This window comes from Scyliorhinus torazame, chromosome 5 (genome assembly GCF_047496885.1).
Source record: "Scyliorhinus torazame isolate Kashiwa2021f chromosome 5, sScyTor2.1, whole genome shotgun sequence".
NCBI lineage: Eukaryota > Metazoa > Chordata > Chondrichthyes > Carcharhiniformes > Scyliorhinidae > Scyliorhinus > Scyliorhinus torazame.
Window position 1 is genome coordinate 139,980,546 of NC_092711.1, and position 72,089 is coordinate 140,052,634.

The following is a 72,089-nucleotide window of genomic DNA, read 5'->3' on the forward strand; positions in this document are numbered from 1 at the left end:
TGAGTTGCGGGTAGCCGGCGTGGTCGGAGGTGCTGGGGCGGTTCCAAAATGGCTGCCCCCGTTGGTCGCACGTGTCGGGCGGCGTTGCAGATGGCAGCCAAGATGGCGGCCCCCATGGATCGCACGTGGCGGGCCGCACACGCTGTGTGGGCTGGAAGATGGCTGCCCCCACGGACAGCACGAGGCCGATGACGCGTCCGAAGGGGGCGGAGCTGGCAGACACGCTACCGTTCTGCGGGCCTGTGAGTCTGAGGGTCGGGCCTGCGATTTAGAGTTTTTGGACCTGGCCAGGCAAACTTTAGCGAAATGTCCTTTTCTTCTGCAGTCGCTGCAGTTCGCGTTCCGGGCCGGGCAGCGCTGCCGGGGATATTGAGGCTGGCCGCAGAAATAACAGGGTAGCCCCCCATGGTGGGTGGGCAGCCGCGCGGCACAGGCCTGGGGTATTCTTTTGTCGGGGGTCCACGAGGGGGTCGCGTGACCGGACGGGAGCGCGTTAAGGCTTTGGAACGCTACTTCCAGAGAGGAGGTTAATTTTACCGTCTCTTCCAGGTCTATGGCACCCTTTTTGAGTAGGCGTTGACTCACGTAGTTGGACCTGACTCCAGCCACGTAGGTGTCCCGGATGGCGAGGTCCATATGTTGAGTGGCCGTAACGGCCTGTTAATTGCAGCTTCGTGCAAGGACTTTGAGGTCGCGTAGGTAATCTTCCAGCGATTCCCCGTGATGCTGGTGGCGAGTGGTGAGGAGATGCCGCGCGTATACCTCATTCACGGGCCTTACAGAGAGGTGCTCTAGCATCGCGAGGGCGTCTGCGTTGGAGGAGGCTTCCTCGAGTTGAACAGAGATTCGATGGCTCACCCGTGCGTGGAGGAGACTCAGCTTCTGTTCATCGGTGATGGAAGGCATGGAGGAGGCGGCGAGATAGGCCTTGAAACAGCAGAGCCAGTGCGAAAAAATCTCTTTCGCCTCCGTGGCCTGCGGATCGAGTTCCAGTCGGTCAGGTTTGAGGGCCGATTCCATAGTGGCGTTGTAGTTGATTAAATTGATGCAACCATCAATTCACATGAAACCAGGAGTAGAAGTAAACTGTGGCTTTAATCAACTAGAACAGTGCCTGCCTGCGACTGATCTGTTCGTGCGAGCCGCCTACAGGGCGACTGCTCTTTATACCTCCCGTCAAGAGGTGGAGCCATGGGCGGAGCCCATACAGGCCCCAACATGCTACATTATAGGCAATACCTTACAATGGTCCATAGGTAGAGCCCGCATGGGCAACAGCGTAGTACAGATAAGCACGTGGTGAATTGTTACAGCAATACATTCACCACACAGGCACATCACCACAAGAACCAGAAAAGAAATGGAAAGGGGGAGAAAAGAGTTTTACTCCCAGATGTTGGAGACAGGAGGAAGTTTCAGTCTGTGTGAAGCTGTCAGCCGGTTGCCTGGAAACCCTGTCCCCAGGATGGGGGAGGGGGAAGCCCAGTTCTCTCTCTCACAATGAAGGCGGGTTTCCCAGGGGGTGACTGACATGTATTTGAACCTCATCGTCCAACCTCCGCATTGTGAGGTCACAATTGAGCCCTGGAGGAATTAGCCAATAGAAAGCACTGTCTCCGCGGTGACGTCACCAGTGCGCAGGCCCCGGCGGAACAGCCGTTGTTTCCCCCTCCCCCACCACCTCCAGGCATCCGGCTTGACAGCTCCGGCCAGAGCGAGAAACTGCTCAGTGGTCTTCCTCCCCCACCCCGGCCCGGGACTGCGCATGTCCAAGGGAGAGGGAAAGCTGCGCATGTGCATAGGAAGCTCACCCCTCCCCCAACCTTTCTGCTGAGGTAAGTGACCAATGGGAAATCGAAATGACCGGAAGGACTCATCCTCCAGCCAATCAGAACTCCGGCTGTGCGTGAATGCAGATTGAGCTTCACTCAGACTGAAACTTCCTCCTGTCTCCAACATCTGTGAGTCAAACACTCTTTTCTCCCCCTTTCCATTTCTTTTCTCATTCTCACCTTCAATTGGTCACTTGCAGCAACTGAAGGGAAAGGAAGTGAATCCAGGGAGGGTGCAGACTCTGCAAAGCTTGGCCCAGGTCTCTCTCTCCCTCCCTCTTAAAGACTTGGGTAGGGTGCTCTTTCCAAGAGCCGGTGCAGACTTGATGGGTCGAATGGCCTCCTTCTGCACTGTAAATTCTGTAAATTCTATGAATCCTTTGCTCCCTCAGCTTGACACATTTATTTGTCTGGCTAAAAGGATGGTCTCTTTCCTAATGTTCACAATTAAAGGCTGGTTTCCCCAGGAGATGATTGACATTTAAGGGGTCAGTAAATTAATATCAGACAGAGATATGTCTAGTGTTATATGGTACAGATTAGATATATTATTGATGGTTCTGTAATATTTTGAGTCAACTCTTCCCTCAGGAGACATCAATTTTTTTTAGGGGAATAATGTTTAACAAAGTGCCTCACAACTTCATCATATTTCTTGTTGATCTCTGAAATTTTCTGCACCGGGACTAGTGGAGTCTGGGGGGGTCACTAAATATATTCATGGCTGAGTTGGACAGATTTTTGTTGATTTTTTTAAACCATTGTTTGACAACGAACAGAGTAACAGGAAAATTGGCGGAAAATGGGTACAGAGCAGACACACAGATATTGACACAGAAATACAATAATAATAATCGCTTGCGAAAGAGAAAATGCTGCAAAATCTCCGCATGTCTAGCAGCATCTGTCAGGAGAGAAAAGAGCTAATGTTTCGAGTCCAAGTGACCCTTTGTCAAAGCTAAAGACAGAGAAAGTGGGAAATATTTATACTACAGAGTGAGAATGAAAGATGAGTCATAGCCACAAAAACCCAGGGAAACCAGGTGCTAATGGCCACAGAAACCGAGGGGAAAGAGTGCTAATGGCAGTCCCAGAGAGGACAAAAGATATGAAAGGTCAAACAGCAGGGAAACTAACATCAGAGGATGAACTATAGGTGTGGGGGGGAGGGGAAGGGGGAAGCAAAGAGGAGAAATGCGCAGGAAAGAAGAGAGAGTATAAGTCAATTTAGATCTCCGTTCCAATTGGTGGACCAACCTCAATGGTCTAAGAATAATAGAATTATCACACTGAGCAGAATATGACTTAATGCCACCTTAAACAGCAAGACCTGTAGAGGGAGACCTGACTGGCCCGCTTCCATATCGAGCCCGATGATGTTGGGTCCATCCTAACCCAATCCCTTATGAATCTGAGACGAGAGGCCAATTGATAGAGCCTGATATCCGGGAGACCCAAACTCTTCCCCCCCCCCCCCCAACCACCACCACCGCCTCCCCCAACCGGCATGGTCTCAGGCTCGGTTAAATTAATCTTCCAACCAGACTCTAAATCTATCCACTGCTCCAATAATGGCTAGGACTAAAAAGACTGCAGCCCGTCATCTGCACACAGCGTGATCTTATGCTGCCTCACCCCACCCCCCAGTCCCGATATCAGAGACTCCGATCTGATAGCCTCTGGCAATGGCTCAGTGGCCAACAACAAGGGGGCAGCCCTGTCTAGTCCCTCTCTGAAGCTCAAGGTTTGATGCCCAAAAACCATTGGTGAGTACCGCCGCTGCCGGTCTGTGATGTAACAATTGAATCCACTCAATATAATCCTCACCCAACCCGAAGCCTCGCAGCGGATACACCAGATAATTCCACTCAACTCGAGCAAAAGCTTTCTCTGCATCGAAGGAGATTAGCAGCCCATCCAATGCATATTTCTGAAAAGCCTGAATCACATTCGGCAACCTTCCAACATTGTTACTGGAAAATCTTCGCCGTTAGGGGGCATAGCCTCAAAATAAGGGGATGTAGATTTAGGACTGAGTTTAGGAGGAACTTCTTCACCCAAAGGGTTGTGAATCTATGGAATTCCTTTCCCAGTGAAGCAGTAGAGGCTCCTTCATTAAATGTTTTTAAGGTAAAGATAAAGGGATTAATGAAAAAAATTGCTTATTGTCACAAGTAGGCTTCAAATGAAGTTACTGTGAAAAGCCCCTAGTCGCCACATTCTGGCGCCTGTTCGGGGAGGCTGTTACGGGAATTGAACCGTGCTGCTGGCCTGCCTTGGTCTGCTTTCAAAGCAATTTAGCCCTGTGCTAAAGGGTTATGATGTTCGGGCCGGAAAGTGGCGCTGAGTCCACAAACGATCAGCCATGATCTCATTGAATGGCGGAGCCGGATCGAGGGGCCAGATGGCCGACTCCTGTTCCTAGTTCTTATGTATAAACCCAGTCTGGTCCTCCCGCACGATTATCGGAAGGATGTCCTCCAGCCTTATCGCCAAAACATAAGATCGCAGTGTCATGATATCCAGATCAGCATATCATGGTGCAATCACACACACACTGATGGACAGGCATTTGGACCAACCAGCACACACACAACATCGCAGCCAATCACTAGTGAGAGCCCACGCACTATAAAAGGGGGAACACGAGAGTTCCCGCTCATTCTGGTAGGAGACAGCTCGGGACACAGAGCTTGCACCGTGACACTCAGACATAGACCATGTGCTGAGTGCTTCACCAACATTAGTGATAGGGCTAGGTCCATAGGTTAGCTGGTAGCGAACGTACCCAAGTCTATAGTTAGTTGCATCTGTTAGTTAGCATAATAAAATCAAGTTGTACCATCTACAGCCGTGTTGGCTCATTTGTGTATCAGGACACCCAACACGACACGCAGTTTCAAGTCAACATTCAAAAGAGAGATTGGGCGATAAGAGGCCCACTCCTCTGCGTCCTTGTCCGCATTAGAATCAAAGAGACATAAGCCTCATGAAAATCTGGTGGCAACATCAAGTATTTTCAAGACAGAGATTGATAGGTTTCTCGATATTAAAGATATCGAGGGATACGGGGGGGGGGGGGGGGGGGGGGGGGAATGGTGCTGAGGTAGATCAATGGTCCCATTGAATGGTTGAGCAGGCTCGATGGGCTGAATACAGCTCCTATTTGTTATAATCTCTGTGCCCAGGACAGGAAACAGTGAGCATGAATCTGTCAATCAGCCTGAATCAGTACCTTCAGGAGAATTGGGAGGGTGAATATTAGATACAGCAGAGTGAGAATGGAGGGAGACTGTGTGGGACGGAGATTTACAGATCTTGGGGAACGAGAGGAAAAATGTTCCATGAAAACTAGAATTGTCTGTTTTGAATTTCTGTCCTGTATTGACTGTGATGTCTTTTGCGAATTGTTTTTACAGGATATTGGGACAGGAGGAATTACAGACAGAAATCTGAAATGTCACATCTCGGTCTTACAGAGTCACTCAATTCCTTGGGACCTGAATACCATCGGCCTTTGAATGCAGAAGGAGAAATGTTTGTCTGTTCTGTCGGCTTCAGAAGATTTTAACCATCATTGTGACTGGAAAATCACTGAAACACACACACCCGAGTGAGAGTGTTCCAGAGCACTGACTGTGGAAAGAGCTTCAACCAGTTACACAGCCTGAAAAAACATTGCACCGTTCGCAGTGGGAGAGACTGTACACGTGTTGTGTGTGTGGACGAGGCTTCAACTGTTTGTCCAAACTGGAGGGACATGAGGAGACCCAAAACATGGAGAAACCGTGGAAATGTGGGGACTGTGGAAAGGGATACAGATTCCCATATGCGCTGGAAGCCCATCGACGCATTCACACTGGGGAGAGACCATTCACCTGCTCTGTGTGTGGGAAGGGATTCACTCGGTTATCCGACCTGCAGAAACACCAGCGAGTTCACACTGGGGAGAGGCCGTTCACCTGTTCTCAGTGTGGGAAGGGATTCACTCGGTTAGCCAGCCTGCGGAGACACCAGCGAGTTCACACTGGGGAGAAGCCATTCACCTGCTCTCAGTGTGGGAAGGGATTTACTCGGTTATCCAGCCTGCAGACACACCAGCGAGTTCACACTGGGGAGAGGCCATTCACCTGCTCTGTGTGTGAGAAGGGATTCACTCGGTTATGCAATCTGCAGACACACCAGCGAGTCCACACTGGGGAGAAGCCGTTCACCTGCTCTGACTGTGAGAAGGGATTCACTCGGTTATCCAGCCTGCAGACACACCAGCGAGTTCACACTGTGGAGAAGCCGTTCACCTGCTCTGAGTGTGAGAAGGGATTCACTCGGTTATCCAGCCTGCGGACACACCAGCGAGTTCACACTGGGGAGAGGCCGTTCACCTGCTCTCAGTGTGAGAAGGGATTCACTCGGTTATCCAACCTGCAGGAACATCTGCGAGTTCACACTGGGGAGAGGCCGTTCACCTGCTCTCAGTGTGGGAAGGGATTCACTCGGTTATCCAACCTGCAGGAACATCAGCGAGTTCACACTGGTGAGAGGCCGTTCACCTGCTTTCAGTGTGAAAAGGGATTCACTCGGTTATCCGACCTGCGGAGACATCAGCGAGTTCACACTGGGGAGAGGCCATTCAGCTGCTCCCAGTGTGAGAAGGGATTCACTCGGTTATCCAGCCTGCAGATACACCAGCGAGTTCACACCAGAGAGAGGCCATTCACCTGCTCTGAATAGGGAAAGCATCCAACGATCCATCCCACCTATGGACTCAGTGGCGAGTTCACACTGGGGAGAGGCCATTCGTCTGCTCTGTGTGGGATGGGATTCTCTAACACGACCAACATGTCCACAAGTGATTCCTGGATTCTGCTGTTATTGTTTCTGCTCTCGATTACATCCAGGAATCCATTTGTTCATTCTGTCTCGTGGTCAATGTGGATGGTTGAAGGGTTTCTTTCTGTCAGACTGGCTTGTCTTAAAACTTTACCTTAAGTGGGCTGACGATCTTCGAGGTTCGAAGTTTGAACTTTGAAATATATTTAGTTTGCGTTTCTGTTTAGAACCCCCCAAAGCACGCCATGTTGCCATGAAGATGGGCTATGGTGGTTACATGGTTCTTTTGTTTAATTTATCTGGGTGTTTCTCACAGAAGAAACTGTCGCTCTCTGAGGGGCTAGTTGTCTGTTTTATGATTGGGAAATTGCAATAAAAGGTACGATGATAGACAGGCAATCGCTAACATTTAAGGAATTATTGCACATTTACATAAAATATAGATTCCTTTAAGAAACAAAAATCCAACAGGAAAAGTGAAGCGACCGTGTCTAACAAGAAAAGTTAAAGGTTCCATGAGATCAAAGGAAGAGGCTCCTAAAGTGGCAAAAATAGTAGTGAGCCTGAGGATTGGGAACTTGTTTTAGAATTCGGCAAAGGAAGACCCAGAAACTGATAACGCGAAAGTAGATATGAGATCAAAGTGGCGATAAACATTAAAAACTGACTGAAAAAGCTCCTATGGGTGTGAGGTTACGTAGATTCCTGGATAAGGAGAAGATCTTGAGGTGGGCCAGGCAGACGAGGAGGTGTACCTGGGAGGGTAATGCGTTCCGGGTATACCAGGACCTGGGACGGAACTGGCCAAGAGGAGAGCGGGATTCGAACCGAGTCAAGGCTGCCCTCTATAAGAAGGGGGTGAAGTTGGGGATGTTGTACCCGGCCTGCCTCTGGGTGACGCACAATGGCAGTGAGGATTATTTTGGAGCGCCGGCAGAGGCGATGGAGAGACAATGGATTGGCAGGAGAAGGACATCGAACTTTGGAGGCGGTGTGAGGAGATGCTGATTCTCTCTGTCCCATTGTGGTTGTTGTTTTTTTATTGTATTGTTTTGTTTGGGGTGACGGTCAGGGAAGAACCTTGTTTCACTCGGGGATCGTTTGTCTTTCTTGCGAGGTTCTTTGCTGGGAGGCTGGAGGATTATGGAGGGTGAGTGCGCCTTCTTTTTCTCATTGTTATTGTTGTTTGCACCATGGAAATGTGCAGAGGGGGGGGGGATCAGTGGGGGGGGTAGGATGTTTGGCGCCGTGGGTGGGGGCTGGCAGGCTAGCTGGGCGAGCTAGCTCACGGGAGCGCAGTGGGGAGGTGAGCAGGCGATTAGAGTATTAGAGGGGTCGGGATTGTTGTGCTGTTTAGGGTGGGGGAGGCTTCTGACGGGGGCGGGGCTGTGCTAATAGTGGACATCAGAGGGCAGGCCTGGAGGGTTGCGTGCTGCATGTTTGTGCATTCGAGGGGCTTTTTGGCGGATGTGGCATTTTTACAGGAAAACATTTGAAGATCGAGGACCAGACTAGGCTAAGGAAAGGGTGGGTAGGCCACTCAGGGTTAGATATGAAGACACGGGGCGGGGGGGGGGGGGGGGGTGGCAGTGCTGATAAATAAGTGGGTAGCGTTTGAGGTGGGGAATATAGTAGCAGATTCGGGGGGGGGGAAGGTTCACGGTGGTGAGTGTGAATTTGGAGGGGCTGCCAGTAGTCTTGGTGAATGTCTATGCCCCAGATTGGGATGATGTCGAGTTCATGGCGGGTGTTGGGGAAATCCCGGACCTGGACTCGATTGTGGCGGTGGGGGGGGGGATTTTAATATGGTTATCGAGCCGAGATTGGACCGGTCGGGGAGGGTACTGGCGGTGGCGAGGGATCTCAAGGGGTTTATAGAGGGCATGGGGGTAGTGGACCAGTGGAGGTTTGGGAGGCCGAGGGTGAAGGAATTTTTGTAATTCTCCCATGTGCACTGGGTGTACTCGTGGATGGATTACTTTGTGATGGATAAGACACTGCTGGTGGGAGTGGTTGGCTCAGAGTATTCGGCGATTGTGGTTTCGGACCACGCTCCGTATTGGGTGGACTTTCTTTTATAAAAATATATTTATTAAGAATTTATAAACAATTTTCAACCTTACAAACCCCCCCCCCCCCCGTAACACCGAAGAAAGAAAGTTTGCGTAGCAAGACATTAATTTGGCAAGTCAATATGATACAGAACTTTGTACATTGGAATCCTCCAGTACATTTCAGTCCTCCGGATCATTCATGTATTTTCTTGCTCAAATGGCCCCCAGAAAAAAAAAAACCTCCCCCCCCGCAAGAAAGATATCCCCAAACGTCTCCTCCAGCGCCCCTAAGCTCGCAAATGTCCCATCAATGAACAGGTCCCCCATTCTTTTCATCCCTGCCCTATGCCAACTCTGAAACCCCCCGTCCATCCTTCCCGGGACAAACTGGTGGTTACCCCTGATCGGGGACCACACCGAGGCTCCCGTCGCACCCCTGTGCCGTCTCCACTGCCCCCAGATCTTTAGCGTTGCCGCCACTACCGGGCTCGTGGTGTACCTTGTCGGCGAGAGCGGCAGCGGTGCCGTCACCAACGCCCCCAGGCTCGTTCCTTTGCAGGACGCCATCTCCAACCTCTTCCATGCCGCCCCCTCTCCCTCCATCCCCCACTTACGGATCATCGTCACGTTGGCTGCCCAATAGTAGCCACCCAGATTTGGCAACGCTAACCCTCCTCTATCCCTACTTCGCTCCAGGAACCACCTTCTTACCCTCGGGGTCTTACTTGCCCACACACAGCTCATAATGTTCCTGCTTACCTTCTTAAAAAAGGCCTTGGTGATCACAATTGGAAGGCATTGAAATACAAAAAGAAACCTCGGAAGGACCACCATTTTAATCGACTGTACCCTGCCCGCCAGCGAGAGCGGCAACATGTCCCACCGTTTAAAGTCCTCCTCCATCTGCTCCACCAGCCTCGTCAAGTTAAGTTTGTGCAGAGTCCCCCAGCTCCTAGCTACCTGGATCCCCAAGTATTGAAAGTTCCTATCCGCCCTCCTCCGCGGTAGGTCGTCTATCCCTCTTCCCTGATCCCCTGGATGCACCACAAAGAGCTCGCTCTTCCCTACATTGAGCTTATAGCCCGAGAAGTTCCCAAACTCCCTGAGGATCTGCATGACCTCCACCATCCCCTCCACTAGGTCCGCCACATACAGCAACAGGTCGTCTGCACACAGCGACACTCGATGCTCCTCTCCCCCTCGGATCACCCCCCTCCATTTCCCAGACTCCCTTAACGCCATGGCCAAAGGTTCAATTGCTAGTGCAAACAACAAGGGGGACAGAGGGCACCCCTGCCTCGTCCCTCGATACAGCCGAAAATAGTCCGACCTCCGCCGATTCGTAACCATACTCGCCACCGGGGCTCTATATAGGAGTTTAACCCAACTGATAAACCCCTCCCCAAACCCAAACCTCGGCAACACTTCCCAGAGATACTCCCACTCCACTTGGTCAAAGGCCTTCTCCGCGTCCATAGCTGCCACTCCCTCCACCAATGGCATCATTATCACATTTAGGAGCCTTCGCACATTGGTATTTAGCTGCCTACCCTTTACGAATCCCGCCTGGTCCTCGTGAATCACCCCCGGGACACAGTCCTCAATCCTCGTAGCCAACATTTTTGCCAGCAACTTAGCATCTCCGTTGAGGAGCGAGATCGGTCTATACGACCCGCATTGCAGTGGGTGCTTATCCCACTTCAGGATCAAAGAGATCGTCGCCTCCGACAATGTCGGGGGCAGGGTCCCCCCCTCCCTTGCTTCATTGAAGGTCCTTACCAACAACGGGGCTAACAGGTCTACATACTTCCTATAGAACTCCACCGGGAACCCATCCGGCCCCGGGGCCTTCCCTGCCTGCATGCTCCCCAGTCCTTTAACCAGCTCATCCACCCCAATTGGCGCCCCCAGACCAGCCACCTCCCGCTCCTCCACCCTTGGGAACCTCAGTTGGTCCAAGAATCGTCGCATCCCCTCTTTTCCCCCTGAGGGCTGGGACCTATACAGCTCCTCGTAGAAGGCCTTGAATGCCTCATTCACTTTCACCGCACTCCGCACCGTAGTTCCCCTGCCATCCTTGACTCCACCTATTTCCCTCGCTGCCATCCTCTTACGGAGCTGATGTGCCAGCATCTGGCTTGCCTTCTACAATACTCATACATCGCCCCCTGTGCCTTTCTCCACTGTGCCTCTGCCTTCCCCGTGGTCAACAGGTCGAACTCCGTCTGGAGACTTCGTCTCTCCCTGAGTAGTCCCCCATCAGGAGCGTCTGCATATCTCCTGTCCACCCTTAAAATCTCCCCCACTAACCTCTCCCTTTCCCTGCCCTCTCCCTTCTCCCTATGAGCCCTGATGGAGATTAACTCTCCCCTGACCAACGCCTTCAGCGCTTCCCATACTACTCCCACATGCACCTCCCCATTGTCATCGGTCTCCAGATATCTTTCGATGCACCCCCGCACCCCCCACACACTTCCTCGTCCGCCAGCAGTCCCACATCCAACCGCCACAACGGGCGTTGGTCCCTCTCCTCCCCCAGCTCTAGCTCCACCCAATGCGGGGCGTGGTCTGAAATTGCTATGGCCGAATACTCCGTTCCCTCCACTTTCGGGATCAATGCCCTGCCCAGAACAAAAAAAAATCTATCCTGGAGTAGGCCTTATGTACATGGGAGAAAAAAGAAAATTCTCTGGCCAAAGGCCTGGCAAATCTCCACGGATCTACTCCCCCCATCTGGTCCATAAACCCCCTAAGCACCTTGGCCGCAGCCGGCCTCCTCCCCGTCCTAGATCTGGAACGATCTAATGCTGGGTCCAGCACCGTGTTAATATCCCCACCCATTATCAAGCTCCCTACCTCCAGGTCCGGAATACACCCCAACATCCATTTCATGAATCCAGCATCGTCCCAGTTTGGGGCATATACATTCACCAGTACCACCTCCGTCCCCTGCAACCTACCACTCACCATCACGTCTCTGCCTCCCTTGTCCGCCACTATGTTCTTGGCCTCAAACGACACCCGCTTTCCCACCAGTATTCCCACCCCTCTATTCTTCGCATCCAGCCCTGAATGGAACACCTGTCCTACCCATCCCTTCCTTAACCTGACCTGATCTGCCACCTTCAGATGCGTCTCCTGAAGCATGGCCACGTCTGCCTTCAGTCCCTTTAAGTGCACAAACACTCGGGCCCTCTTAACCGGCCCATTTAGGCCTCTCACATTCCACGTGATCAGCCGGATTGGGGGGCTACCCTCCCCCCCCCCCCCCCCCCCATATCTCCTATCTTAGACCAGTCCCGTGCCCACGTCTCCCGCACCCTCCAGTCCCCCTGCCCCGACCACCTCTTCCATTTTCAGTTCCCCCTCGGCCAGTGCAGCAGCAACCCTATTATCCCCCCACCCTCCCCCCCCTTCCCTCCCCCGTCCCCGCTAGATCCGCATCTAGCTCTTTTGCTCCCCCCATACTACTTCCGTGAGTCAGCTGACTTCTGCTGACCCCGGCTTCCCCCGCCTTCCTGTTGATCTCCCCCGTGTGGGAATCTCTCCTCCTCCTTACGTTCCTCCATCCCCCCCCCACCCCGTCCCTCGCGCGGGAAAAAGCCCGCGCTTTCCTGAGCCAGTCCCGCCCCCTGTGGCGCAGTTCCTGTTGCGGACTTATCCCAGTTCCCCCATCCCCGAGTCTCACCTCCCTCCAGCACTGACGCCCACATTCCCCACTATCTCATCGAAAGAAAAAAGAACTCTTTCCCCCATCCCCATCCATCATCCCACCCGTGAAACATTCTTTACCCATATTTACAACCCTATATACAGTCAACATCTCCCCCACAACCACAGCTCCTCAGTTCGAGTCCAATTTTTCGGTTTGGATAAAGGTCCAAGCCTCTTCTGGCGTTTCAAAATAGTGGTGTCGGTCCTGATAAGTGACCCACAGTCGTGCAGGCTGCAGCATTCCGACTCTCACTCTTTTTTTATGCAGCATCGCCTTGGCCCGGTTGAAGCCCGCTCTCCTCTTTGCCACCTCCGCGCTCCAGTCCTGGTAGACTCTGATCACCGCATTCTCCCATCTACTGCTCCGCTTCTTGGCCCATCTCAGGACACTCTCACTGTCCGCGAAGTGATGGAACCTCGCCACTATCGCCCTTGGCGGCTCGCCAACCTTGGGCCTCCTCGCCAGGACCCGGTGAGCCCCTTCTAGCTCCAGGGGGCTCGGAGAGACCTCCGCTCCCATCAGCGAATGGAGCATCGTGCTCACATACGCCCCGGCATCAGCCCCCTCCACTCCTTCGGGGAGACCCAGAATCCGGAGATTCTTCCTCCTCGACCTGTTCTCCAGGACCTCGAGTCTCTCGGCCCACCTCTTGTGCACCGCCTCGTGTGCCTCCATCTTTACCGCCAGGCCCAGGATCTCGTCCTCGTTCTCATTAGTTTTATCCCTCACCTCACGGAGCTCCACCGCCTGGGCCTTCTGGGTCTCCTTCAGCCCCTCGATCACCAACAGCATTGGCGCCAGCACCTCCTTTTTAAGCTCCTCCACGCAGCGCCTGAGAAACTTCTGCTGGTCCGGCCCCCTTGCTGCTCGATCTCCGTCCTCCGCCATCTTGGTTTTTCCCCCTCGTTTTTGCCACTGCTCCAAAGCCTCTTTCTCCGTCGCTCCACCGCTAATCCCTGCCATACAACGTAAGGGGGGACCTTACTTCACCTTCCCACACGGGATTCAATCAACAACCTCTTTCAACAACCCAGCCCCTGGGCCTCCGAATCTCTCCTATCGACCTGCAGGCTCTTGTCCACCAACCTCACCATCTCCGCCCGCTCTGTCTCGTCCCTGTGCGCCTGTATCGATATAAACACCCCCCTGACCACTGCTTTCAGCGCCCCCCATAGTGTGGCGGCCGAAACCTTCCCCATGTCATTCAGCTCCACATACCCCCGAATCGCACCCCACACCCGCTCACAAACCTCCTCATCTGCTAACATCCCCCACATCTAACCTCCACTGCGGGCACCCGATTCACTTGAAAGTCCACCCAATAGACTTCCGGTTGCGGCGATGCGGAGCAGATGGCATTAAAAGAAGCAATGCAACGGGCAGACTCTACAAATGCAGTACTGATATGTACCGATTCAGCATATGCGAGAAATGCATATGAGAGAGACCTCCCCATATGGGAAAGAACTAAATGGAAGACACATAGAAATCAAATTATTAATCATGAATCCATATGGCAAACAGTAGCTATATTGAGAACAGAAAAGCCAAACATACAGGTATTACACATCCCCGGACACACCAAAGGCCAACAGCACAGCTATGGAAATAACTTAACAGTTGAGCAGGCAGAACAAGCTGTAGGGATGTACCTAACTGAGGTCAGGGAGGCCAGGGTCAATGTCATAACGAGACAGCAAATAGCAGAAAATCAAGAGAAGAGTTACAAATACTGCTAGACCCTGGTAAAGAAAACCCGCCTGGATATCCATTAAAGTATCTCTATCCAACAAATCAAGAAGGGATGGTATTGGTATCAAAGGCCCAAATAACCAGACCAAGTGATCCCTCCTAAAACAAAACAATTGGAATTAATAAGGAAAGCTCACCAAGGTCATCTCCATGGAGGTGCCCAAGCCACATGTACACAATTAGGGATGCACTATTGGTGGCCATACATGATAATTGATTGTAAACAATTTTCTTTTTTTAAATATTTCTTTATTCCCCTCCTTCACATTTTCTCCCAAATTTACACCCACCAACAATAAACAATATTCAGTAACAAATATGTCAATCCCCATATCAATAACAACGATCCCATCCTCCCACCAAACCCAAAGATTTGCCCACATGTTCACACAAACAAATGACAAAAAGGAATCAGGAATCACCCATAGTCACCATTAACATCCATTGCCCCACTCCCCCCAAATCCCCCACCCACCTCCCCCCAACTAATGTTCGATGTTATCCAGTTCTTGAAAGTGCATAATGAATAATGCCCATGAATTGTAGAACCCCTCCATCCTTCCCCTCAGTTCAAACTTAACCTTCTCAAGAGTCAAGAATTCCAGCAGGTCCCCCCGCCACGCCAGGGCACAGGGTGGAGAGGTTGCTCTTCAACCCATCAGGATCCGCCTTCGGGCGATCAACGAGGCGAAGGCTACAACATCTGCCTCCGCACCCGTTTCCAACCCTGGCTGGTCCGACACCCCGAATGTGGCCTCCTGGGGACCCGGGTCCAGTTTCACGTGCACCACTTTAGAAATTACCCTAAAAATCTCCTTCCAGTAATCCTCTAGCTTTGGACAGGACCAAAACATATGAACGTGATTAGCGGACCCCGCCCCCCCCCCCCCCCCGCAACGTTCACACACATCTCTACTCCTTCAAAGAATTGGCTCATCCTCGCCCTTGTGAGGTGTGCTCTGTATACCAGCTTCAGCTGTATCAGTCCCAACCTCGCGCACGAGGTGGAGGCATTCACTCCCCGGAGCACCTCACACCAGAACCCCTCCTCCATATCATCTCCCAACTCTTCCTCCCACTTTGCTTTGATCCCTTCCAGTGGTGCCTTCTCCTCTTCCAAAATAGCTCCGTAATCCACTGACACAACCCCCTTCTCCAGTCCCCCTATCGTCAGTACTTCCTCCAGCAATGTGGAGGCTGGCTCCTCCGGGAAGCTGTGTATCTCCTTTCTGGCAAAATCTCGAACCTGCATGTATCTAAACATTTCCCCCTGTTCCAGCCCACACTTCGCTTCCAGCTCCTTCAATCCTGCAAATCGACCCCTAAGAAACAAATCTTTTAGTGTCTTAATCCCCTTCTCCTCCCATTTCCGAAAATTTCCATCCCACCTCCCTGGCTCAAATCTTTGGTTCCCCCGAATCGGCATTTCCCTTGATTCTGCCCCCAACCCGAAATGTTGGCGAAACTGCTTCCAAATTCTCAATGAAGCTATTATTACCGGACTCCCTGAGTACTTCCCCGGGGCTATCGGGAGCGGCGCTGTTGCTGGTGCTGATTGTAAACGATTTGTTGCAAATTGCAAACCGTGTCTCCTCCATAATAAAGGAGCAGTCACGAGGCCACCTTTGATTTGACCTGCCAAACCAGACAAGCCAATGGCAAATTGATTATATTGGACCATTTACCCCTTCCGTGGATAAAACACCTTATGGGCAAAAGAACCGATACATCTTGGTAGTGGTAGATTGTTGTACCGCATTTACCTGGTTAGTCCCAACCGCCCGCTGTTCAGAATTCGCAACAACCACCACACTTGTCATGATATTCAGGTAAACATCATGGTGCAAACATACATACATACTGATGGACAGATCAACGGACCAATCAATACACACACAACACCACAGCCAATCACAGGCAAGAGCATACACAGCATAAAACGGGGAACACGACACTTCCCGTTCATTCCAGCAGGAGACAGCTCAGGGCACAGAGCTCACAGCATGCCACTCAGACATCCACCATGTGCTGAGTGCTTCTCCAAGATAGTGTTAGGGATAGGTCCACAGATTCAAGGGTAATGAACGAACCACAGTAACCAGTTTACCATTGTAAATATTGTTAGTAATAAAACTGAGCTGTACCATCCGCAACCGTGTTGGTTCGTCTGTGTAGCAGAGCACCCAACACGACAGCACTCTCTTTACTATTCCCCATTGCGGGATTTCCAACCTGCATACATGCCGATCGAGGCTCAGCCTTCATTGGTAAGGGTTTCAGAGACATGTGTGAACGATCAGGTATACAATTGGAATTCAGTACTCCGTACCATCCCAGATCTAGTGGGATAGTGGAGCGTCGGAATCAAGAAGTAAAGAGAGGCCTGGCAAAACTGATGATGATCAGGGAATCAAAGTGGGCTAACCTGGTACCTGAGGTACAAATGTGTCTTAATAACATGCCTTTAGCTAAGTTCGGCGTGCATCGAAATATTACTCCCTACCGATTAATGTATAGGATACATATGAATACCCCTTTATCCCAATGTGCTCCGATATCCCTTCCGGAGTCTAACTCCGAGCTCACTGAAGAACTGAGATCGCTAATTTCTGAAACCCCTGAAGTAACAATTCCCCCACCAGACATTTGGATGCCCCAAGTAGGTGAGTTGGTCCCAGGAGAAAAGACAGTCGAATAAATCAGGCTTAAGAGCTAAATGGGAAAACCCCCTTGTGTCATCACGCAGGTACTCAACGAAAGAACTGTGGTGATTGAAGCCGGAAGAAGGGACCGAACCACTCAGAGAACAGTACCGGTGGATAATTTAAAGCCAGCACCCAGGTACTTTGAACCTTAAAAGAAATGGATCATGCCAATTCATATTTAGGTCTGTATGGACCTCCTATAGAACAAATTCCTCCCCAAATTATTGATGAATTAAAAGAAACGAAACAGTCCAAAGGTATTCTCAAAAGGACGACTCACAAGTTTGTCACAACTAACCAGGTTAAAGGTCAACCCTGACAAGCATCCAGTTCCAACTGCAGCCAGTCCGCCCCCACGGCAGACTGATAGCTCAGTTATCACAGAACATACTTTTGTGCAAATGATTCTTGAGAATTTAAATCCATTAGCAGCACCTGATGAGAGGCATGAGACATGCCGCACCCTCGGAGGTTGGTTTAATACGAAAGGGTGTGAAGGTTGTACACTAATATTACTTTTCAGAATTGTTAGCATAGCTTTAATTGTATGGACAGTAGTAATTGTGATGGGGAGTGAAACCCTCCAACAAGCAGTTTCTCAAGGTGAAGAATCTCAGGCCCCGGCACAATTAACTTCGGGCCAAACTATTCATAGAGTTGCGCGATCTGCACCTCATGAATTGAACTATACAAAATTCTCCATTCCCGACGGAAATATATGGACACCAGTCCGAGAGCCAACCTGTCTTTCACCAGGAAAGGTTCTCATTCCGCTAAATATAATTGTCAATTCAGGAAAATAGGTTGATAATCACCAAATAATTTCCCATGACGGACAAATTTTCCTCATGAAGGAATTGGAGGAAACAATGAAGTTTCTAACAGCACGGTAGCATTGTGGATAGCACAATTGCTTCACAGCTCCAGGGTCCCAGGTTCGATTCCAGCTTGAGTCACTGTCTGTGCGGAGTCTGCACATCCTCCCCGTGTGTGCGTGGGTTTCCTCCGGGTGCTCCGGTTTTCTCCCACAGTTCAAAGATGTGCAGGTTAGGTGGATTGGCCATGATAAATTGCCCTTAGTGCTGGGTAGGGTTACTGGGTTATGGGGATAGGGTGGAGGTGTTGACCTTGTGTAGGGTGCTCTTTCCAAGAGCCGGTGCAGACTCAATGGGCCGAATGGCCTCCTTCTGCACTGTAAATTCTATGATAACAGAATCTTCTCCAGAACTATCTTATGATATGATAGATCCATCTCTTACAGATCCCGAGGAACACCTTTTGGATCAGTATAGACATTGTTATTTCATAGAATGGACATGGATCAAAAAGATAGAGCCATCTCTCGGCTCTCATTTTAAATTCTCTCATTGCACATCTGTACTAGGTGACTATAAAGGCTATGTCATAGGACATGATTACCCCATCAATCATTATTATCACAACTTAGTATATGATTGGTCAATCCCGACCTGGAATCAGGTAATGTTGGGAGTAACACCGTCAGAATTTAAATTAAAAAAACGAAATATACTCAAAAATCTTGGCATCGTCACTCTAGTTTGTTCATCGTTACTATATGATAGCTGGTACTACCAATCGGGAGACCCAGATAAAAAATGGGAAGAGAAAATTTCACATGTCTAGATCACGGTGATCAGGAATTAAATGACACTAATTTTATGGGAAAACTTAAAAAGGGAATGTTATTCCTCCTGGCTCACAGATCCAGTTGAGACACACAGTACTCACTACCAGTTGAGTACTCACAGCAGTCAACAGAATGGAAGCGCCCTCATGTCTCTGTTCTGCATCTTTGGACCAAAACAGACATGTGCCCTATGTATTTGGAGTAACGAATGGGCAGCACGGTAGCATAGTGGTTAGCACAATTGCTTCACAGCTCCAGGGTCCCAGGTTCGATTCCGGCTTGGGTCACTGTCTGTGCGGAGTCTGCACATCCTCCCCGTGTGTGCGTGGGTTTCCTCCGGGTGCTCCGGTTTCCTCCCACAGTCCAAAGATGTGCAGGTTAGGTGGATTGGACATGATAAATTGCCCTTAGTGTCCAAAATTGCCCTTAGTGTTGGGTGGGGTTACTGGGTTATGGGGATAGGGTAGAGATGTGGGCCTGGGTAGGGTGCTCTTTCCAAGAGCCGGTGCAGACTCAATGGGCCGAATGGCCTCCTTCTGTACTGTAAATTCTATGAAATTCTATGAAACCATTTATGAGAGTCATTGTTACGTTAATTAATCCAACCCGACTAGACCCTCTAATCGATATTCAGTATTCTGTAAACCGCACTACCGAAGCACACTCCAGAAATGTCACTGTGACAGACCTGGATGGCTGACTAGCGAAGATGCTCGACGCATGGCATGGGTATCTAATAACTTCTCCATTTATGATTGGAAACCTGCTAATCATTCTAGTCACATCATTCAAGCCGTCTACTCCATAGGATGGTACTTTAAACAGAATCCCTCAGTCAAGAGGACAGATTTGTTTAAAAATCTTCTCATATTACCCCCTGAACTAATCCATCGAAATCTTAAAGTAAATTATACCAATAGACTGTGAGGATGCTTACGCAGCTATCCTAACTGTGGAAATCATGCCTCACCAACCAACAGTACACAGAAATCTTCTCTGATTTCTCTATTTGAGGCTCCACCACCTTTCAGGGTCATAATGAGAAATGACACTTGGCAGAACTTTCTAAGTCAAAGAAAACAAATACAAAATATTTGGTGTCACGATCTGCCCGTCACATGTTCTGGGCTTATCCCAAGCTTGCTGCTTCTGGACAGCCTTCTCCGAGGCAATGTCCAAGGTTGTGGGGGTGAGGGTGAAACCATGCTCAAATGTGGCAATCAGAGCAGCCGGAGCTACACATGGGGAAGGGGGCCGACGCCCTTGCTTTCGCTTCCCAAATCGCACGCCGGAGAATCCTGCTCGGCTGGCGATCGGCAGCACCACCCAAAGCTGCAGACTGGCTCGCTGTCCTGATCTGGAGAAGATTAAGTATGCCATCCGAGGGACAGAGGAAGGCCTCCTGGATACTTGGGGGAAGTTCGTCGGCTTGTTCCAAAACCTGTTAGAAGCCAACAATGATGAGAGAGAAAGAAAACTAGAAAGAAACGACCAGGAACGCACGAGCAGGGGGGAGGGCGGGGGGGGGGGGGGGGTGGGGGGGGGGGGGGGGGGGGGGGGGGGGGGGGGGGGGGGGGGGGGGGGCGGGGGGGAAGGAAGAAAAGAGGGAACCAGAGGGAATGAAGGGGACGCCACAAAGGGGGGCAGGTGGAAGACCCCCCTCCCCCTCACCTCACCCTACCGCAAGGCAGACACGGCGGAAAACACAAGGGAAAAGGGGAGAGAGAGCGGAAGGGAGGGGTGGCACCTCCCACCCGTGTGAACTGGAGGGGGGGTGTTGGGGCAGGAGGGGCGGCGAAGACAGAGCACTGAGATAGATGGTGACAAAATGTAAATAGACAGGAAAATGTTACATGTACTGCACAATGATGGACACAAAACACAACTCTACAGAATTGAAAATGCCAATCAAAACATTTTTAAAAAACAAGGATAAGCATGGAAAAACAGTAGGAGACAGAGGATAAAGAGACATATTTACACATCGGTCGGTTTCAATTGTTTGCGTACATACATTGTTGTTCTTTATCTTGCCTTATTTACAGTGGTGGTTACAATTTCCTTGATGCGACCATCAATTCACATGAGGCGGAGAGTTGAAGTGAACAGTGGTTTTAATCAGCTGGAACTGTGCCTGCGACTGCTCTGTACTGAGAGCCACCTGCAGGGCAGCAGATCTATATACCTCCCCCGAGGGGGTGGAGCCAGGGGCGGAGCCCACAAGGGCACCAACATGATACAATGCAATGTAATGTAATACAATGATCCATAGGTGGAGCCCACAAGGACATCAACATATTACAATGTAATGTAATACAGTGGTGAATGGTTGCCGTAATACATTCACCACATTCACCCCCTGTTAAAAAAATTGAAGTTCAGCGGGGGTGAAGTGGCTCACCGGTTGAATCTGTCCGGCACCTTGAGCGCTCGCTGCGATCGCCTGAGCTCTGGTTTCGCCGTGGGCACGGGTGTTGACTCGTCGTTGCGGGCACGGGTGTTGAACTCGTCGCTGCAGGCACGGGTGTTGACTCCGGGAGCATGTCTTTTGGAGCTTCATCCCTGTAGGTCGGCGATGGGAGGGAAGGGGTGTAGGAGGGGGGTGTAGGCCATGCAGGGGCGCTGTTCGGTGTAAGGTGAGGGGGAAGGTGATGGTCGTAGGGGAACCTGCGGGTGCCAGGTCCTGGTGAGAGACTGTATCTTGTTGGCCGTCGTGGTGTGCCACGTAGGCATCCTGGGGGTTGGCGTGAAGGAGCTGGACCCACTCGACCAGGGGGTCAGACGTATGGCTCCTCACGTGTTTTCGGAAGAATACAGGCCCCGTTGTTGTCAGCCAGGATGGAAGCGAGACCCCGGAGGTGGATTTCCTACGGAAAACAAATAGGCGGTCATGATGGGTCTCATTCATGGCCATGCAAAGGAGTGACCTAATGGAGTGGAGCGCGTCGGCAAGGACCTCCTGCCAGCGGGAAACTGGGAGGCTCCTAGACCGTAGGGCCAGGACGGCGGCCTTCCAAACTGTCGCTTTCTCCCTCTCCATCTGTCCGTTTCCCCGGGGGTTGTAACTGGTAGTCCTGCTTGAGGCGATGCCCTTACCGAGCAGGTACTGATGCAGTTCGTCGCTCATAAACGAGGAGCCCCGGTCACTGTGGACATAAATGAGGAAGCCGAACAGGGTGAAGATACTATGCAGGGCTTTAATGACAGTGGCCGCGGTCATGTCGGGGCAAGGGATTGCAAAGGGAAGCGGGAGTTCTCGTCAATGTCATTGAGAAAATACGCGTTGCGGTCGGTAGAGGGGAGGGCCCCTTTGAAGTCGATGCTGCGGCGCTCGAAGGGCTGGAAGTTGTTGATGGCCCGGAGTCGGTCATCTTGCGCGCTGGCGCATGTGCCGTGGGACAGGGCATCTAGGGGCTCGTTGAGCTTCCGAGGACGATACACAATATCGTAATTATAGGTGGACCGTTGGCTGGTGACGAGAGTGAACCTCCTACCAGCGAGGTAGTGCCTCCAGTGCCGCACAGCTTCCACAATGGATTGAGCTTTTTTGACTGACGAGTGTCGAACCTTGGAGGCGTTGAGGGTACGGGAAAAAAAGCCTACGGGCCTGCCTGATTAAGGGTAGCGGCGAGGGCAACCTCTGACATGTCGCTCTCCACCTGGAAGGGGGTGGACTCGTCCACCACGCGCATCGTTGCTTTGGCAATATCTGCCTTGATATTGCCAAAGGGGGAGAAAAGAAAGTGTTTGACTCACAGATGTTGGAGACAGGAGGAGGTTTCAGTCTGTGCGAAGCTCAATCTTCACTCAGACAGAGAAGCAGCAGCTTTGCTCATTGTTCAGCTTCCGCATTCAGACAATGGGGAAGCTTTAATTGGCTGGAGGAGCAGAGTCCTTCCGGTCCTCCCGGCCTTCCATTGGTCAATCCCCCGCTGACAGACAATGAGGGGCGGAACACCACGTGGGGGTGAGAGAGACTTTTCCTTCCAACCGCGCTGAGCTGGTGACCAATGGGAAAGGCTGGAAGTTCCGGACACACAATGGTCAGTGCGCCGCTTTGTCCCGGGCCCCACCCAACCTGCACATGCGCATCACCCCCAAAACATGCGCGCGCGCCTTCAATTAAGACCTTCTGCCCGGCTCAGGTCAAAGGGAAGACTTGTCGGACCGGAAGGACTCTGGTCCTCCAGTGAACCAGCGCGCGGGCTTTGTGTGGCTGGATATTGAGCTGCTCACGGACTGAAACTCCCTCCTGCCTCCAGCACCTGTGAGTCAAACTCTTTCTTTTCTCCCCCTTTCCATTTCTTTTCTCATTCTCACCTTCAATTGGTCACTTGCAGCAACTGAAGGGAAAGGAAGTGAATCCAGGGAGGGTGCAGACTCTGCAAAGCTTGGCCCAGGTCTCTCTCTCTCTCTCTTAAAGACTCCCTCAGCTTGACACATTTATTTGTCTGGCTAAAAGGATGGTCTCTTTCTGTGAGAAACACCGCTCACTTAATAATAATTTACACTTAGTCAAATTCTGAAGAAGTATTTATTTCAATCAATCTTGCAAGAACGGGTGCCGCCGGTAAACAGCAGACACACAGAATTCATACAGCATCACCACATGTAAAAACAACACAAAATGCTCATTTCTCATATTTCCTACTGTTCACAATCAAAACCCCAGGAGGTGGCTGACATTTAAGGGGACAGTAATTAATATTGGATTCATTTTATTGTCATGTGTACCGAGGTACAGTGATAAGTATTGTTCTGTGTGCAGTCCAGCAGATCATTCCATACATGAAAAAACATACATAAATACACAATGTAAATACATAGGCACAGGCAATGGGTGAGCATATGGAGTGTAGTACTGCGTAGAGAAGATGTGTGTGAGGAATTGAACAAAAGAGCATGGTGTTAGAATGGGATAAGTAGCTATAAGTGGTTAGGCAAAGTTAGGAGCAGATCCTAATACAGGAGAATAGAGGCTTCGGGTAGCGGACTTTTAAACATCTCTCGCTTCGGCTGGAGAAAATGGGTAGCAGTCTGGAATTGCCTGTAACTGGGATTTCGCAAAGCATGAAGAGGGGGATGGGCAGCCACTGGGACCATTTCTTTGTTGCAGGGGATACTGGGAGAAAGGGGCCTCGAGGTTAAGGAATCTGAGATGAACCTATTGGGGTCAGTAATTGCAAAGATCACCTTCTATGGCTAGGTCAAGGAATGTGGGAAAACCTATGAAAACCTTACATTTGCCCCCACATTATTAATATTATAATACATTGTATAGTCCATTTTTGCTGTAGTCTCTTCATATTATTTTAGTCCTATTTTCAGTGTCTTTGCAACCTTATCTGTCATGGTTCCTCAGTGGCCTCCACATGCCATTGTTCCTGTTCAGGTGGTGATTTCACAGGTCCCTTCGTTCTGCTGTAATGAGTCCAACCTTTTTCCGCGGTTTGTATGGCAGTCTCTGTGATTAACAAGACCAGGGACGGTCTGTCCCAAGTGGGTTGAAGCTTGGTTTCCTTCCACGATTTCACCAGTACCCAATCTCCTGGTTTAAATTTGTGGACTGCGAATTCAAGGGGAGGTGTCTGCGCTAGCAGTCCTTGTCTCCTGAGGAATGATAATGAGGAACAGTGCCAGTATATATTTCTTTACATAGATATCTTTACATTCTGCAATGGGCAATTCCCCCATTGTTCCAAGGTATGGCAATCCGAACAACATTTCGTATGGGGACAACCCCAAATCTTTTCTTGGAGCCGTTCGGATTCTTAGAAGGGCTATCGGTAAGCATTTTGTCCAGGGGAGCCTAGTTTCTAGTATTATTTTTGACAAATGATTTTTAAGAGTTTGATTCATCCTTTCCACCCGTCCCGATGAGGGGGGGGGGGGCGGTGCCAAGGAGTGTGGAAGTCCCAATTTATCTCCAAACGTCTAGTAGTGCCTTCTTTAATAGAATCGACGAATTCATCTACAGAAAACCTATATGTTTAATAAGTTATTGTGTTTGATATTTTAAAATAAATGTTTAGAATTAGCCTGGAAATTAAAACTTAAAACAATGTGGAAGCTGGTCTTAAAAAAAACAAAACAACTTTGATTAAAAAGAACAGATCGTTCAAGGACATCTGATAAAGGGAACTTAGCAGCAATCCAACCCTTACAATCGATGAATTTGAGCTGAAATACTATTATTGAAATGTTACTGAATCAGCAGTATCAAATTTGATTAATTTATTAATTATAATAATTATTTTGAAATGCCTGGTTGTTGGACCCCTGCGGTTGGCAGGGTTGTATGCTATATTGGGAACTTGCCGGACGGGGAACTGACACTGCGGTTGATAAGACCTTAGAGGTAAAGTGTCTTCCCCTGTCGGAGACTATATTTTCTACCAACCCGTATCGGGGAACTATTTGCTCGAGAATGATTTTAGAGACTCCGCCTGCGGTGGCGGTGGTTGTAGGGTAAGCTTATTTCAGCCTTCCCATGGGTGATAGTTCAGTATTTGCAGCCTTCTCTGTAACAAACTGTCTCTCTCTCTCTCTGCCTCTCTGTCTCTCTCTCTCTGTCTCCCTTTCTCTCTGTCTCCCTTTCTCTCTCTCTCTCTTTCTCTTTCTCTCTCTTTCTCTCTCTCTCTTTCTCTCTCTCTCTCTCTCTCTCTTTCTCTCTCTCTCTCTCTCTCTCTCTCTCTCTGTCTCTCTCTCTCTCTCTCTGTCTCTCTCTCTCTCTGTCTCTCTCTCTCTGCTCTCTCTCTCTCTCTGCTCTCTCTCTGCTCGCTCTGCTCTCTGTCTCTGTCTCTCTCTCTCTCTGTCTCTCTCTCTCTCTGTCTCTCTCTCTCTCTGTCTCTCTCTCTCTCTGTCTCTCTGTCTCTCTCTCTGTCTCTCTCTCTCTCTCTCTGTCTCTCTCTCTCTCTCTCTGTCTCTCTCTCTCTCTCTCTGTCTCTCTCTGTCTCTCTCTCTCTCTCTCTCCGTATCTCTCTCTCTGCCTGTCTCTCTCTCTCTCTGTATCTCTCTCTGTCTCTGTCTCTCTCTCTGTATCTCTCTCTCTGCCTGTCTCTCTCTCTGCCTGTCTCTCTCTGTCTCTCTCTCTCTCTGTCTCTCTCTCTCTGTATCTCTCTCTCTCTCTCTCTCTCTGTTAAAGACTCCCTCAGCTTGACACATTTCTTTGTCTGGCTAAAAGGATGGTCTCTTTCTGTGAGAAACACCGCTCACTTGATAATTTACACTTAGTCAAATTCTGAAGAAGTATTTATTTCAATCGATCTTGCAAGAACGTGTGCCGCCGGTAAACAACAGCAGACCCACAGAATTCATACAGCATCACCTGTTATATACAAAAAGAGCAGTTTCCTCATCAGTGATTCCTTATTTGGACTTGTTATGTTCATTTTGTCTTCCCCCTTGCTTAGTGGTTTCTGTTAGTTCCTGGTACATCCTTGGACCGTCAATTAAAAGATAAGAATGAGGCCCCCCTTCTGCACCTGCTTCCTGTTGTTGTAAATCCTATTCATTCCCGAAGGTCAGTTACTTACACAGTTACAAGAGGTTTAGCTTACACAACTTCACTTGACATCTTATTTTCCCATCAGGCCTTATTGTTGACATCTTAATTGTGAACCAGAGTTATACATGTAAAAACAACACAAAATGCTCATTTCTCATATTTCCCAATGGTCACAATCAAAACCCCAGGAGGTGGCTGACATTTAAGGGGACAGTAATTAATATTGGATTCATTTTATTGTCATGTGTACCGAGGTACAGTGATAAGTATTGTTCTGTGTGCAGTCCAGCAGATCATTCCATACATGAAAAAACATACATAAATACACAATGTAAATACATCGGCACAGGCAATGGGTGAGCATATGGAGTGTAGTACTGCAGTAGAGAAGATATGTGTGAGGAATTGAACAAAAGAGCATGGTGTTAGAATGGGATAAGTAGCTATAAGTGGTTAGGCAAAGTTAGGAGCAGATCCTAATACAGGAGAATAGAGGCTTCGGGTAGCGGACTTTTAAACATCTCTCGCTTCGGCTGGAGAAAATGGGTAGCAGTCTGGAATTGCCTGTAACTGGGATTTCGCAAAGCATGAAGAGGGGGATGGGCAGCCACTGGGACCATTTCTTTGTTGCAGGGGATACTGGGAGAAAGGGGCCTCGAGGTTAAGGAATCTGAGATGAACCTATTGGGGTCAGTAATTGCAAAGATCACCTTATATGGCTAGGTCAAGGAATGTGGGAAAACCTATGAAAACCTTACATTTGCCATCGTTACCTTATTTGGTCGTGTGTGTGTGTGACTTGATGCTACATTGATGTATATGAAACAAGATGCTTTGTGTCTTTGTTCTCACTTGCTCTGGAAATCTCAGGAACTCTGGTGTGGTGTCCTGCTGTTATCAGAGAGAGTCAGGCTTGCAAGCTGTTTAGAATAAAATAGATTTTACCTACAATCCGACTTGGTCTATTTACTGAGACCAGACTGGGGGAAAACCCCCAAAATCATCATGTGAAGAGCTTCAGACCTGCAAGAGAACATAAAAGAGAAAGGTCAGAGATAATAATCTTTATTGTCACAAGTCGGCTTACATTATCACCGCAATGAAGTTACTGTGAAAAGCCCCTAGTCGCCACATTCTGGCTCCTGTTCAGGTACACTGGGGGAGAATTCAGAATGTCCAATTCACCTAACAAGCACGTCTTTCGGGACTCGTGGGAGGAAACCGGAGAACCCGGAGAAAACCCACGCGGACACGGGGAGAACGTGCAGACTACGCACAGACAGTGACCCAAGCTGGGAATCGAACCTGGGATCCTGGAATTGTGAAACAATGGTGCTACCCACTGTGCTAACGTGCTGCCCACCATACTAACAATAGTATTATTGAAATGAAATGAAATGAAAATCGCTTATTGTCACAAGTAGGCTTCAAATTAAGTTACTGTGAAAAGCCCCTAGTCGCCACATTCCGGCGCCTGTTCGGGGAGGCTGGTACGGGAATTATTGTTAGAATTAACTTTGAAAAGGTTAGTAAGCTTATAACAGATCTAGGAAGAGGATCTGTGGGGAGAGCTTGCACAGGGTCGCCACACTCTGGCACCATCTTGCTGTGGAGAGAGATATAATATCAGACAGAGATATGTGTTTGTTGTGTTGGGTGCTCTGGATCCGTGGAACACATACAGGCCACCAACACTTAAAATAGTGCAACACTATTTTATTAAGTTAGAAACTGTTGAACATACTTTAACTGTGGGTTAACACGATGTTAGATTAAACTAAAGACCTATGCCTGTCCTAACCAGTCTATGCACTCAGCACATGGTGAAGATCTGTGCTGTAAGCTGTGTCCTTCTGAGAGGCTGCATCCCGAATAAGCGGGAACTCTGATGCCCTCTGTCTACATAGTGAGTGTGCTAACTGGTGATTGGCTGCGGTGATGTGTGTTGATTGGTCTTGCTGTGTGTCCATCAGTGTGTGTGTCTGCACCATGATATACTGGTGTATATTATGACATCCCCCTTTTATAAAGAAATGTATGTGTGTGGCAATAAATAATGTGTGGTGAGAATGTTCCGAACTACGTGTGGGGTGCGAAGACATATTTACAGGACTACGTACATGAGAACTTAAGCTATTTACATGGGAAGGTGCCTGGTGCAGAGAAGCAGTTTGTAACAAGAGTAACGAGATCAACACTATATACAAACCAGGGAAACGATCAAACAAAGCAACGAGACAATTCAGAGAGTCCATAATTTCGAAAAGTTCATAAATTTAGTTTCTGAGGTGGGCGACAAATTCTGGTTGACCGCCTCTAGGGTGGGTTGAGAGCCGCCGGTTCAGGAGCGGGCTGGACTGCGTCAAAGTCAGGGGGAGGCAGAGTGACAGGGAGCTCTGCATAGTCCGTGGCAGGGTCAGCAGGAGGGCGAGGCGACACTGGAGGATCATGTGGCGAGTGTGGAACGAGACGAAGGGCGCGTCGATTGCGGCGCAGAACAGAGCCATCCAGATGAACCAGGAACGAGTGGGTGGCCACCTGCCGAAGGACAACAGCGGTTGCAGACCAGCCACCATCTGGAAGATGGACGCGGACGTTGTCATCTGGGGCCAGAGCAGGGAGATCAGCTGCACGGGAGTCATGAGCCGCCTTGTGCTGTGCACGAGACAGCTGCATCCGGCGAAGGACCGGAAAGTGGTCGAGGTCTGGGACATGGATGGACGGCACCGTCGTCCTCCGGGTGCGACCCATGAGTAACTGGGCTGGCGACAGGCCAGTGGACAGTGGAGCGGAGCGATGGGCCAGCAAGGAAAGGTAGAAATCGAATCCAGCATCGGCAGCCTTGCATAGGAGCCGTTTGACTATATGTACTCCCTTCTCCGCTTTGGCGTTGGATTGAGGGTACAGGGGGCTGTGTGTCACATGGGCAAAATTGTACCGCCTGGCAAAGTTGGACCATTCTTGGCTGGCGAAGCAGGGGCCATTGTCCGACATAACCGTGAGCGGGATGCCATGTTGAGCAAAGGTTTCTTTACATGCACGAATGATTGCAGACGAGGTGAGGTCGTGCAACCGTATCACCTCCAGGTAATTCGAAAAGTAGTCCATGATCAGGACATAGTCTCTACCCAGCGCGTGGAACAGATCGATGCCCACCATGGTGACGTGACCAACTCATGGGGCTGCAGGGTCTCGCGTGGTTGGGCTGGCTGGAAACGCTGACAAGTGGGTCAGTTGAGCACTGTGTTGGCTATGTCCTCATTAATGCCGGGCCAGTACACTGCCTCTCGGGCCCGTCGGTGGCACTTTTCCACGCCAAGGTGGCCCTCGTGTAGTTGTTCCAGGACAAGCTGGCGCTTGCTATGTGGGATGACAATGCGGTCCAGTTTTAGAAGAACCCCGTCTACTACCGCCAGATCATCTCTGACATTATAGAATTTAGGGCATTGGCACTTGAGCCACCCGTCCGTTAGGTGGCTCATGACACGTTGTAGCAAGGGGTCAGCCGCCGTCTCGCGGCGAATTTGGACGAGGCGTTCATCCGAGGCAGGTAGATTGGAGGCCGCGAATGCCACATGGGCGTCAACCTGGCAGACAAATCCCGCTGGGTCACATGGAGTGTTGACTGCCCTGGAGAGAGCGTCAGCAATGATGAGGTCTTTGCCTGGGGTGTATTTCGAAGTCATATCGCCGGAGCTTGAGAAGAATACGCTGGAGGCGAGGCATCATGTCGTTCAAGTCTTTCTGTATTATATTGACCAGCGGGCGATGGTTGGTCTCGACGGTGAATTGAGTAAGTCCGTAGACATAATCTATGCTGTATACCGATAGAGGCTGGATTGTTTGCTTTGGGGACACCCTGTTTTTTGTAACGATACCGACTCGAAAAGGCACCTTCGGGTCCTCGGTGTCAATATCGAGTAGCAGGTCCGAATCGGACTCGGTGACCATGGGTTGAATGACCCGGACATTCCTGCGAGGCTGGCTGGAGCGACAAGAGTTGGCGGTCTGAGCTGATCTGCAGAAAGCAGCTTAGTGGCCAAATTTGCCACATCTCAGGCATTGTCGGGATTTGGCAGGGCATTGCCGCTTTAAGTGGGCGGAGCCACTGTTGTCGCACATTGTAGCGTCAGTACATTCGCTGCGCCACCGCGCGTGCGCGATGCGGTCGTACGTGGTGTGCGCCTGCGCAGTACGTTCGTCGCCGTCGCCTCGTTCGCTGTGCCACTGTGCATGCGCGGTGCAGTCGTACGTGGTGTGCGCCTGCGCAGTACGTTCGTCGACGTCACCGTCCCCTCGTTCGGTGCACACAAGCACAGGAGTCCGCGAAAAGCGTGCAAAATGGCCGCCCTCATCCAGGCTGAGGCCCTGGATTTGCTTGGACCCGTTCTGCCTCGTGGGGATCTTGCCGCGCCGTTTCAGCCGCTTGGATGTGGGAACACTGACTAATGGCGTGTTCGTGTAGCAAGCAGGTCTCAATGGCAATCGCTAGGGTGAGCTGCTTTACCTTGAGGAGCTGCTGGCATAGGGTTCCGACTGAACACCGAAAACAATCTGGACGCGTATCATGGAGTCAGAGGTGGGCCCGTAATTACAGGACTGCGCAAGGATGCGGAGGTGGGTGAGAAAGGAGTGGAAAGGTTCATCCTTACCCTGCAAACGCTGTTGGAATACATAGCGCTCAACTTTCATTCACCTCGATGTTGAAGTGACTGTCAAACTTGAGGAGGACCGTCTTGAATTTTGATTTATCTTCACCATCAGCAAAGGTGAGAGAATTGAAAATGTGGATGGCATGTTCACCGGCCGTGGATAGCAAGAGAGCGATCTTCCTGGTGTCTGAGGCAGCTTCCCGGCCTGTGGCTTCAAGGTAGAGCTGGAAGCGTTGTTTGAATATCTTCCAGTTGGCCCCCAGGTTACCGGTGATGCGGAGCGGCGGGCGGACGCTGTCCATTTTGCCGGATGGCTGTATGCTGGTGGAAGGCAGATCACTTGCAGGTAGGTCTAAGAAGTTCTAACATCCCTCAACTCCTGGTATCATGTTGTGTTGGGTGCTCTGGATCCGTGGAACACTACAGGCCACCAACACTTAAAATAGTACAACACTATTTTATTAAGTTAGAAACTGTTGAACATACTTTCACTGTGGGTTAACACGATGTTAGATTAAATTAAAGACCTATGCCTGTCCTAACCAGTCTATGCACTCAGCACATGGTGAAGATCTGTGCTGTAAGCTGTGTCCTTCTGAGAGGCTGCATCCCGAATGAGCGGGAACTCTGATGCCCTCTGTCTATCTAGTGAGTGTGCTAACTGGTGATTGGCTGCGGTGTTGTGTGTTGACTGGTCTTGCTGTGTGTCCATCAGTGTGTGTGTGTGTCTGCACCATGATATACTGGTGTATGTTATGACAGTGTTGTGTTGTTAGATGGCACAGATTGGACATATTATTTGTGGTTCTGTAATAAAGTATGGTTATTATTATTTCTAGTTTTGGAATATAGTACTGTAGCTACATTATATATTTCAAGACATAGAGTCATAAAAGGACAACTTGAGTTGATGCCAGCTCCCTGTCGAGCTATTCTGTAAGTCTTGGATCGGTCCCATTCCAGTCATCTTTTTCCTCAGAGGGTTGTTGGTGTCTGGATTTCTCTTCCACAGGGACACGTGGAGTCTGGAGGTCATTGAATATATTCACGGCCAAGTTGGACAGATTTCTGATTGACGAGGGAGTCGAGGGTTATGGGGAACCGGCAGGAAAATGGAGAGACAGCTGAGATGAGGAGGGATTTCTTCACTCAAGGATGTGGTGAAGCTCTGGAATTCTCTATTCCAGAGGACTATGGAGCCCCAGTCTTCGCATATATTCAAGAGTAAGATTGGGAAGATTCTAGATATTGAAGACATGAAGGGATACGTGTGGGAAAATGGTGCTGAGGTCGATCGGCCAATGATCTCATTGAATGGGGGAGCATGCTCGATGGGCTGAATGGCCAACTGCAGCTCCTATTTGTTATGATCTCTGTGTCCAAGACAGGAAGCAGTGAGCATGGATCTGTCAATCAGTCTGAATCAGCACCTTCAGGAGAATTGGGAGGGTGAATATTAGATACAGCAGAGTGAGAATGGAGGGAGAGTGTGTGGGATGGAGATTTACAGCTTTTGGGGAACGAGAGAGAAAAGAATATTCCATAAAAATTAGAATTGTCTGTTCTGAATTTCTATCCTGTACTGACAGTGATGAGTTTTGTAACTTGTTTTTACAGGATATTGGGAGAGGAGGAATTACAGACACAAATCTCAAACATCAGGTCTCGATCTGACAGAGTCACACGATTCCTTGGGACCTGAATATCATTGGCCATTAAATCTAGAAGAAGAAATGTTTGCCTGGTCTGTCGACTTCAAAAGATTTTAAACATCAGTGCGACTGGAAAAGGATCGAGACAGACACACCCGAGTGAGAGTGTTCCAGAGCACTGACAGACACAGTCTGAAATAACATCGCACCATTTACAGCCGGGAGAGACGGTACACGTGTTCTTCGTGAGATCATGGCTTCAAATGATTCTCCAACCTGAAGAGATGTAAGGAGACACATAAAATGAAGAAACCATGGAAATGTGGGGACTGTGGAAAGGGATACAGATTCCCATCTGCGCTGGAAGCCCATCGACGCAGTCACACTGGGGAGAGACCATTCACCTGCTCTGTGTGTGGGAAGGGATTCACTCGGTTAGACAACCTGAAGTCACACCAGCGAGTTCACACCAGGGAGAGGCCGTTCACCTGCTCTGTGTGTGGGGAGGGATTCACTCAGTTATACAGCCTGCAGAGACACCAGCGAGTTCACACTGGGGAGAGGCCATTCACCTGCTCTCAGTGTGGGGAGGGATTCACTCAGTCAGGCAACCTGCAGGCACACCAGCGAGTTCACACTGGGGAGAGGCCATTTAACTGTTCTCAGTGTGAGAAGGGGTTCAGTCGGTCAAGCAACCTGCAGACACACCAGCGAGTTCACACTGGGGAGAGGCCGTTCACCTGCTCTCAGTGTGGGAAGGGATTCACTCAGTCAAGCAGCCTGCAGAAGCACCAGCGAGTTCACACTGGGGAGAGGCCGTTCACCTGCTCTGTGTGTGGGAAGGGATTCACTGAGTCAAGCAACCTGCTGTCACATCAGCGAGTTCACACTGGGGAGAGGCCATTCACCTGCTCTCAGTGTGAGAAGGGATTCACTCAGTTATCCGACCTGCAGAACCATCAGCGAGTTCACACTGGGGAGAAGCCGTTCACCTGCTCTCAGTGTGAGAAGGGATTCACTCAGTTATCCGACCTGCAGAACCATCAGCGAGTTCACACTGGGGAGAGGCCGTTCACCTGCTCTCAGTGTGGGAAGGGATTCACTCGGCTATCTCACCTGCAGAGACACCAACGAGTTCACACTGGGGAGAAGCCGTTCACCTGCTCTCAGTGTGAGAAGGGATTCAATGATTTATACAACCTGCAGAGACACCAGCGATTTCACACTGGGGAAAAGCCATTCACCTGCTCTCAGTGTGAGAAGGGATTCACTCAGTTATCCAGCCTGCAGAACCATCAGCGAGTTCACACTGGGGAGAGGCCGTTCCCCTGCTCTCAGTGTGGGAAGGGATTCACTCGGTTATCTCACCTGCGGAGACACCAGCGAGTTCACACTGGGGAGAGGCCGTTCACCTGCTCTCAGTGTGGGAAGGGATTCACTCAGTCAAGCAGCCTGCAGACACACCAGCGGGTTCACACCAGGGAGAAGCCATACACCTCCTCTGAGTAGATCAAGACATTCAGTGATCCATCCCACCTGCAGAGACACTGACATGTTTTCACTGAGGAGAGGCCATTTATCTGCTCTCAACATGGGAAGGAATTTTGTGATTCATTGCATCTGCTGATTCACCAACAAATTCACAAGTGACTCCAGGGGTTGGATTCTGCTGCTATTGTTTCTGCTCTCGGTTACATCCAGGACTGCATTCTGTTCATTCTGACAGGTGGTCAATGAGGATGGTTGATGGTTTCTTTCTGCTGGACTGGCTGGTCTCATGGAATTCCTACAGTGCAGAAATAGGCCATTCAGCCCATCGAATCTGCACCAACCCTCTCCCCATAACCGCAGCTAACCTTTTGGACACTAAGGAACAATTTAGAATGGCCATCCACCTAACCTGCACATATTTGGACTTTGGGAGGAAACCCACGGAGCCACAGGGAGAAAGTGCAAACTCTACACACACACACAGCCCCTGAGGTCGGAATCGTACCAGTGTCCCTGACGCTGTGAGGCTGCCGTGCTAACCACGCTGCTACCCCAGTACCATCTCACCACTTTGCCTGCAATGGGCTGATGTACTTTGAGCCTTGTTGTGAATACCTGGCACAAATTTTACAAGAAGCTCACAGTGAAAGGGTGTTTGGAGGTGAGAAGATATTGAGTTACTGATAGAAATCTAGCTTTTTAATATATAATAAGTTGAAAGGAAGAAATGGTTCAGAAGTAAAATGGTTTATTCAACTCACGTTTCAAACATGACTGTGAAAACTGCTGAATAGCATGGGAATGATCCGATTAAAACAGGCCAGGCAGAAGCAAGGACACATTTTACCTTAAAGCTGGGTGCCGGTTTTGAACAGTTCATCCCGGGATCACCTTACTTCATTTCTGAAGCTATTCCTGTGCTCTGCTCTGAAAGCTGCCATCTTGTTTATTTCCAACTTCTGTGTATCGTGTATTTTGATTTGAAGAAATTATCAAGAACTGTAATCTGTATTGAATTCAACTCAGTCATCTGTATTTGCTTGGACAAGACAAACTTGTTAAAACTTTGTATTTGCAAGCAAACTGACCTGATCAGAGACATTTGAAAACTGACTGAATGAAGCGACAATTTACTTCACGCTCGAACCTCTGTTTTATGTTCAGTTGAGTGATACATGAGTGCGGCGACACATGGAGCTGTATGTTGTTAATATATCTATCAATTGGCGTAGTCGGCCAAGCCGGTAAGAGCGAGAACTGACGGAGTCGGACGACCGGAGGACGAACGGAGAGTCCCCCAGAAAACCACAGAGCAGACGACTGGAAGACTTCAATCCGAAAATCGGCTGGACTGAGGTTAGACTTCTACTTTGCTTAATTTCAAGCAGCGACGGCCCGCCCTATTTCCCCTATCGACAAAAGAATCTTAGAAGTAAAGACTGAGATAGTGTGTTGAAGTCGCTTTATTCAATTTTTTATCGGAAGAGTTAAAAGGGATGCCAGTACAACATCCCCACTGCTTCGAAGTGTTGCTGAAGTGTTACAAGGAGGCGAGAAAAATAAAAGTTATGGGGGATGACTCTCCTTTTAAAAGCCCCTATTACTTCAAAAGGTGGAGCAGACCTACCCACAACCATAAGGAGGGGGCGAGCTCCACCAGATGTCTCTAGTGAATATATTTTCAGTGACTGGCAAATTCTATGTCTTTTTATACGGCCAAAACTGTGAACTCCAAAAACAGATTACTGACTTTAAAAAGCTTCAGGCCACTCATGCCGAACTTCAAAGTACAAATTCTGATCTTCAGTCCATTAATGACGAAGTTCAAACTAATTATTCCGACCTTCATACCATTAATGTTGAAGTTCAAGATTCCGAACTTCAGAACACTTAATACCGATGTCCAAAAAGAAAATTCCAAACTTAAACGTGAAATCACTGAGACTCGAAAGATATTTTCTGACTCGGAATCAACAGTTAAACACTGAACATCGCAAAATGACGAATTGCTTTGCAAAAATAACGGGCTCTAAATGGAAAATGCACAACTACTAAAAGGTATTCTGGAGATTAAAATGTCCATTGTTGAGCCTACCACATCCAACTTGAAAAGTCGTTCTAAATCGTTGAAAAACGATCTGAAAACTTTAAAAGCGGCGGCCACCTGCAATGCGAATGTAGTCGACCAATATACCCCGCAAATCCCGAATAAAAATCCTTTCTCTGTGATGAAGAATCCTTTCGCTGTAGCTTCACCAGGCCCCAATACACGAGGTACTGAACAAAAGCACGTTAGCTCTGACGAGGATGGTGACGGAAGTTACGCATCTAGTGACAACGGAAATGACATTCCTAATGTCATGCTACTCCTAGTGTCAGCCCCACTGTTATCCAGCTAGCCCCAAAACTAGCCCCGTTGCGCACTAAACGAGTTAAAGTCGAAACGTTGGAAACAACCGATGCTAACAACGTATCGACTGTCGATCTAACTACGCACGACATTGGGTTCATGATCCAGCTGATCCCGATAAAGTAGATAGATGGTCTAAAGAACTCCCGCATCCTAAGAAGGGAGGTTTAGCTACCTGGAATCAATTGCAGCGCTTACAGCATATTTACAGTTTACATCCGATGAATGGCGTACAAGTTTTGTCCTCGATGGTTGGTGCCTGTGACAGTAAATAAAGCTCTCGACAGACGTTCTCAGAGCCCTGGGGGAAAATTTACTAAATCTGGAGGCGGCCTAGCAGTCAGTCAAAGAATGGTGAACAACATTCAACCCACCTAAAACTGATTGGACAAAAATAAACTGCCTGTCTTCAGAAAAATTTAGAAGATGTGCAGGACCATGAGGAAAGGTTTGGAACAATTTGGGTGGAGCAGGAATGGCGCTCCAGGGAGGAGAGGAGAATTAGGATCAGAGTACATTGGGACCATTTAAAACCGCTTTCGTCAATGGTTTAAGATCAGAAATGTCTAAAGCTTTAAACCTGGTGCTTCCTGACTGGGGACTAGTGGGTACAACTTACAGGGGTTTGGTAGAACGATGCATTCAAATTGAACGCGGACTGGAAGTTAGAAACCGTGACATCCCACATGCCCAGCCCGAAGCGACAGCCGCTGCCAGCGTTGCAGCATCCCCAGCAGTAATTAATACTCTTGCTACGGTAACACCTACCGTGGCCACTCTTCTTGCTCCGCTGAAGCATTCCAGAAAACTGTGTCAATGCAATTTTTGCGGTAAAGCCGGTCATTAGGCAAAAACATGTTGTTTCAGACTAGAGGGGTTACAGGCAAAAGACTACAAAGATCTACCCCGTGACTACTATAGGGATCCGCCCCGTGACTCATACTATCAAGATCCACCCCGTGACAACTATAGGGATCCGCCCCGTGACTCATACTATCGAGATCCACCCCGTGACAACGATAGGGATCCCCCCAGGAACACGTATTATGATGATATGTTCAGGGAACAACCTAGTCCCGCCCACGCGCACACCTAGAGACGAATATGATGACGACAGGTTTAACAGATAACAATGGAGACCACAAATTGATAGGTCAAAAACTAATGGACCCCATTCTCAGTGGGTCCATTCAAACAACGTTACACACTTTAATTAAAACCGATTCGGATGGACTGTATTTATCATCGAGAGTGGGAGGACAAGAAATCAACTTTCTTTTTGATACTGGAGCAGAGTTAACTTGTGTTCCGAACGAATTTGCTAAATTTTTCCCCTTAAACAGAAAACACATTGAAGCTTACGCAGTCGGAGGTGATCCATTCAACGGACAGATCTATACTGCTTGAATTTGGCAAATATCAAACGACAGACTCAATCTGTGTTGGGCCAATCACTCAATCCCTTTTGGGAATAGATATCATCTCAAAATTGAATTCATCCCTTAATTTCGATAATGGCAAAGTTACATGGTCCCTCAGACGCCTCAAATGGAGTGATCTTACTCACCACCCAATTTGGGCCAATGACAAAAATGAGTGTGCTCTTTTGAAAATGGAACCAGCATCCTTCACTGGAGTGCCACCACCGTGTACCTTCCAATATCCCATTCCCGCCTCCTCAATTGAGGGAATACCACCTCTAGTACAGCAATTGGAAGAAAGAGGAGTTTTAATAAAAATTTGTAGTTCAGCAAACAGTCCAGTGTGGCCTGTCAAAAAGGCTAATGGCACATGGCGCCTGACTATTGATTATAGAAAAGCAATGAATGCATTGACAGAAAAGCTCCTTTGGTAGCCGATCCATCTACAATCTTTCATGCCTCAACACCGGACCTTGAATGGTTTTCAGTTATAGATATGGCCAATGGCGTTTGGTCAGTACCACCGGCTGAGGAGGTGCAACCATGGTTTGCTTTCACCATTAAACAACAACAATACACATGGACCAGATTACCACAAGGATTCCACAACAGCCCTGCTGTTTTACACATGGCTCTACAGCAGTGTTCTTCAAAATCGGGGGGACGACCCGTGGGTGGGTCGCGGGCGGGTGTCGGGAGGGTCGCGGAGCCGTTGCCCGCGGCGCTCCCGATCGCGCAAATCCCCGCGCAGCAGCCGGCTTTTCATAACGGCGGCGGCAAGCGGCCGCGAACATGTAAAAAAAAAAAAACTCGCCGCAAATGCGCATGCGTGCCCGATTAGCGGCGACACATGCGCAGTGCGGCCGCTATTTTTTTAAACGGTTGTAGCTTTTTGTTTCACAAGTTCTGTAGTGGTTTTTATTCATTTATTCATTTTATTTTATTCATATAATTTTTATTTTTTTCATTTAATTAATTTATTTTATTTGTTTTTACATGTTCGGGGGGGTTTTATTCATTTCTTTTCATTTATTTTACTCATTTTATTTATTTTTATTATTTAACAAGTTCGGGGGGGGGCGTTATTTGATAAAATTTTACAGGAAAAAAATTCAGAACTTTGGACAGATGGAGACTCCATACTTTCCGCCACCAGAAGGCTTCACCTTCATCCAACAGGTTCCATTGGAGGAGCGTGTACGAGGGCCAAAGGGACCCAAAACCATTTCCTCCATTTTTGTCATCAGCAAACAAAGTAAGAGAAAATGGTGGGTCGCGCAGGTCGGCCGGTGTGGGTCGCAAAGGTCGGCCGGCATGGGTCGCGAAGGTTGGCTGGGTTGGATCACGAAGGTTGGCCAGTTGGTAAAAATGGGTCCCGGAAAAAAAGTTTGAAGAACACTGCTCTACAGGACCACCTGAGGGGACTACCTGATATGCCCACCATTATCCAATATGTGGATGATGTTCTGATAGGCTCCATTAATGTGAGTGATCATGAGAAAGACTTGTCTTCCCTCTTAGACCACCTTGGCTACAATGGGCACAAAGCAATCCACGCCAAAGCACATATTTCCCAAGATGAAGTTATCTACTTAGGTCAGACAATCTCCAAAGGTAAAAGAAAGCTTACCCAGTACAGGACGGCAGCAGGAATAGATGCCAGAGAGCCTACAACTGTCCAGGAGGTGAGGTCATTTTTGGGACTTTGCAATTCGAGCAGAAATTGGATTGATTCCTTTACTCAGCTGGCTCAACCATGAAATGATCTCCGAAAAGGCAACCGGAAATCAAAAGACTCAGTTAACTTCACGTTGGAACAGAGAGAGTCATTCTTGAACCTGAAACGGGCTTTGTGCACAGCACCTGCACTTGGAATTCCACACAGTGGAAGACCTTTCACCATGTTCGTTCATGAGAAAGAAGGCTACATGACAGCAGGACTAACCCAAGAACATGGTGACCAGTTAAGACGTGTAGGATATTACTCTGCCAAACTTGACAATGTGGCACTGGCATATGGCAGCTGCCTCAGAGCCCTGGAAGCCACATGTCGAGCTGTGATGCATACAGCAGACCTTGCCTTGGACCAGCAGTTGAGCAGTCTATTCTCTACTTTCCATGAACAGAGTATCACAAGTCACATCAGCCAGGTGGACAGCAGTGTTGGAAGCACCGAATCGTTACTTCCTCCAAGCAAGTCCAGTCAATCCAGCAACTTTGCTCCCACTTTCCGAGGTGCAACAGGGGGATAAATAGAAGAACATGACTGTGTGGAAGTAACTAAAGAAATGGAAGAGGATCGCCTGGTAGAAGAACCACTACAGCACCGAGATTTGATTCCATTTACAGAAGGTTCCTCCTTTCCTGATAAAGGTGTCAGAAAGGCTGGATGGGTAGTCACCAGCCTGTGTGAAGTAATGGCGGAAGGAAGTTTGTCCCAAGAAACATCAGCTCAACTGGCTGAATTAAGGGCACTAACAGAAGCATGTCGTGTGGCAAAAGATCAAACAGCCAACATATATACAGACTCCAGATACGGTTTTGGAGTAGCCCATGATTTTGGTCACTTATGGCAGAAAAGAGGATACCTCACCACAGCAGGAACACCTGTCCGAAATGGGAAAGAAGTACAAGACCTCCTAAAAGCCATGGCTTTACCAAAAGAAGTATCTATTCTAAAATATAAGGCTCATACTCAAGAAACTACCATGGAAGCTAAAGGAAATGCCTTTTTTGCAGACCAGGCAGCAAAGAAAGTTGCCTCTAAGTGGCATCCTTCAGCAGCACCAAGACACATCTACGAATTAGGAGTGACCAAGTTATTACAAGATCAATGTGAAATGCAACAAAATTCTACAACACAAGAAAAATAGTCATGGTTAGACTCAGGTAATGAGGAGTATGATGACGATATTAGCAGACTAGTTCAGACTGATAAACCAGTGGCACCACAGGCACTGATGCCATTTCTGGCACAACAGATCCATTCATGGGGACATTTAGCCCCTCAACAGATAATGGATCAATTCCAGAAAAGTTGGTGTGGGAAAGGATTCAAAAAAACATGCACAATTTGTATCGGATCGCTGTGTAACATGTCAAAAGAACAACTTAGGACCTATCACAAAAATGCCTCAGTTAAGAGCTCCTGCCCCTGCAGGACCATTTCAGAACATACAGGTCGGTTACATTACCCTTCCTCCGTGTCAAAAATACACTGAGGTCCTTGTGATAGTAGATACATTTTCTGGATGGGTAGAAGATACTCTAGTCATCAAGGCTACAGCCAAAGTCCTATGCAAAGACTATATTCCCAGATGGGGAGTACCAGCTAGCATTGACTCAGATAATGGAACCCATTTTCCGGGTGCTGTATTCTGGCCTATCTTATTCCCTTTTATTGGCATGGAAAACTATAAATAAAATAATTGACATAATAGAACAAGTAGCCAATGACACCTCTACTGCACTAGTCAAAATTTCTGACAAAATGCTGGTCATCAGAAAGGTCACTTTACTGATTCGAATGGCACTTGACTATTTGTGAGCCAAAAAAGGTGGCACCTGTGCCCTGATTGGTGCAAAGTGTTGCATCTACATCCCAGATAATTCCGAACAAGTCGAAGACTTGGCAATACACATTCAAAACAAAGTGAAAAAACTTGAACACCCCTCTGATTACACTATTTAGGGTTGGCTCTCTGGGTGATTGGGTGGCACATGAATGTCCATTATCCAGGGAATTTTCTTATTTTGCATGATTGGATTTATCCTTTACGTAATAATCTTGTTCATCAAATGTGCATGCCAATGTATGGCGACCTGTAGCGCCCAAAGGATCCAAGTGGTTCAGACCACACCCAATGCACCACCAGCCAATAACTTTGAAATGGAAAGTTTCTGTTGAACTATAAATTACTGCATTTTTATTGCATTATTTATCATTTATCAGTGAGTTATTATTAATCTTTTATTACTGAATTATGTAACCATTATATCAATTACTGAATTATGTAATCATTATATTAATTTTTAATCATTTAATCAATTTTTACGAAATCATATAATCAATATATAATCAACTTTAATTATTAATGCATTGATATTTTGCTATATTATCATTTGATTTATGTTATTGAAATATACCAGAATGTTTGTAACGCTTGCAAGACTTTTCCCACTCTGTTGTTGAAGGCTGTTCTCAAACAAGTGAACCATTAAAGGCAATGTGAATGTGTTTCTCTACGCTTACAACTGTCCTATTGCATTTCTTTCTTTCTTAATTTCTATTTTATTTTGATTCATCTCATTTATTTTTCGAATAATCAAAGGGGGGACTGATAGAAATCTAGCTTTTTAATATATAACAAGTTTAAAGGAAGAAATGGTTTATTAAAATGGTTTATAAAAGTCAGACATTTCAAACATGACCGTGAAAACTGCTGAATAGCATGGGAACGATCCGATTAAAACAGGCCAGACAGCAGTGAGGACACATTTTGTTACTATGCAAATCTGGGCAGCGTTCCTAGTCCAGTTTCCATGGCAACTGATAAGTTTGGTGAGAAAGCAATTTCTCAGTCGCACCATATCAAAATGTGATGGACAGACATTTCAAACGAATTGAATGAACTATAATTATTATGACCCAATCACAGACGGAAAGGGGACAGAACATTAACGATACCAATTACCTTAAAGCTAGGTGCCGGTTTTGAACAATTCATCCCGGGACCACCTTACTTCATTTCTGAAGCTATTCCTGCGCTCTGCTCTGAAAGCTGCCATCTTGTTTATTTCTAACTTCTCTGTATCGTGTATTTTGATTTGAAGAAATTATCAAGAACTGTAATCTGTATTGAATTCAACTCAGTCATCTGTATTTGCTTGGACAAGACAAACTTTTAAAAACTTTGAATTTGCAAGCAAATTGACCTGATCAGAGACATTTGAAAACTGTCTGAATGAAGTTACAATTTACTTCATGCATGAAGCTCTGTTTTATGTTCTGTCGAGTGATATATGAGTGCGGTGACACGAACCAAGTACAGATCTATCAGTTACTATTTCTGTTTGGAACCCCTCTAAGTCATGCCACATTGCCATGAAGGTGGGCTAAGGTGGTTACATGGTTCTTTTGTTTAATTTATCTGGGTGTGAAAACTGTTGAGGGGGCAAGTTGTCTGTGGTAGATTGGGAAATTACAATAAAACATATGACAATAGACAGACAATTGCAAGCATTTAAAGAATTATTCAATATTTACGATAAATATAGATTATTTTAAGGAACAGTTATCCAACAGGAAAAGTGATGAAACTCGTGTCCAACAAGAAGATTTAAGGATTCCATGAGATCAAAGGAAGAAGCTCATAAAGTGTCCAAAATAGTAGTGAGCCTGAGGACTGGGAACTTGTTTTAGAATTCAGCAAAGGTGGACCAAGAAACTGATAAAGAGAAAATAGAATATGAGAGCAAACTGGGGAGAAACATAAAAACCGACTGGAAAAGCTCCTATAGGAATGTGAAAAGGAAAAGATTAGCAAAGACTTAAGGTGAGTCCATTCCAGACAGAGACAGGAGAGTTTATAATGGGGAGTAAGGAAATGGCAGAGTCACTAAACAATGTGTGTCAGGGCAGCATGGTGGAGCAGTGGTAGCACTGCCGCCTCACGGCGCCGAGGTCCCAGGTTCGATCCCGGCTCTGGGTCACTGTCTGTGTGGAGTTTGCACATTCTCCCTGTGTTTGCGTGGGTTTCACCCCCACAACCCAAAAGATGTGCAGGGTGGGTGGATTGAACACGCTAAATTGCCCCTTAATTGGAAAAAATGAATTGGGTACTCTAAATTTATAAAAAAAACACAACAGTGTGTCTGTCTTCACGGAGGAAGATACAGAAATTGTCCCAAAAACACTGGAGAACCAAGGGACCAGTGAGCACGAGGAACTGAAAGAGATTAGTCTTAGTGAAAAAGTAGTACCGGAGAAATTAATGTGGTTGAAAGTTAATAAATCCCCAAACGTTGATGCTCTACATCCCAGAGTGTTGAAAGAGGCGGCTGTAGAGACAGTGGATACATTGGTGATCATCTTTCAAAATTCTATAGATTCTGGAATGGTTCCTGCAGGTTGGAAGGTGGTAAATGTAACCCCACTATTTAAGGAGGGAGAGAGAAAACAGGGAACCACAGACCCATTAGTCTGATATCAGTAGGAGGGAAAATGCTACAATCTATTATAAAGGATGTGATAACATATGGATTCGGGGCAGGAGTAGGCCACTCGGCCCCTCGAGCCTGCTCCACCATTTAATAAGTTCACGGCTGATCTGATGTAACCTCAACTGCACATTCCCGCTGACCCCCGATAACCTTTCACCCCCTGATCAAGAATCTATCCAGCTCTGCCTTCAAAATATTGCACTGCCCTTTGAGGAAGAGAGTTCCAAAGACTCACGCCCTCTGTCGAGAAAAAGTGCTCCCCTGTATTCAGTGGGCAAGTTATTACTTTTAAAGTGATGCCAATTTATCAATTCTCCCACATCCATCCTGTCGAGGCCCATCAGCATCTTATACGGTTCAATCAGGTCACCTAAACTCCATCGGACACAAGCCCAGCCTGTCCAATCATTCCTCATAAGACCAGCCTCCAATTCCGGGTACGAGTCCAGTAAACCTTCTCTGAACTGCTTCCAACACATTGACATCATTCCTTAAATGAGAGCAATACTGTACACAGTGCTCCAGATGTGGTCTCACCAATGTCCTGTGTAACTGAAGCATAACCTCCCTACTTTTGTATTCAATTCCCCTCACAATAAACAATAACATTCTATTAGCTTTCCTAATTACTTGCTCTACCTGTATACTCGCCTTTTGTGATTCATGCTCTTGGACACCCAGATCCCTCTGAATCTCAGAGCTCTGCAATCTCTCACCATGCAGACAAAATGCTTTGTTTTTATTCTTTATGTCAAAATGGACAATTTGACATTTTCCCACATTATTTTCCATTTTGCAGACCTTTGCCCAATCAATTAACCTATCTATATCCCTTAGCAGTCTCCTTATGTCCTCTTCACAATTTACTTTCCAACCTATCTTTGTATCATTGGAACATAAGACCAGGGGTTGGCCATTCAGCCCATCGAGCCTGTTCCGCCATTGTCATAAATCTGCCTGGAGACAGCAGTAGACAATATTCAAAGTCCTCAATTGATATGCATCTCTCCCCGGTAACGTGTTTAGAGCAGCTGTTTCGATAAGAATCAAATGTGAATGGCTTATGGAAGACAAACAGATTATGGAAGATTGGGAAAAGTCCATGAGCTATACATATGTTAATATGTGGACAAGGAATTTGATCGGGGTACACAGCCAAATACACAGAAGACATAATCAAGGAATAAAAAAGGTACAATTGACCAGACCCTGAGAGACAAAGAGTGGCAGTTAACATCGAGGAGACTCAGAGAGAAAGACAGGCAGGTTCCAGCCCCCCGCCTGAAGACCACGTTTACAGCCAAACATGTTTCTAAGTCTTAGAGTCAAGGCAGCAGAAAACCTTCGGGACGACGGTTTGAAATACCTTTGCTGGACCAGAGAAGGAGGTTTCCCAGACTTGAGTATCATCCCTGTATTGTGTGGTAACTAGAGCTGGTTATTTAATTTGGATGTTTGGGGTATAGGGGAAGTGTTACCGAGTCCAGGATTGCAGATATATTTTGTAACCAAGGGTACGTTCACTGTGGGTGTTTAGTAATTCATGCATTTTAATTGTGTGAGAGTAGAGTTGTCCTGTTTATGTGTATTTGTCTTTTCTTCACTTTAATAAATACTCTTGAGTAATTGCTCCATGGTGACTGGACATTCTGTTCTCACTGGGGGTTCTCCTCATACCAAAGCAAAACAAAACTACACACCTCCGCAAACTGGTGTTCCAAGTTGAGATACCCAACAGATAACATCAGCGTGCTTCATGTCACCCTTCAATACACCTTTTTCCCCCACACTGTCCCCATATCCCTTTGTGTTATTGGTATTTAGAAATCTGTCAGTCTGATTTAAACACACTCAATGACTGAGCTCCCACAGCCCTCTGGGGTAGAGAATTCCAAAGATTCACAACCCTCTGAGTAAAGAAATGTCTCCTCCGAGACCCGTCCTAAGTGGCTTCCCCCTTGTTTTGAAATTATGTCGCTTGGTTCCAGACTCTCCAACCAGGGGAAACCTCTCACCTGCACCTACCCTGTCTATTCCTGTAAGCCATGATGTGGAGATGCCGGCGTTGGACTGGGGTGAGCGCAGTAAGAAGTCTTACAATACCAGGTTGAAGTCCAACATGTTTGTTTCAAATCGCCAGCTTTCGGAGCACTGCTCCTTCCTCAGGTGAATCCGGAGTGATAGTAATCGACTATTTCCTGATACATCTGATAGGTAAAAAGACCATTTTAATGTAAATATTAAGACCCAGTTTTAATACCCATTTTAAAATGAGGATTCAGCACTCATAACCTGAGGTCATGATAAAACACATAGCTTCAACAGAGACACAAAAAAACCTATCACATGCATAAACTAATTGGAGATAAAAACCACATTTTCACTGAGCAAGGTGAAAAAGCTATTGTTCTCACAAACATATTTTCAAAGACAGTTTGACATTAAGAAATGAACTGTACCAGTAAACAGATCAAGGCCAGGTAAGCGCCATAGCAATATGAAGGCACCATTGTCCAGAATGAGGATAAAAGCAAAGTCAGCAGAAAACCAGTAGGAACCAGTTATGATAAAAGCACAGAATCGCATTCCATAACATACACAAATATTCAAACATGAAACATGCAGAACTTATGTTGCACATTAAGGATGACAGTTAACCATCGAATCAAATGTATTTCATTCTAACCCAAACCAATTAGGACGACGTAAAGGTGTAGATAGATGGCTCAAGACAGACAAGATTTCCTTTGAACATGATGGTCCGTACTGCCATCTTTAGAACATAGAACATTACAGCGCAGTACAGGCCCTTCGGCCCTCGATGTTGCGCCGACCTGTGAAACCACTTTAAAGCCCATCTACACTATTCCCTTATCGTCCATATATCTATCCAATGACCATTTAAATGTCCTTAGTGTTGGCGAGTCCACTGCTGTTGCAGGCAGGGCATTCCACGCCCTTACTACTCTCTGAGTAAAGATCCTACCTCTGACATCTGTCCTATATCTATCTCCCCTCAATTTAAAGCTATGTCCCCTCGTGCTAGGCAACACCAACCAAGGAAAAAGGCTCTCACTGTCCACCCTATCTAATCCTCTGATCATCTTGTATGCCTCAATTAAGTTAGCTCTTAACCTTCTTCTCTCCAACGAAAACAGCCTCAAGTCCCTCAGCCTTACCTCATAAGATCTTCCCTCCATACCAGGCAACATTCTGGTAAATCTCCTCTGCACGCTTTCCAATGCTTCCACATCCTTCCTATAATGCGGCGATCAGAATTGCACGCAATACTCCAAATGCGGCCGCACCAGAGTTTTGTACAGCTGCAACATGACCTCATGGCTCCGAAACTCAATCCCTCTCCAATAAAAGCTAACACACCGTATGCCTTCTTAACAACCCTATCAACCTGGGTGGCAACTTTCAGGGATCTATGTACATGGACACCGAGATCTCACTGCTCATCCACACTACCAAGAATCTTACCATTAGCCCAGTACTCTGTCTTCCTGTTATTCCTTCCAAAATGAATCACCTCCCACTTTTCTGCATTGAACTCCATTTCCCACCTCTCAGCCCAGCGCTGCAGCTTATCTACTTCCCTCTGTAACTTGTAACATCCTTCCGCACTGTCCACAACTCCACCGACTTTAGTGTCATCTGCAAATTTACTCACCCATCCTTCTACACCCTCGTCCAAGTCATTTATAAAAATGACAAACAGCATTGGCCCCAAAACAGATCCTTGTGGTAACCACTTGTAACTGGACTCCAGTCTGAACATTTCCCATCAACCACCACCCCTCTTCTTCCAGCCAGCCAATTTCTGATCCAAACTAAATCACCCTGAATACCATGCCTCCGTATTTTCTGCAATAGCCTACCGTGGGGAACCTTATCAAACGCTTTACTGAAATCCATATACACCACATCAACTGCTTTACTCTCATCCACCTTTTTGGTCACCTTCTCAAAGAACTCAATAAGGTTTGTGAGGCACGACCTACCCTTCACAAAACCATGTTGACTATCTCTAATCAAATTATTCCTTTCCAGATGATTATACATCCTATCTCTTATAAACCTTTCCAAGACTTTGCCTACAACAGAAGTAACGCTCACTGGTTTATAGTTACCGGGGTTGTCTCTACTCCCCTTCTTGAACAAGGGGACAACATTTGCTGTCCTCCAGTTTTCTGGCACTATTCCTGTAGACAAAGATGACTGAAAGATCAAAGCCAAAGGCTCAGCAATCTCCTCCCTAGCTTCCCACAGAATCCTAGGATAAATCCCATCCGGCTCAGGGGACTTATCTATTTTCACACTTTCCAGAATTGCTAACACCTCCTCCTTATGAACCTCAAGCCCTTCTAGTCTAGTAGCCTGAATCTCAGTATTCTCCTCGACAACATTGTCTTTTTCCTGTGTGAATACTGACGAAAAATATTCATTTAGTACCTCTCCTATCTCCTCGGATTCCACGCATAACTTCCCACTACTGTCCTTGACTGGCCCTACTCTTACCCTAGTCATTCTTCTATCCCAGACATATCTATAGAAAGCTGGTTATCCTTGATCCTAACTGCCAAAGACTTCTCATGTCCCCTCCTGGCTCTTCTTAGCTCTCTCTTTAGGTCCTTCCTAGCTAACTTGTAACTCTTGAGCGCCCTAACTGAACCTTCATGTCTCCTCTTTACATGAGCCTCCTTCTTCCTCTTGACAAGTGTTTCGACTGCTATAGTAAACCACAGTTCCCTCGCTCGACCACTTCCTCCCTGCCTGACAGGTACATACTTATGAAGGACATGCAGTCGCTGTTCCTTGAACAAGCTCCACATTTCCATTGTGCCCACCCCTGTAGTTTTCCTCTCCATCCGATGCATCCTAAGTCTTGCCTCATCGCATCATAATTGCCTTTCACCCAGATATAACTCTTGCCCTGCGGTAGATACCTATCCCTTTCCATCACTTAAGTAAACGTAATCGAATTGTGGTCAATGTCACCAAAGTGCTCACCTACCTCCAAATCTAACACCTGTCCTGGTTCATTACCCAGTACCAAATCCAATATGGCCTTGCCTCTCGTTCGCCTATCTACATACTGTGTCAGGAAACCCTCCTGCACACATTGGACAAAAACGGACCCATCTAAAGTACTCGAACTGTAGCGTTTCCAGTCAATATTTGGAAAGTTAAAGTCCCCCATAACAACTACCCTGTTGCTTTTGCTCCTATCCAGAATCATCTTTGCAATCCTTTCCTCTACATCTCTGGAACTTTTCGGAGGCCTATAGAAAACCCCTAACAGGGTGACCTCTCCTTTCCTGTTTCTAACCTCAGCCCATACTACCTCAGTAGACGAGTCCTCATCAAACGTCCTTTCTGCCACCGTAATACGGTCCTTGACTAACAATGCCACCCCACCTCCTCTTTTACCACCTACCCTGAGCTCACTGAAATATCTAAACCCCGGCACCTGCAACAACCATTCCTGTCCCTGCTCTATCCATGTCTCCAAAATGGCCACAACATCGAAGTCCAAGGTACCAACCCCTGCCGCAAGTTTTTTCATAGAATTTACAGTGCAGAAGGAGGCCATTTGGCCCATCAAGTCTGCACCGGCTCTTGGAAAGAGCACCCTACCCAAGGTCAACACCTCCACCCTATTCCCCATAACCCAGTAACCCCACCCAACACTAAGGGCAATTTTGGACACTAAGGGCAATTTATCATGACCAATCCACCTAACCTGCACATCTTTGGACTGTGGGAGGAAACCAGAGCACCCAGAGGAAACCCACGCACACACGGGGAGGATGTGCAGACTCCGCACAGACAGTGACCCAAGCCGGAATCAAACCTGGGACCCTGGAGCTGTGAAGCTGTGCTACCCTGGACATGACACCCGCGAATGAAAAGGGATATTTTTATTAATGAGGATTGTCACACCCCTGCTATTTGATGAAAAGCGGGCCAAAAAAACCTGCCCCACCCAATCCCGCCTCAATTTAAAGTGATCCTCATCATCCAGATGAGTTTCCTGTAATAAAGCTATGTCGACTTTCTCCTTAAGAAAGGAGAGGATCTTTTTCCTTCTGACAGGGTGATGGATGCCCCGTACATTCCCTGAGAACATTTTTAAAATCAACTGTCTTCATTAGTTAGGCGACAGAGAAAATAGTAAAGTAAAAGTAAGGATGCAATGTTAGAATTGTATAAAATACTATGAGGCCACAACTGGAATACTGTGTGCAGTTCTGGTCACTAAGTTACAGACTGCAGTCACCCTCTGCAGCACCATCCCCAGCTCCTCCTCCCACATGGCCTTGCCCCCTCCAAAGACACCTAATCTTCTTCCAAGATCCTCCCATGAATCGCCGAGACTACTCCACCCTCCAACCCCATTACCGACTACAACACTACCAGCAACGAGGAGGGTGGTGTCACTGGAAAGGTCGGAAAGATCTTTTTTGCAAAGTCCAGCAGCTGCAAGTACCTGAAACCCTCCCCACATGGGAATCCAAGCTTCCAGCCCAACTCCCCCAAACTTGTGAACTGCCCTTCGAAAAACAAGTCCTTCATCTCCTTCACCTCTCTTTCCTCCCATCCCCAAAGCCTCGCATCCATTCTCTCTTGCTCAAACCCATGGTCCCCTCGGATTGGCATCAACCCCGACCCCACCCCTCACCTAAAGTGCTGCCGAAATTGCCTCCATATTTTCAGTGTGGCCACCACCACAGGACAAAGAACAATGCAGCACAGGAACAGGCCCTTCGGCCCTCGAAGCCTGTACCGGTCATGATACCAACCTTTGCCAAAAGTACCAACCTTTGACTCCCCGAATACCTCCCTGGGGCAAATGGGAGCAGTGCCATTGCCAGTGCCCGGAACCCTGACCCCCTACAAGAACCGCCTCCATCCTCACCCACGAAGCCTCCGTCTCCCTACTCCAATCCCTCTACATTCACCGATCAGTCATAGTACAAGTTGGAAGGCCCAGGTCCCCCGCAACTGTCAGCCCCTCTGAAGTACTGCCTTCCTAATCCTAGATACCTTACCTGCCTCGAAGTACTATGAAACCAACCTTTCCCCACCCTTAAAAAATGATTTCGGCAAAAAAAACAACAGGCAATGGAATGAAAATAAAAACCACAGCAAAATGTTCACCTTCGCCGCCTGTACCCGACCAGCCAACGACGGGGGAAGACTATCCCACCTCAGTAGATCTGCCCTAACACGACATACCAGACTCGTAAAGTTCAACTTACGAGACCGCGTCCAATCCTGGGCCACCTGCACTCCCAAATACATGAGTGGGTTGTTGCCACCTGAAATGACAATCCCCCCTCCCCACACCACAACACACTCACATTTACCCAAATTCAATTTATAGTCCGGAAATGCCCCAAATATCCTAAGCAATTTCATTATATTCCGACAGAAGACTTTGGGTCCAACAGATCATCAGCGTACAGGGACACCGTGGGCTGGATTCTCTGAGCCCGCGCCGGGTCGTAGAATCCGATGGTGGGGAGACCACGTCATAATTTGACCATTCACCTGAGGATGGAGCAGCGCTCCGAAAGCTAGTGATTCGAAACAAACCTGTTGGACTTTAACCTGGTGTTGTAAGACTTCTTACTGTGCTCACCCCAGTCCAATGCCAGCATCTCCACATCATCATTCCCCCTAGGCATTTGGTAGGCCTCCATCACTTCAGTTAGGTCTGCAAACGTCCCACCCAAGAACAAGTCCAAAAACCATTTGATCCCCAAGCGGTCCCATTCCTAAAACCTGGCATCCAAGCTCGCTGGAATGGATCTATGGTTACCACTTCCTGTACCGGCCTCCCTGAAATGGCGCCGGAATGTGGCAACTAGGGGCTTTTCACAGTAACTTCATTTGAAGTCTACTTGTGACAATAAGCTAATTTCATTCTAATTTTCACTAATCGGATCCTTCCTATACATGCCCTCCAAACCAAAATGAAATCGACACTTGTTCCAAGCCCTCAAAGTGGAAACCACCACTGGGTGAGATGAATATCTACCCGGCAAAGGAAGGGGTGCCGAAACCAATGCCCTTGAGGAAGTGTCTCTACACAAGGCCTCCTCCACTCTACACCATACTGACCCTGATCCAACAACCATCTTCGGACCATAACAACAGGAGCAGTCCCAGTAGCAACACTGGAAATTGGGAAGAGCCAGGCCACCCCCAAGTCCATTTCTCTCCAGACAAACTCTTTTAATAGGGGGAGACCCTCCCTGCCCACTCAAAGCCCAAGACAAGTCTGTCAATCCTTCTGAAAAAGGATTTGGGCAGAAAGATTGGGAGGTTCTGAGGAACCTCGGTAGGATCACCACCTTAATAGTCTGGACTCTTCCGGACAAAGATAGAGGCAGACGGTCCCACCTTTTGAACTCCTCTTTAATCCCCCTTGCTAAGCAGGTCAGATTGAGTTTGTGAAGTTGAGCCCAATCCCGCGCCACATGATTCCCCAAATAGCGGAAGTTCTTACTAGCCAGGCAAAACGGGAGCCCACTCAAACGTCCCTCCCGCCCTCCGGAGCCAATCACTGAAGGAGAATCCTTCGCCGGGCTACCAGGGACGCAAATACCAGAATTCCGGCCTCTTTCGCCTCCTGCACTCCTGGCTCCTCTGCCACCCCAAATATTACGAAGTCTTACAACACCGGGACAAATGGGCCATTAGAACGCAAATCGGCTGGGGGTTTCGATACTGTCTGGTTCTCTCTTAGCAAATATACATTCAGGCTCTGAGTTTGCCTGAATCCTGTATAGGCCATATTTCCCTTGAGTCTTTGCAAGTGTCCATGTTTCCTTTGTAAGTGGCCGTCCCAGATGGCTCCCCCCCCCCCCCCCTCGATATCCTTTCACTCTCCAGACATCCGAAGAGCCATTGCCAAAGGCTCAATCGCAAGGGCGAATAGTAACGCCGAGAACGGGCACACCTGCCTCGTCCCACGCTGCAGAGTCAAGTATTCATCACTAACCCCGATAGTGGAGATGCTTGCCTTGGGGGCTGTATATAACAATTGAACCCAGTGCACAAATCCCTGCCCAAACCCAAACCGTTCCAAAACGTCAAATATGTACGCCCACTCCACTCGGTCGAATGTCTTCTCAGCATCCATTGACAGCACCACCTCCACATCATTCCCTCCAGCGGGCAGCATGATAACGCCAAGTAGCCTCCGAGTATTAGATGTCAATGCTCTGCCTTTTCCAAAGCCAGGTTGATCCTCTCCAACCTATTCAGGCACACAGCCCTCAATACGGGCTGCCAGGATCCTGGCCAGAAGCTTTGCATCAAGATTCAGGAAGGAAATCGGAAGGTAAGATCCGCATTGCTCAGGATCCTTATCCTTTTTGTGGATAAGGGAGATGGAGTCCTGTGACAGCGTAGGGGGGAGCGAACCCTTCCCCATGCCTCATTGTACATCCGTTCCATCATCGGACCCAGCAGCGGCTCGTTGGTCTAGGGGTAAGATTCTCGCTTCGGGGTTTGTGCTACATGAAAATGTGGGAGGTCGCGGGTCCAAATCCCGGACGAGCCCTTTGATGTTATGGGCAGCACGGTAGCATTGTGGATAGCACAATTGGTTCACAGCTCCAGGGTCCCAGGTTCGATTCCGGATTGTGTCACTGTCTGTGCGGAGTCTGCACATCCTCCCCGTGTGTGCGTGGGTTTCCCCCAGGTGCTCCGGTTTCCTCCCACAGTCCAAAGATGTGCAGGTTAGGTGGATTGGCCATGCTAAATTGCCCTTAGTGTCCAAAATTGCCCTTAGTGTTGGGTGGGGTTACTGGGTTATGGGGATAGGGTGGAGGTGTTGACCTTGGGTAGGGTGCTCTTTCCAATAGCCGGTGCAGACTCGATGGGCCGAATGGCCTCCTTCTGCACTGTAAATTCTATTATATCACTGATATTCTATGATATTCTAAAACATTTATAAAATTCCATGAGGAATCCGGCTCACCACAACCTTCAATGCTTCCCACAGCACCCCAGCGGAGACCTCACCAGTGTCGTTCTGATCTATATAATTACAAATGACATTTTCCAATCTCTCCATAATCCCTTATTCACATGGAGACCGACATCTAATCTCCACTGGGGTCTAGAAGTGGACGGTTTCTCCTCCCCCACGTCTACCCAGTGAGGGACGTGATCAGACACCACAATAGCTGAGTGCTCTGTCCCTGCAAGTCTAGTAATCAGCAACTTGTCCAAAACAAAAAAATCTATGCGGACCTGTGAAAAAAATGGAAACTACCTTGCCTTAAGCCTCCCAAAGCACAATGGATGTATGCCCCCACCGCCCCGCCCCCGCCCCAAGAGCTGCATGAATTTTGACAGCTCCCAGCCATCGCTGACATCCTCCCAGACCTCAGGCTTGATCGGTCTAACCCTGAAGGAGAATCCTTCGCCGGGCTACCGGGGACGCAAAGGCCAGAATTCCGGCCTCTTTCGCCTCCTGCACTCCCGGCTCCTCTGCCACCCCAAATAGTACGAAGTCTTACAACACCAGGTTAAAGTCCAACATGTTTGTTTCGATGTCACTAGCATTCCCCCGAAGCTAGTGACATCGAAACAAACCTGTTGGACTTTAACCTGGTGTTGTAAGACTTCGTACTGTGCTCACCCCAGTCCAACGCCGGCATCTCCACATCATGACCCCAAATATTGCGAGCCCCCAGCCCGGTTTGACCCTGGATCCTACCACCCTCGACACCATCCTCGCTACGCCCTTCCAAAATTCCTCCAGCGCTGGGCATGCCCAGAACATATGGGTGTGATTTGCTGGGCTCCCTGAGCACCTAACACATCTGTCCTCACCCCCAAAGAACCTGCTCATCCTTGTCCCGGTCATGTGTGCCCTGTGCAGCACCTTAAACTGTATGAGGCTGAGCCTCGCACATGAAGAGGAAGAGTTCACCCTCCCTAGGGCATCTGCCCACGTCCCCTCTTCGATCTCCTCTCCCAACTCCTCCTCCCACTTACCTTTCAACTCCACCACCGAGGCCTCCTCCTCCTCCTGCATCACCTGGTAAGTTTCCGAGATCTTTCCCACTCCCACCCACCCCCCCGAGAGCACCCTGTCCTGTACTGTGTGTGGCAGTAGCCGTGGGAATTCCACCACCTGCCGTCTGGCAAACGCCCTTACCTGTAAGTACCTGAAGGTGTTGCACGGGGGGAGCCCGTACTTCTCCTCCAGCGCACCCAAGCTCGCGAACTTCCCGTCCACAAACAGGTCCCCCAACTTTCGTATCCCTGCCCTGTGCCACCCCGAAAACCCTCCACCTGTTCTTCCTGGGGCGAACTGGTGGTTCCCCCGTAATGGGGTCCACGCCGAGGCCCTGACTTCCCCCCTATCGGCAGCACCACCCAAAGCTGCTGACTGGCTCGCTGTCCTGATCTGGAGAAGATTAAGTACGCCATCCGAGGGTCAGAAGAAGGCCTCCTGGATACTTGGGGGAAGTTCGTCGGCTTGTTCCAAAACCTGTTAGAAGCCAACAATGATGAGAGAGAAAGAAAACTAGAAAGAAACGACCAGGAACGCACGAGCAGGGGGGAGGGCGGCGGGGGGGGCGGGGGGGGGGGGGGGAAGGAAGAAAAGAGGGAACCAGAGGGAATGAAGGGGACGCCACCAAGGGGGGCAGGCAGATGACCCCCCACCCCCCTCACCCAACCGCAAGGCAGATGCGGCAGAAAACACAAGGGAAAAGAGGGGGGAGAAGGGGAGAGCGCGGAAGGGAGGGGTGGCACCCCCCACCCGTGTGAACTGGAGGGGGGTGTTGGGGCAGGAGGGGCGGCGAAGACAGAGCATTGAGATAGATGGTGACAAAATGTAAATAGACAGGAAAATGTTACATGTACTGCACAATGATGGACACGAAACGCAACTATACAGAATTGAAAATGCCAATAAAAACATGTTTAAATATGTTTTTATTGAGTTTTTTGTGGTGTATAGAACAAGGATAAGCATGGAAAAACAGTAGGAGACAGAGGATAAAGAGACATATTTACACATCGGTCGGGTTCAATTGTTTGCGTACATACATTGTTGTTCTTTATCTTGCCTTATTTACAGTGGTGGTTACAATTTCCTTGATGCGACCATCAATTCACATGAGGCGGAGAGTTGAAGTGAACAGTGGTTTTAATCAGCTAGAACTGTGCCTGCGACTGCTCTGTACTGAGAGCCGCCAGCAGGGCAGCAGATCTATATACCTCCCTCGAGGGGGTGGAGCCAGGGGCGGAGCCCACAAGGGCACCAACATGATACAATGCAATGTAATGTAATACAATGATCCATCGGTGGAGCACACAAGGACATCAACATAGTACAATGTAATGTAATGTAATACAATGGTGGCGATAATACATTCATGCCTGTTAAAAATTGAAGTTCAGCGGGGGTGAAGTGGTTCACAGGTTGAGTCTGTCTGGCGCCTTGAGTGTTCGCTGCGATCGCCTGAGCTCTGGTTTCGCTGCGACACGGGTATTGAACTCGTCGTTGTGGGCACGGGTGTTGAATTTGTCGCTGCAGGCACGGGTGTTGACTCCGGGAGCGTGTCTTCTGGAGCTTCATCCCTGTAGATCGGTGATGGGGGGAAGGGGTGTAGGAGGGGTGTGTAGGCCATGCAGGGGCGGGGGCGCTGTTCGGTGTAGGGTGGGGGTAGGTGATGGTCGTAGGGGAACCTGTCGGTGCCAGGTCCCGGTGAGAGACTATCTTGTCGGCCGTCGTGGTCCGCCACATCGGCATACTGGGGGTTGGCGTGAAGGAGCTGGACCCTCTCGACCAGGGGGTCGGACGTATGGCTCCTCACGTGTTTTCGGAGCAGTACAGTCCCCGGTGTCATCAGCCAGGACGGAAGCGAGACCCCGGAGGTGGATTTCCTAGGGAAAACAAATAGGCGGTCATGACGGGTCTCGTTAGTGGCCTTGCAAAGGAGTGGGACAGGGCATCTAGGGGCTCATTGAGCTTCCCAGGACGATACACGATATCGTAATTACAGGTGGAGAGTTCGATCCTCCACCTCAAGATTTTATCATTCTTGATTTTGCCCCGCTGTGTATTGTTGAACATGAAGGCCACCGACCGTTGGCTGGTGACGAGGGTGAACCTCCTACCAGCGAGGTCGTGCCTCCAGTGCCACACAGCTTCCACAATGGATTGAGCTTTTTTGACTGAGGAGTGTCGAATCTTGGAGGCGTTGAGGGCAACCTCTGACATGTCGCTCTCCACCTGGAAGGGGATGGACTCGTCCACCATGCGCATCATTGCTTTGGCAATATCTGCCTTGATATTGCCAAAGGCGGAGAAAAGAAAGTGTTTGACTCACAGATGTTGGAAACAGGAGGAGGTTTCAGTCTGTGCGAAGCTCAATCTTCACTCAGACAGAGAAGCAGCAGCTTTGCTCATTGTTCAGCTTCCGCATTCAGACAATGGGGAAGCTTTAATTGGCTGGAGGAGCAGAGTCCTTCCGGTCCTCCCGGTTTCCCATTGGTTAATCCCCCGCTGACAGACAATAAGGGGCGGAACCCCACGTGGGGGTGAGAGAGACTTTTCCTTCCAACCGCGTTGAGCTGGTGACCAATGGGAAAGGCAGGAAGACCCGGACACACAATGGTCAGTGCGCCGCTTTGTCCCGGTCCCCACCCAACCTGCACATGCGCATCACCCCCAAAACATGCGCACGCGCGCCTTCAATCAAACCTTCTGCCCGGCTCAGGTCAAAGGGAAGACTTGTCGGACCGGAAGGACTCTGGTCCTCCAGTGAACCAGCGCGCGGGCTTTGTGTGGCTGGATATTGAGCTGCTCACGGACTGAAACTCCCTCCTGCCTCCAGCACCTGTGAGTCAAACACTTTCTTTTCTCCTCCTTTCCATTTCTTTTCTCATTCTCACCTTCAATTGGTGACTTGCAGCAACTGAAGGGAAAGGAAGTGAATCCAGGGAGGGTGCAGACTCTGCAAAGCTTGGCCCAGGTCTCTCTCTCTCTCTTAAAGACTCCCTCAGCTTGACACATTTATTTGTCTGGCTAAAAGGATGCTCTCTTTCCTAATGTTCACAATTAAAGGGCTGGTTACCCCAGGAGGTGGCTGACATTTAAGGGGACAGTAAATTAATATTGGATTGGATTCATTTTATTGTCATGTGTACCGAGGTACAGTGATAAGTATTGTTCTGTGTCCAGTCCAGCAGGTCATTCCATACATGAAAAAACATACATAAATACACAATGTAAATACATAGGCACAGGCAATGGGTGAGCATATGGAGTGTAGTATGTCGTGGTTCCCCAGGACGACAATTCGTTCACACCGATTAAAACAGAGAGTCTGAGCAGCAATCTTCCAAGCAGTTGACTTTATTCACCAGCACAAGAGAATAAAATCGGGATGTCCGGAACAATCCGATGAGCCCTCAGGCTTACAGTCTTTTTATGTACATTTCAGCTCCATATCTCAAGATTCTTATCTTTCTTATCTTTCTTTACAGCCCGACCTTGCTTTGGCCACCATTGTTTTTAGTTGACTCTTTATCTGTCTTATTCAAGATTGGTCGCTTCCTGTTTCCTCTCTTTGTTTCTTAAACCATGGTGGTTATAACTCTTGCCCTTATCTAAACTTCTCTGTTTGTGCAATAATCGTGGTTTAGCTGACTTAGGCCGAATGTGTGGATACACCTGCTCACTTTATTCTCTCTTTTTTATTATGGTCAACTATTAAAGTGAGCCACTGAGCAGTATTCATTGTTCCCCCAAGTGACTATTGTTTGCCTTTGTTAATTAGTGACTGCTATACTACTTTTCTGGGTCTTCTGCTTTGATCATATCAACTATACTTGATTACATTAGGTCATCTATTCTATGTTTGATTACGTTAGGTCACACGAGGTTACTCTAAGTTACATTAGGTTACATAGGTTACATACCCATTTCACTACTCACCTAAATCTGCTTTATCATTTCACTAAAACCTATGATTCTGAATTCCATACCTAGCTCATACAATATCCAGTACAAATTCCCAACAAGTACTGCAGTATAGAAGATATGTGTGAGGAATTGAACAAAAGAGCATGGTGTTAGAATGGGATAAGTAGCTATAAGTGGTTAGGCAAAGTTAGGAGCAGATCCTAATACAGGAGAATAGAGGCATAGGGTAGCAGACCTTAGGCTGCAGAAAATGGGTAGCAGTCTGGAATTGCCTGTAACTGGGATTTCGCAAAGCATGAAGAGGGGGGATGGGCAGCCACTGGGACCATTTCTTTGTTGCAGGGGATACTGGGAGAAAGGGGCCTCAAGGTTAAGGAATGTGAGATGAACCTATTGGGGTCAGTAATTGCAAAGCTCCCCTTATATGGCTAGGTCAAGGAATGTGGGAAAACCGATGAAAAGCTTACATTTGCCATTGTTACCTTATTTGGTCGTGTGTGTGTGTAACTTGATGCTACATTGATGTATATGAAACAAGATGCTTTGTGTCTTTGTTCTCACTTGCTCTGGAAATCTCATGAACTCTGGTGTGGTGTCCTGCTGTTATCAGAGAGAGTCAGGCTTGCAAGCTGTTTAGAATAAAATAGATTTTACCTACAATCCGACTTGGTCTATTTACTGAGACCAGACTGAGGGAAAACCCCCAAAATCATCATGTGAAGGGCTTCAGACCTGCAAGAGAACATAAAAGAGAAAGGTTAGAGATAATAATCTTTATTGTCACAAGTCGGCTTACATTATCACCGCAATGAAGTTACTGTGAAAAGCCCCTAGTCGCCACATTCTGGCGCCTGTTCGGGGAGGCTGGTACGGGGATTATTGTTAGAATTAACTTTTAAAAGGTTAGTAAGCTTATAAGAGGATCTGTGGAGAGAACTTGCACAGGGTCGCCATACTCTGGCGCCATCTTGCTATGGAGAGATATAATATCAGACAGAGATATGTGTTTGTTGTGTTGGGTGCTCTGGATCCGTGGAACACATACAGGGCACCAACACTTAAAATAGTACAACACTATTTTATTAAGTTAGAAACTGTTGAACATACTTTCACTGTGGGTTAACACAATGTTAGATTAAATTAAAGACCTATGCCTGTCCTAACCAGTCGATGCACTCAGCACATGGTGAAGATCTGTGCTGTAAGCTCTGTCCTTCTGAGAAGCTGCATCCCGAATGAGCGGGAACTCTGATGCCTTCTGTCTACATAGTGAGTGTGCTCTAACTGGTGATTGGCTGCGGTGTTGTGTGTGTTGATTGGTCTTGCTGTGTGTCCATCAGTGTGTATGTCTGCACCATGATATACTGGTGTATATTATGACATCCCCCTTTTTAGAAAGAAATGTATGTGTGTGGCAATAAATAATGTGTGGTGAGAATGTTCCGAACTACGTGTGGGGTGCGAAGACATATTTACTGGACTAGGTACACGAGAACTTAAGCTATTTACATGGGAAGGTGCCTGGTGCAGAGAAGCAGTTTGCAACAAGAGTAACGAGATCAACACTATATACAAACCAGGGAAACGATCAAACAAAGCAACGAGACAATTGAGAGAGTCCATAATTTCGAAAAAGTTCATAAATTTAGTCTCTGAGGTGGGCGACAAATTCTGGTTGACCGCCTCAAGGGTGGGTCGAGAGCCGCCGGTTCAGGAGCGGGCTTGACTGCGTCAAAGTCAGGGGGAGGCAGAGTGACAGGGAGCTCTGCATAGTCCATGGCAGGATCACGTGGCGAGTGTGGAACGAGACGAAGGACGCGTCGATTGCGGCGCAGAATAGAGCCATCCTGTAGATGAACCAGGAATGAGTGGGGGGAGGGGGGCACCTGCCGAAGGACAACAGCAGTTGCAGACCAGCCACCATCCGGAAGATGGACGCGGACGTTGTCATCTGGGGCCAGAGCAGGGAGATCAGCTGCACGGGAGTCATGAGCCGCCTTGTGCTGTGCACGAGACAGCTGCATTAGGCGAAGGACCGGAAAGTGGTCGAGGTCTGGGACATGGATGGACGGCACCGTCGTCCTCAGGGTGCGACCCATGAGTAACTGGGCTGGCGACAGGCCAGTGGACAGTGGAGCGGAGCGATAGGCCAGCAAGGAAAGGTAGAAATCGGACCCAGCATCGGCAGCCTTGCATAGGAGCCGTTTGACTATATGTACTCCCTTCTCCGCTTTGCCGTTGGATTGAGGGTACAGGGGGCTGTGTGTCACATGGGGAAAATTGTACCGCCTGGCAAAGTTGGACCATTCTTGGCTGGCGAAGCAGGGCCATTGTCCGACATAACCGTGAGCGGGATGCCGTGTTGAGCAAAGGTTTCTTTACATGCACGAATGACTGCAGATGAGTTGAGGTCGTGCAACCGTATCACTTCCGGGCAATTTGAAAAGTAGTCCACGATCAGGACATAGTTTCTACCCAGCGCGTGGAACAGATTGATGCCCACCTTGGTTCATGGTGATGTGACCAACTCATGGGGCTGCAGGGTCTCGCTTGGTTGGGCTGGCTGGAAGCGCTGACAAGTGGGACAGTTGAGCACTGTGTTGGCTATGTCCTCATTAATGCCGGGCCAGTACACTGCCTCTCGGGCCCGTCGGTGGCACTTTTCCACGCCAAGGCGGCCCTCGTGTAGTTGTTCCAGGACAAGCTGGCGCATGCAATGCGGGATGACAATGCGGTCCAGTTTTAGAAGAACCCCGTCTACTACCGCCAGATCATCTCTGACATTATAGAATTGAGGGCATTGGCACTTGAGCCACCCGTCCGTTAGGTGGCTCAAGACACGCTGTAGCAAGGGGTCAGCCGCCGTCTCGCGGCGAATTTGGACGAGGCGTTCATCCGAGGCAGGTAGATTGGAGGCCGCGAATGCCACATGGGCGTCAACCTGGCAGACATATCCCGCTGGGTCACATGGAGTGTTGACTACCCTGGAGAGAGCGTCAGCAATGATGAGGTCTTTGCCTGGGGTGTACACCAGCTGGAATTCGTATCGCCGGAGCTTGAGAAGAATACGCTGGAGGCGAGGCGTCATGTCGTTCAAGTCTTTCTGTATTATATTGACCAGCGGGCGATGGTCGGTCTCGACGGTGAATTGAGGAAGTCCTTACACATAATCATGAAACTTAACCACCCCGGTCAGAAGGCTCAGGCACTCCTTTTCTATCTGCGCGTAGAGCTGCTCCGTGGGGGTCATCGCACGTGACGCATATGCAACGGGGGCCCATGATGAGGCCTCATCACATTGAAGGAGCACTGCCCCAGTGCCGGATTGACTGGCATCGGTCGAAATCTTGGTCTCCTTTGCTGGATCAAAGAAAGCTAAGACCGGGGCTGTGGTCAGTTTTGTCTTGCGTTCTCTCCATTCGCGCTCGTGGGCAGGGAGCCATTGGAAGTCTGTCGTCTTCCTGACCAGGTTCCTGAGAGCCGTGGTATGAGAGGTGTGGGATGAATTCCCCTAAAAAATTGACCATGCCCAAAAATCGGAGGACCGCCTTCTTTTCTTCTGGTGTTTTTATAGCTGTGATGGCAGCTACCTTGTCCGCATCCGGCTGCACACCCAATTGGGAGATGTGGTCCCCGAGGAACTTGAATTCCGTCTGACCAAAAGAGCATTTGGCCCTGTTGAGGAGGAGGCCATGCTCATGTATACGTCTGAATACGCGCTGGAGGCGACTAACATGCTCCTGCGGGGTGGTGGACCAAATGATTATGTCATCGACATAGACATGAACATCTTCAATGCCTTCCATCATTTGTTCCATAATCCTATGGAACACTTCTGATGCAGATATGATCCCAAACGGCATCCTGTTGTAACAATATCTGCCAAAGGGGGTGTGAAATGTGCAGAGTTTCCTGCTGGATTTATCCAGCTGGATTTGCCAGAATCTTTTTTGAGGCATTGAGTTTGGTAAAGAGCTTGGCGCGAGCCATCTCTGTGAGCTCTTCGCGCTTGGGAATTGGATAGTGCTCTCTCATAATATTGCGATTTAGATCCTTGGGATCAATGCAAATTCTCAATTCGCCGGAAGGCTTTTTTACACACACCATGGAGCTGACCCAGTCGATCGGTTCCGTGACTTTGGAAATCACTCCTTGGTTCTGGAGGTCCTGCAGCTGCTGCTTGAGGCGGTCCTTAAGGGGTGCTGGGACCCTGCGAGCTGCGTGCACCACAGGCGTGGCATCCGGTTTTAATAAAACCTTGTAGGTGTACGGGAGCGTGCCCATGCCCTCGAAGACATCATGGTACTGGTTGATAATGGCGTCGAGCTGCGCCCTGAAGTCAGTGTCCTGAAAGGCAGATGCGTCAGCAGGAGAGAGAGCGAGGGAACTCTCTGAACTAGGTTCAACAGCTTGCATGCCTGCGCGCCAAGCAGGGAGGCTTTCGAGGAGCCCACGATTTAAAAAGGGAAGGATGGCTTTGCGAGACCTGTGCGTCACTTCAAGTTGGCATGAGCATGGCAGCAATGGCATTGCCATTATAATTTAATAGCTGGCAGGCTGACCGGTTTGACACAAAGGCTTTGGAGGTCAGACCGCGCATTGAGATTGGCGGAGGCACCAGTGTCCAGGCGGAATCGTATTTGGGACCGATGACCGTAACGGGGGCACACCACTTATAGTCTGGATCGATGCTGTATACCGATAGAGGCTGGATTGTTTGCTTTGGGGACACCCTGTTTTTTGTAACGATACCGACTCGAAAAGGCACCTTCGGGTCCTCGGTGTCAATATCGAGTAGCAGGTCCGAATCGGACTCGGTGACCGTGGGTTGAATGACCCGGACATTCCTGCGAGGCTGGCTGGAGCGACGAGTTGGCAGGCTGAGCTGATCTGCCGAAAGCAGCATAGTGGCCAAATTTGCCACATCTCAGGCATTGTCGGGATTTGGCAGGGCATTGCCGCTTTAAGTGGGCGGAGCCACTGTTGCCGCACATTGTAGCGTCAGTACATTCGCTGCGCCACCGCGCGTGCGCGATGCGGTCATACATGGTGCCCGCCTGCGCAGTACGTTCGTCGACGTCGCCGTCGCCTCGTTCGCTGTGCCACCGTGCATGCGCTGTGCGGTCGTATGTGGTGTGCGCCTGCGCAGTACGTTCGTCGACGTCACCGTCACCTCATTCGGTGCGCACAAGCACAGGAGTCCGCAAAAAGTGCGCAAAATGGCTGCCCTCATCCAGGCTGAGGCCCTGGATTTGCTTGGACCCGTTCTGCCTCGTGGGGATCTTGCCGCGCCGTTTCAGCCGCTTGGATGTGGGAACACCGACTAATGGCGTGTTCGTGTAGCAAGCAGGTCTCAATGGCAATCGCTAGGGTGAGCTGCTTTACCTTGAGGAGCTGCTGGCGTAGGGTTCCGACTGAACACCAAAAACAATCTGGACGCGTATCATGGAGTCAGAGGTGGGCCCATAATTACAGGACTGTGCAAGGATGCGGAGGTGGGTGAGAAAGGAGTGGAAAGGTTCATCCTGACCCTGCAAACGCTGTTGGAATACATAGCGCTCAACTTTCATTCACCTCGATGTTGAAGTGACTGTCAAACTTGAGGAGGACCGTCTTGAATTTTGATTTATCTTCACCATCAGCAAAGGTGAGAGAATTGAAAATGTGGATGGCATGTTCACCGGCCGTGGATAGCAAGAGAGCGATCTTCCTGGTGTCTGAGGCAGCTTCCCGGTCTGTGGCTTCAAGGTAGAGCTGGAAGCATTGTTTGAATATCTTCCAGTTGGCCCCTAGGTTACCGGTGATGCGGAGCGGCGGGCGGACGCTGTCCATTTTGCAGGATGGCTGTATGCTGGTGGAAGGCAGGTCACTTGCAGGTAGGTCTAAGAAGTTCTTTTTTTTAAAAAATAGATTTTATTCAAGTTTTTTTGGCCAAACATAACAATACGTAGTGTTTCTTTTACACAACAATAAAGCAATATAAATAACCGTAGCCAGTTTTAAACAAATAAATAAATAATATATATAAACAAAAACAAAAAAACAAAATTAAACTAAATGGCAACTGCCTTGTCCAAGATAAATACTCTCCAAAAATACAGTCCAACAATCCAATATACAATTACATATACCAAATACCTATACATATACAATAACATCCCTGAGAGTCCGTCCGATCCCTCCCCCCTGGGTTGCTGCTGTTATCTACTTCTTTTCCATTCCCTCTATCTTTCTGTGAGGTAGTCGACGAACGGTTGCCACCGCCTGGTGAACCCCTGAGCCGAACCCCTTAACACAAACTTAATCCGTTCTAACTTTATGAACCCTGCCATATCGTTTATCCAGGTCTCCACCCCCGGGGGTTTGGCTTCCTTCCACATTAACAATATCCTGCGCCGGGCTACAAGGGACGCAAAGGCCAACACGTCAGCCTCTCTCGCCTCCTGCACTCCCGGCTCTTCTGCAACCCCAAATATAGCCAACCCCCAGCTTGGTTCGACCCGGACCCCAACCACCTTCGAAAGCACCCTTGCCACCCCCACCCAGAACCCCTGTAGTACCGGGCATGACCAGAACATGTGGGTATGATTCGCTGGGCTTCTCGAGCATCTCGCACACCTATCCTCTACTCCAAAAAATTTACTAAGCCGTGCTCCAATCATATGCACCCTGTGTAGCACCTTAAATTGTATCAGGCTTAGCCTGGCACACGAGGACGATGAGTTTATCCTACGTAGGGCATCCGCCCACAGCCCCTCCTCAATCTCCTCCCCCAGTTCTTCTTCCCATTTCCCTTTCAGCTCATCTACTATGATCTCCCCCTCGTCCCTCATCTCCCTGTATATGTCCGACATCTTACCATCCCCCACCCATGTCTCTGAGATCACTCTATCCTGCACTTCCTGCGTCGGGAGTTGCGGGAATTCCCTCACCTGTTGCCTCGCAAAAGCCCTCAATTGCATGTACCGAAATGCATTCCCTTGGGGCAACCCATATTTCTCCGTCAGCGCTCCCAAACTCGCAAACGTCCCATCTACAAATAGATCTCTTAATTGTACTACCCCAGCTCTTTGCCATGCTCCAAATCCCCCATCCATTCTCCCCGGAACGAACCTATGATTGTTTCTTATCGGGGACCGCACCGAAGCTCCCGTTCCTCCCCTATGCCGTCTCCACTGCCCCCAAATTTTCAATGTAGCCACCACCACCGGGCTTGTGGTGTATTTCTTTGGTGAGAACGGCAACGGCGCCGTCACCATTGCTTGCAGGCTAGTCCCCCTGCAGGACGCCCTCTCCAATCTCTTCCACGCCGCTCCCTCCCCTTCTCCCATCCACTTACACACCATTGAAACATTGGCGGCTCAGTAGTATACTCACTTAGGCTCGGTAGTGCCAGCCCCCCCCCTGTCCCTACTACGCTGCAAGAATCCCCGCCTCACTCTCGGGGTCTTCCCAGCCCACACAAAACTCATAATGCTCTTTTCAATTCTTTTGAAAAAAGCCTTCGTGATCACCACCGGGAGGCACTGGAACACAAAAAGGAATCTCGGGAGGACCACCATTTTAACCGCCTGCACCCTACCTGCCAATGACAAGGACACCATGTCCCATCTCTTGAAATCCTCCTCCATCTGTTCCACCAACCGTGTTAAATTAAGCCGATGTAATGTACCCCAATTCTTGGCTATCTGGATCCCCAGGTACCGGAAGTCCCTTGTTACCTTCCTCAACGGTAAATCCTCTATCTCTCTGCTCTGCTCCCCTGGGTGCACCACAAATAACTCACTTTTCCCCATGTTCAGTTTATACCCTGAAAAATCCCCAAACTCCCCAAGTATCCGCATTATCTCTGGCATCCCCTCCGCCGGGTCCGCCACATATAGCAACAAATCATCCGCATATAAAGATACCCGGTGTTCTTCTCCCCCCCCCCTCCCCCTAAGTACTCCCCTCCACTTCCTGGAACCCCTCAGTGCCATGGCCAGGGGTTCAATCGCCAGTGCAAACAATAACGGGGACAGAGGACATCCCTGCCTCGTCCCTCTATGGAGCCGAAAATAGTCTGACCCCCGTCCATTCGTGACCACGCTCGCCATCGGGGCCCTATACAGCAACTGTACCCACCTGATATACCCGTCCCAAAAGCCAAATCTCCTCAGCACCTCCCACAAATAATCCCACTCCACTCTATCAAATGCTTTCTCGGCATCCATCGCCACCACTATCTCCGCTTCCCCCTCTGGTGGGGGCATCATCATTACCCCTAGCAGCCTCCGTATATTTGTATTTAGCAGTCTCCCCTTCACAAACCCAGTTTGGTCCTCATGGACCACCCCCGAGACACAATCCTCTATCCTCATTGCCATTACCTTGGCCAGGATCTTAGCATCCACATTCAGGAGGGAAATAGGCCTGTATGACCTGCATTGCAGCGGGTCTTTTTCCTTCTTTAGGAGGAGCGATATCGTTGCCTCTGACATAGTCGGGGGCAGCTGCCCCCTTTCCCTCGCCTCATTAAAGGTTCTCATCAATAGCGGGGCCAGCAAGTCCAAATATTTCTTATTGAATTCAACTGGGAATCCGTCTGGTCCCGGGGCCTTCCCCGCCTGCATGCTTCCAATCCCTTTCACTACTTCCTCTGTCTCAATCTGTGCTCCCAGCCCCACTCTCTCCTGCTCCTCCACCTTAGGAAATTCCAGCTGATCCAGAAAGCACATCATTCTCTCCTTCCCGTCCGGGGGCTGTGCTTCATATAATCTTTCATAAAATGCCTTGAACACTCCATTCACTCTCCCCGCTCCATCTCCCCCTCCTCATCTCTCACCCCCCTATCTCCCTCGCTGCTCCCCTTTTCCTCAGTTGGTGGGCCAACAACCTACTCGCCTTCTCCCCATATTCGTACTGTACACCCTGTGCCTTCCTCCACTGTGCCTCTGCTTTACTCGTAGTCAACAAGTCAAACTCTATATGTAGCCTTTGCCTTTCCCTGTATAGTCCCTCCTCCGGTGCCTCCGCGTATTGTCTGTCCACCCTCAGCAGTTCATTCAACAACAGCTCCCTTTCCCTACCCTCATGCTTTCCTTCATGTGCCCTAATAGATATCATCTCCCCTCCAACCACTGCCTTCAGTGCCTCCCAGACCACTCCCACCTGTACCTCCCCATTATCATTAATTTCCAAGTACCTTTCAATACACCCCCTCACCCTTAAACACACCCCGTCATCTGCCAATAATCCCATGTCCATTCTCCAGGGTGGAAGCTGTTGTTTTTCTTCCCCTATCTCCAGGTCCACCCAGTGTGGAGCATGATCCGAGATGGCTATAGCCGTGTACTCCGTCCCCGTCACCTTTGGGATCAGTGCCCTTCCCAAAACAAAAAAATCTATTCGTGAAAATACCTGTACATAGGAGAAAAACGAAAACTCCTTACTCCTAGGTCTACTAAATCTCCAGGGATCTACTCCTCCCATCTGCACCATAAAATCCTTAAGCACCCTAGCTGCAGCCGGCCTCCTTCCGGTCCTGGACCTCGATCTGTCCAGCCCTGGGTCCAGCACCGTATTAAAGTCTCCACCCATTACCAACTTTCCCGCCTCTAGGTCCGGGATGCGTCCTAACATACGCCTCATAAAGTTGGCATCATCCCAGTTCGGGGCATACACGTTCACCAATACCACCGCCTCCCCTTGCAGTTTGCCACTCACCATCACGTATCTGTCCCCACTATTTGCCACTATAGTCTTTGCCTCAAACATTACCCGCTTCCCCACTAGTATGGCCACCCCACTGTTTTTTGCATCTAGCCCCGAATGAAACACCTGCCCCACCCATCCATTGCGAAGTCTAACCTGGTCTGTCCGCTTCAGATGCGTCTCCTGAAGCATAATCACATCTGCCTTAAGTTTCCTTAGGTGTGCGAGTACCCGTGCCCTCTTAATCGGCCCATTCAGCCCTCTCACATTCCACGTGATCAACCGGGTTGGGGGGCTCTTTACCCCCCACCCCCTTGACGACTAGCCATTTCCTTTTTCAATCCAGCTCCTCACCCGGTTCCCACGTAGCTGTATCCCCCCCAGGCGGTGCCCCTCCGCCCCGACCCCCCCCCCCCCATACCAGCTCCCCCTTCTCCCCAGCAGCGGCAACCCAGTTAACCCCCCCCCCCCCCCTCTAGATCCCAAGCTAGCGTAATTGCACCCCCCATGTTCCCAGAAGTCAGCAAACTCTGGCCGACCTCTGCTTCCCCCCGTGACCTTGGCTCACACTGTGCGAGGCCCCCTCCTTCCTGCTTCCCTGTTCCCGCCGTGATTACCATAGCGCGGGAACAAAGCCCGCGCTTCCCCTTTGGCCCCGCCCCCAATGGCCAGCGCCCACAGCTCCTCATCCTCTCTCACCCCCTCCCCCACGACATGGGGAAGAGAGAGAAGTTACAGGGTCGCAGGTTTAACAATCTGGGAAGTCTTCTCTTCCCCCTTTTCCCCCTTTCATCCCACAAATTCACCCCCCCACTTTTGTCCCAAACGTTCTTTTTCTTCTGGCCCGCTCACTCCAGTTTCTCCTCGACAATAAATGTCCACGCCTCGTCTGCCGTTTCGAAATAGTGGTGTTTCCCTAGATGTGTGACCCACAGTCTCGCCGGCTGCAACATTCCGAATTTGACCTTTTATGCAACACCGCCTTGGCTCGATTAAAGCTCGCCCTCCTTCTCGCCACCTCCGCACTCCAATCTTGATGCACGCGGATCACCGCATTCTCCCACCTACTGTTCCGAGTTTTCTTGGCCCATCTGAGGACCATCTCTCTGTCCTTATATCGGAGAAATCTCACAACTATTGCTCGAGGAATTTCTCCAGCCCTCGGTCTTCGCGCCATAACTCGATAGGCTCCCTCCACCTCCAGCGGACCCGTCGGGGCCTCCGATCCCATTAACGAGTGCAGCATCATGCACACATATGCCCCGACGTCCGCCCCCTCTGCACCTTCGGGAAGACCAAGAATCCTTAAGTTCTTCCTCCTCGCATTGTTCTCCAGCACCTCCAGCCTTTCCACACATCTTTTGTGTTGTGCCTCGTGGATCTCCGTTTTCACCACCAGGCCCTGTATGTCGTCCTCATTCTCAGCAGCCTTTGCCTTCACGACCCGAAGCTCCTGTTCCTGGGTCTTTTGCTCCTCCTTTAGCCCCTCAATCGCTTGTAATATCGGGGCCAACAGCTCCCTCTTCATCTCCTTTTTGAGTTCATCTACGCAACGCCGCAGGAACTCTTGTTGGTCAGGGCCCCATATTAAACTGCCTTCTTCCGACGCCATCTTGCTTTGTGCCTGCCTTCCTGGCCGCTGCTCTTGAGGATCCACCGCAATCCGGCTACTTTCCTCTCTTTTTTTCCATCCGTGTCCGGGGAGGGATTCCCTTCTGGATTACCGCACAGTGTTATTTGCCGTTAAAATTGCCGATGGGGCTCCTATTAAGAGCCCAAAAGTCCCTTCCACCGGGAGCTGCCGAAACGTGCGACTTAGCTGTCCAAACCAGTCTCTGCACTCAGCACATGGTGAAGATCTGTGCTGTAAGCTGTGTCCTTCTGAGAGGCTGCATCCCGAATGAGCGGGAACTCTGATGCCCTCTGCCTATATAGTGAGTGTGCTAACTGGTGATTGGCTGCGGTGTTGTGTGTTGATTGGTCTTGCTGTGTGTCCATCAGTGTGTGTGTGTGTCTGCACCATGATATACTGGTGTATGTTATGACAGTGTTGTGTTGTTAGATGGCACAGATTGGACATAGTATTTGTGGTTCTGTAATAAAGTATGGTTATTATTATTTCTAGTTTTGGAATATAGTACTGTAGCTACATTATATATTTCAAGACATAGAGTCATTAAATGACAACTTGAGTTGATGCCAGCTCCCTGTCGAGCTATTCTGTAAGTCTTGGATCGGTCCCATTCCAGTCATCTTTTTCCTCAGAGGGTTGTTGGTCTCTGGATTTGTCTTCCACAGGGACAAGTGGAGCCTGGAGGTCATTGAATATATTCACGGCCAAGTTGGACAGATTTCTGATTGACGAGGGAGTCGAGGGTTATGGGGAACCGGCAGGAAAATGGAGAGACAGCTGAGATGAGGAGGGATTTCTTCACTCAAGGATGTGGTGAAGCTCTGGAATTCTCTAATCCAGAGGACTATGGAGCCCCAGTCTTCGCATATATTCAAGAATAAGATTGGGAAGATTCTAGATATTGAAGACATGAAGGGATATGTGTGGGAAAATGGTGCTGAGGTCGATCGGCCCATGGTCTCATTGAATGGTGGAGCATGCTCGATGGGCTGAATGGCCAACTGCAGCTCCTATTTGTTATGATCTCTGTGTCCAGGACAGGAAGCAGTGAGCATGGATCTGTCAATCAGCCTGAATCGGCACCTTCAGGAGAATTGGGAGGGTGAATATTAGATACAGCAGAGTGAGAATGGAGGGAGAGTGTGTGGGATGGAGATTTACAGCTTGTGGGGAACGAGAGAGAAAAGAATGTTCCATAAAAATTAGAATTGTCTGTTCTGAATTTCTATCCTGTACTGACAGTGATGAGTTTTGTAACTTGTTTTTACAGGGTATTGGGAGAGGAGGAATTACAGACAGAAATCTCAAACATCACGTCTCGATCTGACAGAGTCACACGATTCCTTAGGACCTGAATATCATTGGCCATTAAATCTAGAAGGAGAAATGTTTGCCTGGTCTGTCGACTTCAAAAGATTTTAAACATGTGTGACTGGAAAAGGATCGAGACAGACACACCCGAGTGAGAGTGTTCCAGAGCACTGACAGACACAGTCTGAAATAACATAGCCCCATTTACAGCCGGGAGAGACGGTACACGTGTTCTTCGTGAGATCATGGCTTCAAATGATTCTCCAACCTGAAGAGATGTAAGGAGACACATAAAATGAAGAAACCATGGAAATGTGTGGACTGTGGGAAGGGATACAGATTCCCATCTGTGCTGGAAGCCCATCGACGCAGTCACACTGGGGAGAGACCATTCATCTGCTCTCAGTGTGGGGAGGGATTCACTGAGTCAAGCAACCTGCAGAGACACCAGCGAGCTCACACTGGGGAGAGACCATTCACCTGCTCTGTGTGTGGGAAGGGATTCACTCAGTCAGACAGCCTGCAGAGACACCAGCGAGTTCACACTGGGGAGAAGCCGTTCACCTGCTCTCAGTGTGGGAAGGGATTCA

General features: G+C 48.8%; 1 protein-coding gene and 2 long non-coding RNA genes across 4 annotated transcripts; 1 reads left to right on the forward strand and 2 right to left on the reverse strand.

Moving 5' to 3' along the window:
* The first annotated feature begins 594 nt into the window (after window positions 1-594).
* On the forward strand, window positions 595-45,519 carry LOC140421879 (uncharacterized). Of its 2 annotated transcripts, XM_072506841.1 has the most exons (4): window positions 595-1,961; window positions 5,252-6,496; window positions 18,967-18,972; window positions 33,208-45,519. In XM_072506841.1, exons 2-4 carry the CDS (start codon window positions 5,610-5,612, stop codon window positions 33,854-33,856), a joined length of 1,542 nt encoding a protein of 513 aa, XP_072362942.1. In that variant the 5' UTR covers window positions 595-1,961; window positions 5,252-5,609; the 3' UTR covers window positions 33,857-45,519. The 2 variants fall into 2 exon arrangements, with proteins under 2 accessions (XP_072362942.1, XP_072362941.1); XM_072506840.1 differs by lacking the exons at window positions 595-1,961; window positions 5,252-6,496; window positions 18,967-18,972 and adding an exon at window positions 22,637-22,803 and having other exon boundaries at window positions 32,313-45,519.
* On the reverse strand, window positions 20,432-22,590 carry LOC140421901 (uncharacterized). The gene is made up of 2 exons (XR_011947159.1): window positions 22,293-22,590; window positions 20,432-21,403 (listed from the first exon to the last, which is right to left on the reverse strand). It is a non-coding gene; the product is annotated as an uncharacterized lncRNA (long non-coding RNA).
* A 10,328-nt stretch (window positions 45,520-55,847) lies between the features above and the next one.
* Window positions 55,848-57,610, reverse strand: LOC140421905 (uncharacterized). The gene is made up of 2 exons (XR_011947162.1): window positions 57,265-57,610; window positions 55,848-56,818 (listed from the first exon to the last, which is right to left on the reverse strand). It is a non-coding gene; the product is annotated as an uncharacterized lncRNA (long non-coding RNA).
* Window positions 57,611-72,089: the final 14,479 nt, after the last annotated feature.

What these genes read in the sequence shown, in the direction of transcription:
- LOC140421879 (XM_072506841.1), top strand. Translation starts at nt 5,610, where the DNA reads ATGGAGAAACCGTGGAAATGTGGGGACTGTGGAAAGGGATACAGATTC.